Raw genomic sequence first — 70,722 nt, 5'->3', positions numbered from 1 at the left:
GAAGTGTTTGGTAGTGTTGGGATTTGGGTATGGCCCACATTGTTTGGATGATCCAAAGCGTTCATTTGATGGGCCCTGACATAGATAGGGTGTGCCCAAAAAATCAGCTCCATCGGATCATCCTAACCCTTCAATCTGTGGACGAACAGTCAACTGAGGTGGCCTACCTTACACAAATTGAAACCACAGGAGGGTCTACTTGTAACTTTTTAAACATTTGGGTTTAAGTTGAATGTTTCAGAAACCACAGGGGGTCTAAGTGTATTTTTCCCTTTCGATAAAGTTCGATTTTTCCTAAAAATCAATGTACATGCCACAAATCAAATGGTGAGACTCATCCCGTGATCTTCATGCAATGGAGGGGCCCACCAAATGAATATTGTAGATCATGTTTACGTCACATATGTGGGTCTAATTTTTTATGCTTCTCATAATTGCTTACCAAAGAATTTATATAAATTAGAAGGAAGATGATAAAAAAAAAAAGAAAAAAAAGGGGGAATTGTTACCACTTCTACCTAATGTATGTGAACAGATTCGTTGATCTGCTCTTGATCAGATGATCTTAGGCCCTTGATCCATCAATCCTTGTTTAAGGATCCAAAACGAAAAGCTAAACCGTGCTTTGACATAATAGTTCGGAGGGGAGGATCTTGCTTAGTCTTAGTCCAATTTTTGCGCCGGTTCATATGGGGCAGGGAAGCCATTATGTCTTTAGGCGGACCTAGTTCTTGGACTGCAACTTGGATTGAATCTAATTCAAAAGCATAAGCAGGTAGGGAATCCGCAGCAAGAGATATGGGGCCCGCCTAATCCAAACCATCGGTAAGGAGTTAAAGGGATTTCTTTCTTTTTGGATAGATGAGGTCTCAAGTGAAGCCCCCTATAGCCATAAAGACTTGACGTAATGGACAAACCCAAGGGAAAAAAAAGGCTTCGAATAACCATGATCATATTTGAATGATTGTTTTTTTAATACCAAAAAAGTGCCCCTACACATGGGATGCGTGATCAAGACCATTGTTTAAAATTTCGGTTTGGGTACCGGTTTCGAAGCCTTAAAATTTCAATTTCGAAATTTTAGTCGAAATTTGGTAATAATTGAAAAAGCTTATTTAATTTATTTCGGTCCGAAGTTTGGCCCAAATTTTTGTAAAATTTTTTTTTTTTAAATTACATTTTCTTGAAATTTCAGATATTTGGTAAGGGCCGAAATTCAAAATTTCGGCAAGTCTCAGTTTCGGTCCGGCCAAAATTTAAAACCATGATCAAGACCATGTCGGTTTCACCAGTCAACGGTACTATGGCTCGAATTGAGAAGTACCTTGTATCAAAATTGATCTAACAAGTACCTTGTGTCATAATTGAGAAGTTCTATGGCTCGATTTTTTTATTATTATTATTATAAGGGCTTGATAAGAAATGGCGGGTTTCACTTGGGTCGGGTTGGGGGCTTGGGCATCCCGACCCAAGTGAAACCTGCCATTTTTTTTTTCAATTTATTGTTCTGTAAGCTTAAAAGGTCGGGTTGGGTTGAACCTTGTCGGTTTGGAAATCAGCTTGCGTTGGCTTCTGCCAACCCGACCCAACCCTACTCAGGTTGCACCCCTATTAATAATAGTACACTAACCTCTACTTTGGGGTCACTTTCCCCTCAAAATTTCCATCAATTTACCAGGCTCAGCTTATTTCAAGCTTCTTCTTTTTTTTTGAAATGGGTTTTCATTATTGAAGTGAAATTTGAACACAACTTATTTCAAGCTCCTTTCCACATGAAGAGGGTGTAAAACAAATTCTTGTAAAATCTGTTTTACAACCATTTTACATCAAAAGAAACATGCTTAGCGAAGCAATTGTTCTAATGGATTCCGTCCGATTGTCACATGCTGCTTTTCTCTGTTTTTCAGAGATTCGAATTTCGTTCAACTTTGGCTTACATCCGAGTTCAACTTTGGCTTACATCCGAACCCACCCCCTATTAAGTTGCAATCTAGAGCATTTGAGTGTAGAGCCAATTTCAGTTTGGGGCTTTCAGTCTGAAAGCGGCAGTTTTGTGTCCAATAATTAGTTTTGGCCTCCCAATCGGTTCTCAAAATCGAAAACAAACAGGGCCTAAATCTTATCTAATTTTTCTTATAATCAATTCCAATCATATTTAATTTACAGAAGCCAGGTACTGTAACCATGGTTTCAAATTTCAGTTTCAGAATGCATTTCGATCCTCACCGTATTTCGAAATTTAGGCCGAAATCAATTAAAATAGTATTTTATTTCATAAAAGATTTCAGCCAAAATTAGCAAAACTTTGGTAAAACATTATTTAATTAATAAAATGGAGATTTTTGGGCAGAATTTCCTTGAATTTTGGACGAAAAAATGAAAATTCAGCTGAAAAAAAAAAAAAAAAAAAAAAAAAAAAAACCGTTTCAGGTATACCCAATTTCGGTTTCAGTCTCAACCGAAATAAAATATTTCGGATTTCGGCCAAAGGCCAAAATTTAAAACCATGACCGTAACATAGTGCCCATTAGGAACAAGCCTAACAGCGGCCATCATTTTAGCATTTCAATATAAAAAAACATAAGAAAAGAATAGAGAAAACACAACACCAAACCTAACACAGTAAACAATCAAAGGCTAGTTTAATCAAGGGTAAAAGTTGACACCACTTTCTGGAATTGGATAAGGCATACTAACAGAACATAGCCCCATGAGGGTAAAAAGGACATAATAAAATCAAACAAAACTCTTTCACAATAAGAAAAGATTCAAATCCTTGAACCAGAAAAAGATACTTCTTCCCTAAGGCAGCACCAAGAACAAAACTAACCTCAAATTCTCCTCATTAACCTTAAGCTTCTAACTTCTCGACGTCCTCCAGGATGATGGCCTTTGTAGGCTTCGCTAACAGATCTGTATATTCCTGGAAAGGGGATTTTGTAAAGCGAGTTTCCCTCCAGAAATCTGGTGTAAGGAAACCGTATGTCTTCAACAGGCAGTCAAATGTTGCCTGCACACGAATGAATTTTCAAATAGTGAACAAGAAATTAAAAAAAAAAGTACTGATAAAGCAATAACAGAAACAAATAATAAAGGGATCCCATAATAAAATATCAAACTTCTATTGCAGATATATGCAAATGGGACACTGGGCACAGCTTGTTTAATAACCAAGCCAGTGGACTAACTTACTAGACCAATTAGATTAACTTACTAGAGCAATTATAGTAACTTACTAGAGCAATTACAGTAACTTACTAGAGCAATTAGGACTATTAATCAACATCCAGGCATACAATCTTATTGTGCTTTCTTAATATACGTTTCTCCGTTATTTGCACAGAATGACGTACATCCATACAAGTATTTGTCTACTGTGTCTTCATGGGTCATGAGTTGGGAATTAAAGCAATATCTTCAATTCATATTCTCTAACAGGCATGGAACCAGGCTAATCAAGGAATTAATAGCGTCAACAGACCTCAATATTTGAGCTGTATCACAACAAAAAGACTCAACATGGAAGGTAATCAAGCACTGTGTGTAAGTGTTCGATACAATATGAACACCGGCAACGGATCTTAGCGATTCAACATTGAGAAAATCACATGTAACAATATGGAATAAATTGAAATGAGAAAAAGACATACTGGAAGCCATGAATCTTATTTTTCTTTCTCTTAAGGTTTCTCTTTGCTACACAATAGTCGGTGATGGGGACCGGTTTCCTTTCTCTTCAAGCGTGGATTCTCAAAGTTTGGAAACAAATTCGTTGTGTGCATATAGGACCCAAGAGTACTTTTTATAAGCGTTTGTGGGAAGAGATGCGACTCCTCATCGCGCCGATCCCTCTCCCCAAACGTCTCTTTAAGTTTATACCTTTTCACATAAAGTCTTTTCATTAATGACTTTTCACAAAAGTGATTAACTAACCAAATGATCTTGACCGTCGATCTTGCAAAAGCCACATCCACCGTTAGGATTATTTCTTAATACTGTGCAATCATATATAAAATGCAGAACATATCATAGCATGGTGTTTAGTGTGTGTGTGTGTGTGTCATATGGGGATGATATTTCCACCCCTACAATTAGCCATTCCATTAACCATAAAAGACCATTCAGCAGCAAGTAGGAGGGCAGCTGTTTGCAATTTTGTTGGCCAAGCTTGATGATTTGCTCCCTCCAATTTGAGAACACATCTAAGATCCTGTGAATGTTTAGAAAGGATTTATTCTGCATTCTTTTGAATGACTAAAATATTTTTTACAAAGGTATGGTTTTGGATTAAAATCAACTTTTATAGAGGCATGGGTATGGATTTAAATCAGTAAAGATGAAATTTTCCTTTAAATCCAAGGACAGAGGCTGTAGCTATTTGCTAGTGGCCTTCAAAAGAACCAGAACTCACTTTGCTGGTGTTGGTTGGGTACTGTGTAAGTGTAGAGAGAGACTCCAACAGACTGACACACACCTACTTTCATGTTCTTAATCTTTTGTCTCTAACAGTTCATGGGCCACTAAACGGGATGCCACTTGTAAGCAAAAACAAGAAGTCAACAAGGAGAGTGGCTAGGGGTTGAAATATACCCCCCCCCCCCCCCCCCCCCCCCCTCTCTCTCTCTCTCTTCCAATGATCAACATAGCCCACCAAATGAATAATGTAGATCATGTTTACGTCACATATGTGGGCCTAATTTTTATGCTTCTCATAATTGCTTACCGAAGAAATTATATAAATTAGAAGGAAGATGAAAAAAAGAAAGGGGAGGTTGTTACCCTTCTCCCACATTTACTGGGCCCCACTTCTGTCTTATGTAAATTAAAACCCTTTACGTCTCCTCGAATATTTTTCGGTGGTCGTAGTTCTTGGATTGAATCTAAGTCGAAAATTATTGTTGTGAGCTTTTCTCAAAAGCACAAGCACGTAGGGAGTCTGCTGGAAGTGATATGGGGCCCGCCTAATCCAAACCATTGGTAGGGAGTTAAAACGGATTTCTTTCTTTTTGGAGTGAAGCCCCCTATAGCCATTAGGGGTGAACATGGTTCGGTTCGGTTTTGGGGTATACTTAGAACCGAACCATATATAATGGGTTCCCTGAGATTGGAACAAGAACTAACCACATATGTTTGGAACCGAGCCGAATTAGAATCATATATAATCGGTTCGGTTCGGTTCGGTTCTGGGTTTACCCAACCTTCACCAAATGTAGATATTTTGCCTAATCGTGTTTATAATCGGTTCGGTCATGTTTATATATGAACTACAAACACTAACAGGCACAAATTTGGGCAATGCAAAAATTATATATGAACCACAAATTTGGGATAATCATGCACAAATTTGGGGGTTGAATTAAAATTTTAAAGCAAAAGCAACACGTTAAAGAGGGGTGAATTAAAAGGGGGTGGGGTGATTTTATCAAATGAGGGGGCATTGGGTTTTAAGGTGAGGGTCGGTTCTTGGTTCCGGGATCCCAAACCCAGAACCGAACCGAATTTCCACCGGTTCCAGGATATCAGAACCGGAACCGAACCATATGTGCCGGTTCGGTTCGGGTCCTCGGTTAATTTCCACCCCTAATCCGGAACCGAACCGAATTTCCACCCCTAATCCTTGTACTATATATAAAGCGAGAATCATGGTTTAATTTCTTCCACTCTTTTGCATTAATTCCTTCTGCGTCCTGTACACCTTTTGTTCAAACTTCTAGCCGCCTCCAACTTTCATTGTCCAATCTCGTCATTTCAGTCCTACCATGCCCCTGGTTGTCGACCAAGCCAAACACCATTCTGCTAATATTTTGCCCTCGATAAGCATCCAAAAAAAGCGGACGTCTTTACCTTTTGGTTCCCCTCTTTTGCTAAAATTGCATCGTATGTCCACTTTTTAAATTCCATCGACCTTCCCTCTATATCCCCTTTCTTTGTTGTTTTTCTCATGTCAGCTTCTCCCAAGCCCTTGTAATACTTCCACAAAAAACGCAAGTTGTGACCTACTTCAATGCTTTTTCGTCTGCATCTAGCCAGCAGTTTGACTTTTTATTTTCACCTCTCATCTCAATATTTGGTTGAGATGAGAGAAAGATCAGATAAAGATGTGGGCCTACAATACCTACATGTTTCTACGCCCACTCACAAGTACTTTACGGCTTACCCCATAGGATGATCCAAACTGTCCATTTGATAGGCCACAAGGTAAATAGGTTGTGTGCCAAACATCATTTCCACATGATGATCCCAGCCCTTCGATCTATACAGGTTTCCAAAATATGCCCTTCATCTATAGATTGTTGGGCTAGGATCATCATATGGAAATGATTTTTTGAGAACAATCAATTTATATTGTGGCCCATTAGGGCGTACTATACTTTTAAAAAATAATTCACTATACACACTTACACCATAAGCTGTGTACCAAAAGCCATTTCCATTGGATGATCCCAACCCAGTGATCACGTTCACCCCAAATCGCTTCGAACCCTTCTCTCTTCCCATCGTTTTCTATCTTCACCTGCTGGAGTTCTCTAGAACTCTCTCTCCCCGTATGCTCTTTTATCTCATCACTTCTCTCTTCCCGTCCCTTTCTTCATATGTTGAATTTAAATTGGTGGCCATCTTGCTTCTCAGATGATAGAATTTATGATTTCATGATTGATGAGGAGGTTGTTGGACTTGTAGGGCCACACAGACGTAGTGCTAAAATCCTTTATGTGATGTTGGATTGGATGTTCAAATAACAAATTAGTTTTTTATTCCTTCAAAACATTGATTATTTTGATTTTCCTTTCATTTTTTTAGAATGGCTTTGCTTTTCTACTATTATATAGTTTTTTTGCTTAAATTAACAACTTTTTTTTTACTTTTAAAGTACTTAAATTACATAATAAAATAAAAAAATATTTTATATATTATTCTAATTCTGTGATACTATTTTATTCCATTGACAGAATAAAAGAACAATAATCTTTCAGTAGTAATATTTGCACTACCATGTTTTAATAATGAAACAAAATTAGCTTGTATTTCCTTTTCAAATGGCTCTAAAGAGCAATAACAGTTGACAGTTGTTTAAATAAAAAGGACAAGATTAATTAGTGCAGTTATCAAAACATGATAGTTCCAATATCAGTACTTTAATATTTACTTTTCTTGCTTTTGTGTGTTTGTCTCTTTTATGTATATCTTTTTTCCCCATGTATTCTATTTTGTTGACAATTATAATTATGAATTTTGATTATATCCCTCTCAAGGGAGCTTTGATCTGTGCTTTATTTGTTTGGATGGAATAGTTCAACAACTCTATAGTATTCATTGTCTATGCTGGATGATTCTATAATTAGTGAATTTGTTCGGTTAGTGTTTTTATATTGACTGAACAGAGTTGACATTAGACATACATCTAAAATTATGTCCAAAGTGTGAGCCAATATCAATTTATTGTTGTGTAAGCTTAAAAGGTCGGGTTGGGCCAGGTTAGAGGGGTCAGGTTGGGTTGAACCTTGTCAGTTTGGAAATCAGGTTGTGTTGGCCTCTGCCAACCCGACCCAACCCTACTCAGGTTGCACCCCTATTAATAATAGTACACTAACCTCTACTATGCGGTTACTTTCCCCTCGAATTTTTCATCAATTTATTAGGCTCAGCTTATTTCAAGCTTTTTTTTCTTTTTTCTTTTTGGGAAAAATACACTTAGACCCCCTCTGGTTTCTGACACATTCAACTTAACCCATAATGTTTAAAAAGTTACAAGTAGACCCCCTGTGGTTCCAATTTGTGTAAGGTAGACCCCCTCAGTTGACGGTTTGTTCACAGATTGAAGCGTTAGGATGATCCTATGGAGCTGATTTTTTGGGCACACCCTATCTATGTCAGGGTCCATCAAATGAACGCTTTGGATCATCCAAACAATGTGGGCCCACTGTGTTTTTGGTAGTGGGCCCAAACCCCATACCCCCGAATCGAAACACTACCAAAAACACAGTGGGCCCACATTGTTTGGATGATCCAAAGCGTTCATTTGATGGGCCTTGGCATAGATGGGGTGTGCCAAAAAAATCAGCTCCATAGGATCATCCTAACCCTTCAATCTGTGGACAAACCGTCAACTGAGGGGTCTACCTTACACAAATTGAAACCACAGGGTTCTCCTTGTAACTTTTTAAACATTAGGGGTTAAGTTGAATGTGTCAGAAACCACTGGGGGTCTAAGTGTATTTTTCCCTTTCTTTTTTCTTTTTGAAATGGGTTTTCATTATTAAAGTGAAATTTGAGCACAAATTATTTCAACCTCCTTTCCACATGAAGAGGGTGTAAAACAAATTCTTGTAAAATCTGTTTTACAATCATTTTACATCAAAAGAAACGTGCTTAGCGAAGCAATCGTTCTAATGGAATCCGTCCGATTGTCACATGCTGCTTTTCTCTGTTTTTCAGAGATTCGAATTTGTTTAACTTTGGTGTACATCCAAACCAAACCCTCTGTTAAATCAGTTGCATTCTAGCGCATTTGAGTGTAGAGCCAATTTCATTTTGGGGCTTTTAGTCTGCAAAGTTGCAGTTTTGTGTTCAATAATTAGTTTTGGCCTCCCAATCAGTTCTCAAAATCGAAAACAAACAGGGCCTAAATCTTATCTAATTTTTCTTATAATCAATTCCAACCATATTTAATTTACAGAAGATTAACCGCAGTGGGAACCACCTCACTGTACCCTTTCAATTTTCAGATTCAAAATGCATTTCGGTCCTCACTGAATTTCAAAATTTAGGCCGAAATCAATTAACATAGTATTTTATTTCATAAAAAAATTTGGCCAAAATTAGCAAAATTTTGGGAAAACATTATTTAATTAATAAAATGGAGATTTTAGGGCAGAATTTCCTTGAATTTCGGACAAAAGTTCGGAAAAATGAAATTTCAGCCGAAAATAAAGGGAACCGTTTCAGGTATACGGTCTCGACCGAACTCCAAAATTTCGGATTTCGGCCAAAATCTAAAACCATGACTGTAACATAGTGCCAGTCAGGAACAAGCCTAACAACAACCGTCATTTTAGCACTTCAGTATAAAAAACAGAAGAAATGAGTAGAGAAAAAACAACACCAAACCTAACACACCAAACACTTAAAAGGCTAGTTTAATCAAAAGGCCAAAATTCACTTGGGGGTTTTAATGCGATGATATGATTTATGGATTGAAAGACTTCTTCGCAAAAGTACCATGCATTTGCTCATGAGTATCAATTGCTTCATGTAATTATTGCATGAGATAAAGGAAACGTAAGGGCATTCTTGGATACAACTAAAATATGGCCTTATTTAACTTAATCTATCTACAGTGCCCATGGTTTTCCTTTCCATTTCTTCTCTGTCAAGGAAAGCAGTTGAACAAAAGGTTGTTTAAACTAAGTCTTGTAGAAATAAAAAAAATTATACCTATTGTCCAATCTGGATCTAAACTGCTATATAAAAAGAAAGATAAAATACCCAACTATCCTTCAATCTAGAATTTGGGAGAGATATACATACGACTTAGAAAAAAAGAAGGAAAAAAAAAAGAATCAAAGAAAGGTGTCTCAGGACATAACATGTCGCAGGTAACCACAAGTTTAGCCCATTGCAGTTGGTCCAACTATAATTGGATGATCCTATAACCTTCATCGACAAGGTTCCATTTTTTCTCTATGTAAATGGGCGATAAAACAAATTTTACATCCATTTTAGTGAAATATGGGCATAAATTTTATTTTACGCCCGTTTTAACTCGAAAGAAATAGAGCCTAAGGCATCTTTAATAGCTTGCCAAAAAAAGCTAAGCCATATAGATGGACTCAACATATGTTCTTGGCAAGCTATTAAAGATTCAAATGGACCCAACATATGTTCTCAACGTTCTGTGTACTATGTGGGACCCAAGTTCGATGACTATGATTACAACTTAACAACAACCATGTTGTTGAGAAAATCCACCGGGCAGAACAATTCGACCGTGCACAAATTTAACGGAAAAGTAAAATACACAAACAAGCCACAAGATGAAGACCGAGATTTTACGTGGTTCGGAAAACTTGACTCCACGGGCGAGAAACACGATCTTCCACCATGACAAAACAACATACAAGGATTACAATGGATTTAAACCAAAACCCAAAACCCGCAACCCATTCCTTGCTTCTCAAACCCAGGACCATACCCAAGAGTAACCCGAGAGAAACCTCCAAAGGCACCCAAGAAAAACCCACTTTCTTCTTCTTCTCCTCCTCCTCTCTCTCTCTCTCTTCTCTCTCTCTCTCTCTCTCTCTCTCTCTCTCTCTCTCTCTCTTGCACGTTCTCACACCCAAGAGAAACACCTCTCTTGCCCCCTTTCCAAACGTCGGTTTTGGGAGCTAAAATAGCTAGGTTTTTATTTTCTTTCTAAACCCCAAAAAGAGAAACCTACTACTTTGATTTTTTGCCTTCCCACCCAAGTAATCCAACGTGGATCGGGAATATGGCAACTTTCCAACAATCTCCACCTTGGCTTCTTTCCCAGCCACCTGAAGATTTTCCGTTCATGTTGCCACCGGTCCTCTATTACCGCAAACCACCACTGGCCTTCAAAGTACCAGCTACACACCCTCGAATCACCTTGGTTCTGACTGCTTCCGATTCGATCAACACGGCCAATGCACATGTGTAGCTGCCAACCCGTTGGCTCACCTAATTAACCTTGGAGAAGGATCTCGATCCATCCTCCCCAACGCAGTTACTGTCATCCTCTCACCATCATCTGCAACCTGAAAACCTATCTCTGAACCAACTGCGAAAGAGACCCTACATGTGCGCACACAATTACCCAGTTTCCAACTAACCATCGAGATCTTGGGAACCCTAGTCACTCTCTCCCCGAACAGACGATATAAGCCACCACACTTCTCTCATTTCATCAGAACCATACAACCACGTGTGATTTTCATAGCTCCACTTGCAGCTGAAAACCGGCAACCCCTGGAGTCCAACCGGCCAAGAGATGTTAGATTCTTCCATATCTTTGGGACATACGCCACACCACCCAAAGTACGAACCACTCTGTCAAACATTTTGATATTCACCGTCCCAACTCACGTGATGTCACAAGTAGACCCGTCACCAAGGACACTACACCCGCCCCTGTCTCTTGGATCGTATCAAAATATTTCCTCCTGGAGCATACATGAACAGAGTACCCTGAATCTAAAATGCACTCATCATGAGGACAAGTGTGATTACGTGAGGAGACTGTGAGAACGTCTCCAAACACTTCATTATGTTCATTCGTTACTGCCACCACACCACTCGTAGCACCATTGTTCGCCCGGTCAGCTCCCTTTGGACAATCCCGCTTAATGTGACTATATTCCTAGGAACGGTAACATTGCGCGCTCTTTCCGCCGACTCAGGATCTTGACCTGCCTTTTCCAGATCCCCTGTCAGACGACCTTCCTCTTTGATTCCCAACATTAACAACCAACCCGTGCTCTTCACTTACACCAAGAACAGATTTCTTTCGCATCTCATCGGATAAGAGTGACGCTGTGACTTCCTCTAACTTTATCGTATCCTTACCGTACAATAAAGTCGACACCAAGTTGTCATACGAATCAGGAAGTGAAGTAAGAAGCAAAATGGCGTTGTCTTCTTCCTTCAACTTCTCGTCAACCTTGTAGAGCTAATCCGCAAGCCCCTTTGAACACCGGGATGTGTTCCAGAAGATCTCCGCCTTCATGCATCTTCAGTCCGTACAATTGCCGCTTTAGGTACAACCGGTTGGCCAAGCTTTTTGACATATAAAGCTTTTCCAACTTCTCCAATAATTTAGGCACATCTTCTTCTCCCATAACGTTAAACATAACGCTATCTGCCAGCGATAGTCGAATCATGCTGACCGCCTTCGACTCTATGTCTTCCCACTCGGCACTCGTCATCTTCTCCGGCTTCCCATCCTTTTCATTCAACGCCTTCGCCAAGCCCTATTGAACTAGGATGTCCTTCACCCTCATCTGCCAAAGGGTGAAACTGCCCTTTCCGTTAAATTTGTCGATGTTAAACTGGTTAGAACTCGATTTTGCTACCATCTCATATTACTTCGCACTTCTCGGTGTAATACTCCACCTCGAACAAGAATCTTCTTTAACAATCTTTCCACCCCAAAAAATCGCTCTAATAGCGATCAACTACAATACCCACGATCACTTCACACGGCCTCGACGATCGCTCCAACCACAGCTCTGATACCACTTGTTGAGAAAATCCACTGGGCATAACAATTCGACCGTGCACAAATTTAACGGAAAAGTAAAATACACAAACAAGCCACAAGATGACCACCGAGATTTTACGTAATTCGGACAAGCCTCCTCCACGGCGAGAAACAAGATCTTCCACCACGAGAAAACAAAATACAAGGATTACAATGGATTTAAACCAAAACCCAAAACCCGCAACCCTTCCCTTGCTTCTCAAACCCAAGACCACACCCAAGAGTAGCCTGAGAGAAACGCACAAGAGAAAACCCAACTCAAGAAAAGCCCACTTTCTTCTTCTCATTCTCTCTCGTCTCTTTTCTCTCTCTCTTCTCTTACACGTTCTCACACCCAAGAGAAACACCTCTCTTGCCCCTTTCCAAACGTTGGTTTTGGAGCTAAAATTGCTAGCTTTTTCTTTTCTTTCTAAACCCCAAAAAGAGAAAACTACTACTTTGCTTTTTGCTTTCCCACCCAAGTAATCCAACGTGGGTCGGAAATAAGGCAACTTTCCAACAGTGTTTATGTGTGGGTTGCCTTAGGAGGATCCCAACTCAATATTCTCATAAACAGTAGATAGAAAGCTCATATGTTTTTGCATGAATCATGTTCGCGAGTTGAAAAACAAGATCCAACGGCCCATATCAAAAGAGAAAGTATTCAATATTCACAGATCAAACACGAACTCCTCAACGTCAAATGGAAATTCTAGTATTGAATAGGCTCATATGAAGCCTTGGTCTTCCCTCTACCACTAGATTCGAATACGACATTTGATGAAGACGCCATCTTATCATCCTCAACCCTCATCACATGCATCGCTCGTAAATTCTTTTTTTTGGTAGGTTACACGCATCGCTCGTAAATTCGGCAGGATAAAAACAAGGGTATATAGCTCCCTAGCCCTAGGCCCTAGCTAACACTCCAAACACCCCTAGCTAGAGCTAGATGCGCGCACGAAGAGGAGGTAAGAAAAAGAAGAAGGTGAGAATGTGGTAAGAGAACGGTATTTGCGTGTGTTTTGGGGCAATAGTAATGTTTATACCATGAGTTGCCGTGGTGAGTTAGGGAAAAGGAAGGCATTGGTTTGGAGGAGGGCTTGGCGTTTGTGACTTGGCTTTGTTGCTTTTAACGTTTGGGTTCAAAGACTTATCCTTGTGACATAATTGTTACCAAGACTTTATTGCATTTCTTTTATTGGAGGGACCCTTTTCTTTTTCCCATTGTGGTATATGATTGTGGGTGATCAATGTTTTCTTAGCCTCTTTAGGATTAGTGATGACTCTAGTGAAGGAGAGTTCATCCATTGGATGACAAGTATCTCAAGGCTCTTATCGATGGCCTCCACGTGTCCTTTCCACGCCGCACTTCTTATGGGTGAACCATGTCCGATTTGACATCATCCACAGTCATGTCCATTTCCATTGACCATAAGCCATCTATCTATGAAAAAAAAATACATTTGGCCAACCCACGTGAAAAAATATGATCATTGTTAGTGCGACCATCTGTTTGTACATGTGCATGGATGCATGCCTTCATGCACATCATCTACAAGTTCATACATACACATATTCAAGAGTATATCCATTCATGTGATTTATAGTATTTGTGCTGTTATGGGACTTATAATATTTATAGTATTTGGGAATTGCTAGCGATAGAGGCAATCTTTAGTTCATTGTATATCTTTGGGTTGGAGGTCGGGCAGCATGTCCCCCTCTTGCTCTATTTTTTCGTACTAATAAAATTTAAGGTGCCTGCTTGAGTTAAAAAAGAAAAAGACAAAAAAAACTAATAAGATTTGAACACATGTCTATGCTTACATGTATGGTGTTCCTCGTATTGTTGAGGGTTCCACAGGAATGCAAAGATATCCCACATTGGAAAAGTGAAAGAGATGTGGATGGGCCTATAAGGGCTTGGGCACCCCCTCCCCTTTACGGCAAGCTTTTAAGGATGAGTTCTACCCGGGTCCCGACAAGTAGTATTAGAACCGGGGGTACTATTTAGCGCCCCAAATTCATAACACGTATGTAATGTACAAAGAACAAATTTGTGTATATCTATAAGCTTCATGTATGTATGATTGTATATGATACATATGCATGTCTACCTATGTTGATATGTACATGCATGATTATGAGTAACAAGGAAAATGGGGAAAGGAAAGGGCGGTAGCTAGCTGAGAAATCTTTTCCCTTTGGAGAACAAGAGACTTGAGAAGGTGGTGCAATTAGGTCGGTGACCGCCCAAGAAATCCTTACATCTCAATCTCCTGTATCGCAATCCATACCTTAAAATTATCATGAAGAACACACTATCCAAAGCCGCCATGGATTGAGTACAAACTGTACTCTCTTTCCCTCTTTCTCTCGGCCTACTAGAAGCTTCAAAAGCTACCACTGGTTTCTATATATATAGAAACTCGTCATGACATGATTTCACCACTATACCTCTTGAACGTCAAGTACTCCATATCAGATTGGTTGTTTTATCTGTCTCTTACAAGTGAGAGATATGGGTCTAGAAAGACATTTACTCCCCCTTTTAATGCTATGCTGTTGTTCTTATTCCTGTTATGGCAATTTTTTGGAGGGCCCACTCTCTGAAGCCTCTCCATATGACAAAAGTGCTTATCCTACATATTTCGGCACTATCAACGAAGATGCCGGCGAAGTCGGGGAGGAATTCGCGACTTCAATAGGCTATGGCGAACCCCAATTATTTAGTTTCAAGCAGTTAGATCACGTGGAGAGTCGTTATTCTTCACCGATAATGGTGAATGTGGATGATTTTGGAGCTAAAGGTGACGGATCAGATGATACACAGGTAAGCACCAATAGAATAATGATAAAAACAAAAACAGAATATCACACAGTTGTGATTGAATCCTCGTTGGGTTTTGATGATGTCTGACTTTTTGTTTGTGAATGGGTCTATTTGTTCTTGTGTGGTTTTGAAAAGTCTCACTTTCTATATGGTGTAACTGTCAGGCATTTGTGAAGGCTTGGGAGAAAGCTTGTTCATCTGCTCCATCTGTTCTTGTGATATCTAAGAGTAAAAACTACCTTCTTAAGCCAATCACCTTCTCAGGCCCTTGCAAGTCATCTGTCACAGTAATGGTAAGATAAATTTAATTAGGCAAACACATATGGGTCTTAATTTTTTTTTGTATATGAAGATTGACCCCCATGCAAATTATTAAGTGTATTTGTTTCCCTTATCGTTTCAGTTCAAATACATGTTATATTTATTTGTTTTTCCTAATGCATCAGATATATGGAACCATTGAAGCTTCCTCAGATCGATCGGATTGGAACCGGGATCGAAGATACTGGATTAACTTTAAGAATATTCAGAATCTTAGAGTTGATGGGGCTGGGACTATCAATGGGAATGGAGAGATATGGTGGAAAAACTCCTGCAAAATCAACAAAGCTTTTGTAAGTTTTTTGAATTCACAATCACCAAATTCGATATAACAAACTTGCATTTTCTTTCAACAAGGGCTAATTCTTTTTTAATTCCTCATCTGTGAATTTGCAGACTTGCACGCAGGCTCCAACGGTACATTTCTTGTTCTCTTTCCACTGAACACATGTTTAGTTTCATTATAGAGATGCTTAAATAACTACATTTCCTCTCGACTTTCAGCTTTCTTTCTATAAAAATCTTAAAAAAGGTTTAAGTAGTTAAAGAAAGGAACTGATGTTCTTCCATCTTTGGGTTTTTTTTTTCAACAGGCCTTGACCTTTTCTTCATGCATGAACTTGATAGTGAATAACCTCAGCATTAAGGACAGCCAACAAATTCATCTCTCTTTTGAGAGATGTACCAATGTCCAAGCTTCCAATCTCAAGGTAACTGCACCAGAAACAAGCCCCAACACGGATGGAATTCATATCACAAATACCCAAAACATTCAGATAACAAATTGTGTCATTGGAACAGGTAAAGAGAAAAAAGATGAACAAGGTGTCACCTCATTTTCTCCTAAGTTTTTTTTTTTTTCTGTGCTATGAAATATGGTCTTAATTTCATTTACAAAACACAAAACAAACAGAAGAAAGAAAAAACAATACATTTTCATGTTCTACTTTTCCTTCAATGGAGCTTTGGGTACTTTAACAGACATAAGAAAACTCCAAAAAACTCGATTATGATGTGTACATTCTCCATATTTTTTTAAGGTGATGACTGCATCTCAATAGTAAGTGGATCTCAAAACGTCAAAGCGACAGGCATAACCTGTGGACCAGGCCATGGAATCAGGTCTCAAACTCAATCTAATCCTTCTTGAAACTTTTAATTTATAAATTTTCTAATTAAGAAGAATTTAACTTTTTATTTTTATTTTTTGTTTGTCCAAATATTGTCTTCTTGAACCCAGTATTGGAAGCCTGGGATCTGGCAATTCAGAAGATCATGTCTCACAAGTAATAGTAGATGGAGCCAATATTGTTGGAACAACAAATGGGGTCAGGATCAAAACCTGGCAGGGAGGTTCCGGGAGTGCAAGCAACATCAAATTTCAAAACATTGCCATGCGCAATGTCGCCAATCCTATAATCATTGACCAAAACTACTGTGACTCCAACAAAGCATGCCCGGAAAAGGTGATTTCTCAACCCCCACCAGACCCTTTCTTACTTTGACTCATCTAAATAGGATCTCTCACTTAAATCCAACAAGAATTTTGATGTGTTTTGCAGAATACAGCTGTGGCAGTAAGTAATGTGGTCTACAATAACATCAAAGGGACAAGTGCCTCAAATGTGGCTGTGGAATTTGATTGCAGCAAGAGCTTTCCATGTCATGGGATAGTGTTGAATAACATTAATTTGGTTGGAAGTGGAGGGAAAACCACAACTAGCTCATGCAAAAATGTTAATGGGAATGCAATAGGAAATGTTTTCCCACGCCCTTGCTTCTAAAGAGAAGGAAATTAAATATACTTGTATTAATTTATCGATCTAGGATAGTGTTATTTTTTATTCTTCCATTAGATTGACATGAATTATATTGGGTTTTAATTTTTTGTGGGTCTCTTTCAGCATTAAGAGTCGAGGACAACTTCTCCTGTTTGTGTCTTCAAAATAGTGATGGGAAAAATACTGTATTTTATTTGTTCATGGATTGTAATAAAGTTGATACACTGTGTTTATAGTTCCAATAAAAATGGGTTTCTTTTTCTGTATTCATTTTTTTCCTCATCTTGTAGTTGACGACTGAATATGTCTGTTGCTAATGAACTCTTACCAAATAATTAGAGAAAAAGCTTGCGTAAAAGGCTTACAATTTCTAAGGTGGTGGTGTAATACTATAACCCGCCTACCTTGTAAAGAAAATAAGGAAACCGTTTCACGTCCTTTCTGACCTTCCAAATGTACAGCGACAAGGAAGAGGTAGAGAAATTAGTTGTGAATGATTGCATATGATGAATGGATCTTGAAGGATCTCAATGAAAAATAAGCGGATCAGTTTTTGGAAGTGTTTGGTAGTGTTTGGATTTGGGTATGGCCCACATTGTTTGGATGATCCAAAGCGTTCATTTGATGGGCCCCGACATAAATAGGGTGTGCCCAAAAAATCAGCTCCATTGGAATATCCTAACCCTTCAATCTATGGACGAACCGTCAACTGAGGGGGTCTGCCTTACACAAATTGAAACCACAAGAGGGTCTACTTGTAACTTTTTAAACATTTGGGTTTAAGTTGAATGTTTCAGAAACCACAGAAACCACAGGGGGTCTAAGTGTATTTTTCCCTTTCGATAAAGTTCGATTTTTCCTAAAAATCAATGTACATGCCACAAATCAAATGGTGAGACTCATCCCGTGATCTTCATGCAATGGAGGGGCCCACCAAATGAATATTGTAGATCATGTTTACGTCACATATGTGGGTCTAATTTTTTATGCTTCTCATAATTGCTTACCAAAGAATTTATATAAATTAGAAGGAAGATGATAAAAAATAAAAAATAAAAAAGGGGGAATTGTTACCCGTCTCCCAAAAGACATTTATTGTGCCCCACTTCTGCCTAATGTATGTGAACATATTCGTTGATCTGCTCTTGATCCATCAATCCTTGTTTAAGGATCCAAAACGAAAAGTTGCGGGCTTGGGCATCCCGACCCAAGTGAAACCTGCCATTTTTTTTTCAATTTATTGTTCTGTAAGCTTAAAAGGTCTGGTTGGGCCAGGTTGGAGGGGTCAGGTTGGGTTGAACCTTGTCGGTTTGGAAATCAGCTTGCGTTGGCTTCTGCCAACCCGACCCAACCCTACTCAGGTTGCACCCCTATTAATAATAGTACACTAACCTCTACTTTGGGGTCACTTTCCCCTCAAATTTTCCATCAATTTACAAGGCTCAGCTTATTTCAAGCTTCTTCTTTTTTTTTGAAATTGGTTTTCATTATTGAAGTGAAATTTGAACACAACTTATTTCCTGCTCCTTTCCACATGAAGAGGGTGTAAAACAAATTCTTGTAAAATCTGTTTTACAACCATTTTACATCAAAAGAAACATGCTTAGCGAAGCAATTGTTCTAATGGATTCCGTCCGATTGTCACATGCTGCTTTTCTCTGTTTTTCAGAGATTCGAATTTCGTTCAACTTTGGCTTACATCCGAGTTCAACTTTTGCTTACATCCGAACCCACCCCCTATTAAGTTGCAATCTAGAGCATTTGAGTGTAGAGCCAATTTCAGTTTGGGGCTTTCAGTCTGAAAGCGGCAGTCTTGTGTCCAATAATTAGTTTTGGCCTCCCAATCGGTTCTCAAAATCGAAAATAAACAGGGCCTAAATCTTATCTAATTTTTCTTATAATCAATTCCAATCATATTTAATTTACAGAAGCCAGGTACTGTAACCATGGTTTCAAATTTCAGTTTCAGAATGCATTTCGGTCCTCACCGTATTTCGAAATTTAGGCCGAAATCAATTAAAATAGTATTTTATTTCATAAAAAATTTCAGCCAAAATTACCAAAATTTTGGTAAAACATTATTTAATTAATAAAATGGAGATTTTTGGGCAGAATTTCCTTGAATTTCGGACGAAAAAATGAAAATTCAGCTGAAAAAAAAAAAAAAAAACCGTTTCAGGTATACCCAATTTCGGTTTCAGTCTCGACCGAAATAAAATATTTTGGATTTCGGCCAAAGGCCAAAATTTAAAACCATGACCGTAACATAGTGCCCATTAGGAACAAGCCTAACAGCGGCCATCATTTTAGCATTTCAGTATAAAAAAACATAAGAAAAGAATAGAGAAAAAACAACACCAAACCTAACACAGTAAACAATCAATGGCTAGTTTAATCAAGGGTAAAAGTTGACACCACTTTCTGGAATTGGATAAGGCATACTAACAGAACATAGCCCCATGAGGGTAAAAAGGACATAATAAAATCAAACAAAACTCTTTCACAATAAGAAAAGATTCAAGTCCTTGAACCAGAAAAAGATACTTCTTCCCTAAGGCAGCACCAAGAACAAAACTAACCTCAAATTCTCCTCATTAACCTTAAGCTTCTAACTTCTCGACGTCCTCCAGGATGATGGCCTTTGTAGGCTTCGCTAACAGATCTGTATATTCCTGGAAAGGGGATTTTGTAAAGCGAGTTTCCCTCCAGAAATCTGGTGTAAGGAAACCGTATGTCTTCAACAGGCAGTCAAATGTTGCCTGCACACGAATGAATTTTCAAATAGTGAACAAGAAATTTAAAAAAAAGTACTGATAAAGCAATAACAGAAACAAATAATAAAGGGATCCCATAATAAAATATCAAACTTCTATTGCAGATATATGCAAATGGGACACTGGGCACAGCTTGTTTAATCACCATGCCAGTGGACTAACTTACTAGAGCAATTAGATTAACTTACTAGAGCAATTACAGTAACTTACTAGAGCAATTACAGTAACTTACTAGAGCAATTAGGACTATTAATCAACATCCAGGCATACAATCTTATTGTGCTTTCTTAATATACGTTTCTCCGTTATTTTCACAGAATGACGTACATCCATACAAGTATTTGTCTACTGTGTCTTCATGGGTCATGAGTTGGGAATTAAAGCAATATCTTCAATTCATATTCTCTAACAGGCATGGAACCAGGTTAATCAAGGAATTAATAGCATCAACAGACCTCAATATTTGAGCTGATCACAACAAAAAGACTCAACATGGAAGGTAATCAAGCACTGTGCAATCATATATAAAATGCAGAACATATCATAGCATGGGGTTTAGTGTGTGTGTGTGTGTGTGTGTGTGTGTGTGTCATATGGGGATGATATTTCCACCCCTACAATTAGCCATTCCATTAACCATAAAAGACCATTCAGCAGCAAGTAGGAGGGCAGCTGTTTGCAATTTTGTTGGCCAAGCTTGATGATTTGCTCCCTCCAATTTGAGAACACATCTAAGATCCTGTGAATGTTTAGAAAGGATTTATTCTGCATTCTTTTGAACGACTAAAATATTTTTTACAAAGGTATGGTTTTGGATTAAAATCAACTTTTATAGAGGCATGGGTATGGATTTAAATCAGTAAAGATGAAATTTTCCTTTAAATCCAAGGACAGAGGCTGTAGCTATTTGCTAGTGGCCTTCAAAAGAACCAGAACTCACTTTGCTGGTATTGGTTGGGTACTGTGTAAGTGTAGAGAGAGACTCCAACAGACTGACACACACCTACTTTCATGTTCTTAATCTTTTGTCTCTAACAGTTCATGGGCCACTAAACGGGATGCCACTTGTAAGCAAAAACAAGAAGTCAACAAAAAGAGTGGCTAGAAAAGGGGGTTGAAATATACCCCTCTCTCTCTCTCTCTCTCTCTCTCTCTCTCTCTCTCTCTCTCTCTCTTCCAATGATCAACATAGCCCCTGTGACATTGTGGAATATATATAATTCAATAGTATGAAAGAATTTTTTTCATACATCACTTACGATCGTACATCACACATAGGTTGTACCTAAAAAGCTTATGTTTCCTTTTGATCTACACAAACCTAAGATGCTACAAAACCATATAACTAGTGACTAACAAATTCCAAATCAAATACCCAAATTTGTCCTAAACATATGAACATGTGTGGCTTCAATGTTGGGCAGAGAACCTCAGCCAGTTGAGGTAGATGCAAATGTCTTTAATAATGGTCAGCAAACCAATTCATTTGGCTCAATCACTAAAGAGAATGAAGAGATGCAAGACAAAGACAGCATAAACATGGCTTTAGCTTATGAAAATGTTGGGGACTGAAGATGGAATCTCATTAGAACTCGATCATCAATAAGCATAAAGACATTGTGTTCTGGGACATAGGGATTAATGTCGGTCCATGGAGATTAGCCAATCTATTGGATGAGATTAGAGATTTTTGTATGCATGGTGATTTCTATTTTTCTCTCCAACGATTTGGCTGATTGCCTAGCCAAATTGGGAGCTACTAGAGCTGCCTTGTATATGGGGCAGTCTCTACCCCCTGAAGTGCACTGGTAATCATCTTTTATTTAATAAATGTTATCTTTCTTCAAAAAAAAAATATAGTGCATGACGAGTACAGCCCACAACAATGTATGATACAAAGATCCCCAATTAAATCGGTCTAAAACATGAACCAGTGAGCTGCGACTTTGAGGTTGTACATAAAGCCCTAACCATTTGAGTTATAGGATCAATGCCCTTTCCTAATGTCCGCAACCAAGTCATTTGGCCCTTCCCCCAAGGAAAAGGAAGAGACGCAGGACAAGGCAGCGTAAGCATCGCTTTAGCTTATGATAATGTTGAGGACTGAAGATGGAATATCATCAGAACTCGACCGTCAATAAGCATTGAGACATATCATATATAGTGGCATGACATATATAAAGACTAACCATTAATTTCAAAGATACACTAACAGAAGTTGTCAGGCAGAAAAGGACATAATAAAATCAAATTGAACTATTGATTTATCAATTCAAAAATGTAGTACACAATGCAATAGGAAATTCTATAAACAGGACGAGGTCCCCATGAACGAAAAAGTTGAGAACATGGGAATAAAAGTAAAGGGTGTGGTGGTAGTTGCTAGCCCCAAGACGAACTCTATAAATAAGAGGCGATCATTTTGAAAGGGGGATCGAATCATTTAAAGAAAAAAAGAGCTATGCTAAGGATAAGAAGAGAATTAGAGAGAAAAGTGAGAAAGATTTTTAACTAATTATATTCCTTTGCTCTTGGAGACTTCCTCTGAGAAGAAGTGGATCATTTTGAGTCTCTTCCAGGAGACACATTAAGAAGGTTTCCCTCAGCGAGAAAAAGATATTCCTTGAGAGCTCTCTTTGTAAGACTCAAGGAAAGGGAAAGAAGTTTTTATCTCCGCAACGAAAATTTCTCTCATCCGGGAAGAAAACCAACGGTCCGTGAAAGAATCTTCCTCAGAATATACCTTACAAAATCAACATCTCTGACTCAAGGGAATTCCTCTTCCGAGAGGACTCCTTATAAAAATGGAGTCAAAATCTTTTCCGACTAAAGGAGTTACTCTTCTAGAAGGGCTTACAAAAGAAAAGAATAAGTCGTCAAAATCTATCCTCCAAGAAGAAGATTTCACTCCTCCAAGCAGCCCAAGATGAAAATCTCTCATTTGTGAAGAAAAGCCCTCCCGTTTTGGGATGCACGTTAAAGAGTCTTCCTAGGAAGATCAGGGTTAGTCGCGGGGATTTTAAAATGCCAAAAGATTTCCCCGATTGTTGGTCACTCTAATGAAGTCTTGTGGATTGCGGCATTGTGGGTCACTCTAAGAATGCCTAGGACTCTTCGAGTAGGGACCTCACTAGGGATGTTAAGTAATCTGGGTTTTAAAGTTTTACATTCTAATTTTTTACTATAACTATAGGAAGTTTGTGGGGACCCAATTGAGGGTGCAAATAAATAAATGTTGTGAGACCCACTAAAAAGGATTAGTTGTAAAGAAATCAGATATTGGAGTTTTAAAATAAGAGTATTTTTCATTCCAATTTTTACTATTGTCCCAAAAAGTTTGTGGGCTAAGTTGCGGGTCCAAATAAACAATGGCGTAGGTCCAAATAAAAAATATCGTGGGTCAATCTATGGCAGGGACCAATAAAAGGGTGACCAAGTGCACGAGGCTCCCGCCATTGCAGGGTCTAGGGAGGGCTAGATGTACGCAGCCTTACACCCGCTTTGCAGAGGGCGAGCCTTGGCGCAACGGTAAGGTTGTTCCATTGTGACCTAGTGGTCACGGTCATGCAAATAGGTGTGCTATTTTCCATGAGACAAAGTATTTTAGTTATTTTCTATAAGATGAGGGGATTTTGGTCATTTTTATGACATAAGGGCCCTTTGGTCATTTTTCATAAAATAAGGGGTTTTTTTGCTTTTTTGTAAGTGCATCATCACACACATTCGCTTTTTGTGTGGAAGATACATAGCAAAGACAATCACAATCAACCACTTGAGACATTATTTGGCACTTAATAGAGGCAAAGTAAAGAATAGAAAGCAAAAGACAAGTTACAAAATAGGAGACAATCTTAGCCTAAAGAACCATACAACATGGCAAGCATAAGAGAACCAGTAAGTTGTCAAAGACAAAATGTAATGCCTTGACACCTTATTTCTGAACCGCTTTTACACGAACTAAATCCTCTTCCAAAATTTTCATGTCAAGTCCTTGATATTAAAATATGTACGTTGCCTAGAAGGGGAAACTTCCAACGAGAAGAAAGCTTGTGGAATTCAACAAGCCAACTAAACAAGTCACAAAGTAGAGAAACCTAAAAAACAACTTAACTATATTCCATGTTTTTAAAAAAGTAAAAACAACAGTCCAATGTATCATTAACTACCGCAGACACTCACATGAAACTCAAAGACTTCAATTGGCTTAAAAACTACTGATGGTTAATAAGTTATAATATTACTCAACAGAGATGGTAGAGTAGCAAAAAAAAAGTTAATAACCAAGCTAAGACTTAACAACATAATGATGAGAGAGGACCCACAAAACCATCCTTCACGGCTTCACTACACAGAAGAATTGGGATCTCCATTTCACCCGAAAAGTAAATCAAATCATAAAATAGCATAGCAGCACAAAGCTCCACTCTAAAATAAACTCTAACTCAACAATAACAATACCAAGAACAATCAACAACTAATATCAACCAAACCATGAATATATTAAGAACAAAAACAGAATAAAACAGAGCAGCAAAAAACAAATGGAAGAAACAAGCAAAATCTTTTAAAAAAAGAAAGAAAGAAAACAATAACTAATCCCAAAAATCAGAACTACGAAAATATAATAATTCCAGAACCCAGCACCTAACAATCCCCAATATCATCCAATAAAACCACAAACCCATCAACAATTTCCACCCAATCAGAACACCACCAATCAATCCAAATTTAATCCCAACAATAACAACTTAAAATCAAAACACCACACATTCAAAAAACAACAAGTACTATCACAACAACCCAATTACCACCCCATCTAAAAAACAAAAAAGTATAAAACCAACAAAATCCAAACCTTCACGAAATTCCCCAGAGTCTTAGTCGATCCACGAGAAGACGTAAACACATCATCAATCCCAGCAAACTGCAAAACCTTCTTAGGAACCCTAGCAGCAACAATCCCAGCCCCACGCGGAGCAGGCACCATCCTCACAGTAACAGACCCACATTTCCCAGTAACCTTACAAGGAACAGTATGAGGTTTCCCAATCTTATTCCCCCAATAACCTCTCCTAACCGGAATTACCGAAAGCTTAGCCAAAATAATCCCACCCCTAATCGCGGTCGCAACCTCTTTACTACACTTAACTCCCAAACCCACATGACCATTCCCATCTCCAACAACAACAAAGGCCTTGAACCGGGTTCGTTGACCGGCTCGAGTTTGTTTCTGAACCGGCATGATTTTCATGACCTCGTCTTTGAGTTGGGGTCCGAGTAGGGTTTCAATGATTTGGTGTTCTTTAACGGGGAGAGAGTGAAGGTAGATTTGTTCTAAGCTTCGGATCTTACCTTCTTTTATGAGGCGACCTAGTTTTGTTACGGGCACCCATTTTTCTTCTTCCTCTCGACGGCCTCCGCCACGACGGCCGCCTCGGCGATCGCCGCGGCCTCTGTCGCCTCGGCCTCGGCCGAAGCCTCGCCCGAAACCTCCGCGTTCTCCTCCTCTTTCGGCCATGGTGGGTGGTGTTTTGCGGGGGTGAGAAATGAGAGTGAAGGGGTTTTGAGGGAGGATAGAGAGAATGAGGAGGAAGTGAGGAAAACCTAATTTGAGAGAGGTTTTATATGAGGCTTTAGAAAAGACTGAACTGATCACCACCGTTAATTAGAATAGGATGAATGGCCAAGCGAGTACAAACAATCCGTGGTAAATTAAGGGCGATGAGTTTTTCGCCCAGCTTTAGGATAATGCGCCCCTCTTTCAATGTGATTTGACGTCAAAAAGCGTTAAAGTCTGCCCACAATTCACCTTCAATTGGGGCGCATTATCTTACAGCGTGGGCGGAACAATCACCTCCATAAATTAAGGGAAATGTTATCAGCACTGCTGTATTTTGATGAGGGCCACTCCTCACTTTATTAAAAGTACCGTATGGCGATCCAAACCGTCCATTAGATGGGCCACAACCTAATTATGTTGTGCCGTAAAAATCATTTTCATAGGTTGATCCTAACCCTCCGATCTATAGAGGGTTAGGATCAACACTCTAACATTCAGATCGGAGGGTTAGGATCAACCTATGAAAATGATTTTTGGGGCACAACCTATTTAGGCTGTGGCCCATCTAATGGACGGTTTGGATCATCTTATGGTGTGGGCCATACGGTACTTTTAATAAAGTGAGGAGTGCCCTCATCAAAATACAGTAGTGCTGATAACACTTCCCTAAATTAAGCTTTATCATTTTCGAAGTTTTGAAAGGCAAAGCTCCCAATAGCATCTAGTAAGAGTTGTTGGGCCCGTCAAAAGAACAAGGTCCATTGCTCCAACCATTGTATATGGGGAAATGATTTATATATTTGACCCCTTTTCTTCCCCGAGCCAACCACTTGAATGTAAAAAGAGTGGTCATAAATACACTAGAGCGGGTGGCCGAGGGAAGAAAAGAAGGCGAATATATTGCTTTCCTTATAAATCACCAATGTGATTGTGGGTCATAAATCATAATCAAGATAAAACATGTTTGTAAATAAAATTATAAGGCTCTGTTCACTTGTTTTCTAGCTGCAGGAAAAGAAAAGAAAGGAAAAAAATCTGACGTGGAACACTGGAAAAGAAAGGAAAAGAAACTGTGAGAAAACTCCTTTTGTGAGAAAATTCATTTGTTCACTTGGCCGAGAAAGGAAAAGAAAGTATGCAGGCAAAGTGGTTTTCTCAGGAAAGTGATTTTCCCATCCTTTTGGTGAGAAAATTTAGAGGGAAAGTCCTAGAAAGTTGGTTTTCCACGTCATTATTTATATTTTTCACCTGTGTAATTCCTCTTTCCCAAGAAAACAAGTGAACGGCGGAAAATGTCAAATCATGCTCAATCACAGGAAAATTTGGCTTACTTGCTTCTCCTTTCCTTTCTCAAGAAGGCAAGTGAACAGAGCGTAAGGGATTTCCTAGGGACCATTGCAGAAGGAATTTCACGAACAGGTTGTTGCATGAGAGAGCAACCACATAGGCTCACTATTCGAAGACCTAAATGCATGCATATTTGTATTATTTGCATATAAGATTATGCATCAAAATGGTTTTTAGGAGTATTCAAAGAGGCCATAAATGTAAAATATACTATTCTATATAGGGAAGTGATATATCCGCCCCTTTTGATTACTTGTTGGAGAAAGGCGTTATTTATCTTTTATACTTTAACACTCCCCTGCAAGTGTAGCCCACTCGGCAAACACGTGGCACATGTGGTCCCACTTTGGGCCGACCATCACCTGTGGATTTTTGCTATCTGGGAGGTTTGAACTCGAGACCTATGGCTCTGGTACCATGTTAACTAACCAACTTCTCCAAAAGCTTAAGATGTTAGAGAAAGGCGTTATTTGTATTTTATACTTTAACACAAAAGGGGTGGATTTATCACTTTCCTAGTTATATATAATGGGAAATGATATCAGCACAACCTTGTTTTGATATTTTCCCAGTGCTCTCAAAGGCAATTAAAAAAGAAAAGACAAGCTGGGTGTGTGCACTTATTAAAACATGGTTGTGCTGATATCATTTGCCTATATAATATGTGTTAAATTTTGGTATATGCAATAAAAACATGTTTTATTATTCATCCAGTCAAGCCCTTGTAAATTTATGGAACTGATCCCCTTTTGACAGTGACAAATCCCTTGGAGCTCAGCCGTCATCATCCATAATACTCTACCTGTTTCTCTAAGGTGAACCATGTTGAGACTCATCACCAACTCTACACACTGTGTCGGAGGGGCCGGGTCAATACGGGCCCACATACGAACCATTCCTAATTAAACTAGAATCTTAATTTAGAAGTTTCTAATTTTGTTTAGGAGTGTTAGTTTAGTAGTTTGGATTCTTAGTTTAATTAGTCTCTAAATTGTTTTGTTGACTTGTTATGTAAGTCTAATTAGAACATAACTTGTTATACAAGTCATCTTAGTTTCCTAATGTCGGGACCTGGGCAGAATTCACCCTTAAAAAGCAAGTCGTTAATGGGCAGTTGGGAAGTCGGTCGTAAACTTCCTCCTTCCCTCTCCTCTTCTTGTATCTCCTCTCATGACCCTTTTGGGGTCAGATATGTGATAACATTACCTTTAGTCATTAGGGCAAGTATCTACTTCAAATTCAAAAAGTGTCTTAAGGTCTTCTCTAGTATCCATCTATCTTCTAGACTTGAGCTGTCCTTATAAGTCCATCCACATCCATTAACCTTTCCGATGTGGGATCTTTGATTTCACATGGAACCCCAAACAATCTCCCCCTACACGTGCAAGCAAGGTGGACAATCTCGCCCCTCCACGCGAAAGAAACGTGGGAACTACGAGATCTTCCCGGAGCAATCTTTCCGTCCTCAGAGGCATACTGGGGTTACTAAGATCTTCACCGAGGGATTTTTTTCGTCCTCAAAGCCACACTGAGGTTACCACGCCCCAACTCTAATAGCACCTGTCGGGACCTCGATAGAACTGACCCTTAAAAGCAAGCCGTTAAGAGGAGGGTGCCCAAGTCCTTACAGTCCCATCCACATCCATTAACCTTTATGATGTGGGATCTTTGCTTTCATGTTGAACCCCCAACACGTAATTGGTTTCTTTGATTTTGTTTATATGAGTTTTTATACGGTGCCTGACTGTCAAGTACCGTGAAAGCGGTACCACCCTTGATATTTGATTCAACATTAGCGCACTTTTTAAGAGTGTGTTTGGATCAAATATCTAGGTGGTACGTATGACGTACCACCTTCACGGGACTTGATAGTCAGCCACCATATAATTTCTCTGTTTATAAAAGGGAGGAAACTCAAAACTTAATTGTGAGAGAGAAAAGCATAAAGTGCAAGAGAGAAATTGAGAGGGGTGGTGTACAGTTATGGTGCCTTGAATAATATTCAAAGAAGAAATTTTCTCTTTCCATCCCATTGTAATTTGTGTAATTTTTTAATAAAATATTTAAAGAGGAAAGTTTGCTCTTCCCTTTAGTGTTTGTGAGTTTCATGTTGCTTCTTCCTTTAATCTTGGTTTCAACAAGTGGTAAAAGAGCTTTGTGCTTTAATCTCTTTTAACTCAACAAATCATATAAAATCCATCTTAGCATGTCGTGCACCAGCTTAAAAACCTTGTTTTTCTCTCTCAAATCATTGCATCAATTATTATTAGGAAAAATGACCTAAAAAATGGGCTTTCTACTGAATATGACGTGTCAAGGGGGGTGTTTTCTAAATCACCAATCAAGGGTGCATATGACTAAAATGCCCTTCATTCTCTCTCTCTCTCTCTCTCTCTCTCTCTCTCTCTCTCTCCCTCTCTCTCTCTCTATCAAATCACCTTTCTTGCAATGATTACCTTTACAATACAAATCCCAAAACCCACCTTTTTCCCTCTTCTTCTTCTTCCTCCCACCTACCCATAAAAAAGTACGTCTGAAAAACCCAAAAACCTCCATTTTTGAAACCCAAAACCTCCATTGTTAGATGCCAAAAGCTCCATCTATTGCACAAAACCTCATTTTTAGATGCCAAACCCTTCCTTGCATTGCACAACGCCTCCATTTGTAACAACTGTTGCAAAAAAATGTTATTGGATTCCGAAATCGCAAAAAGCTTCACTACAAACCACTATTCCATTGCACAAAGCCTCCATTCGATGGAAAGGTGTGTATTTCTAGCCCTCTCCCTTCTCTTTCCATTATAAGGCATATTTACAAACTTGAATGAAAGTTCTCCAAGTTAAACTATTGTCTTCCATTGCACAAAGCCTTCAATCACTATTTAATTACATTTAAATTACTTTAAACACTTTATAATCATTGTTATTTTATTGTAACCTACTAATTTCTTAAGTTAAACCACTATTTCACTACGATAAACCACTATTGAAGGCCACTAAGTGGGTGTTTATAAGTGGTTTATATAGCTTCTTTGGTTTATAATTCTAAGTAGTGGTCTATTTAGGCTTACCAATGGTTTTGAGTGTTTATAATTGGTTTATATGGCTTAATAATGGTTTAGAGTGTTTATAAGTGATTTATATAGGGTAAGCAGTAGTTTATAGTGTTTATAAGTAGTTTATATAGGGTAAGTAGTGGTTTAGAGTGTTTACAACTGGTTTATATAGGGTAAACAATGGTTTAGCTAAGCCTATCAGTGGTTTAAAGTGTTTATAAATGATTTATACAGGGTAAGAAGTAGTTTATAGTGTTTATAAGTGGTTTATACAGGGTAAACAGTGGTTTAGAGTGTTTACAAGTTGTTTATATAGGGTAAACAGTGGTTTATACAAACCTAGTAGTGGTTTAGAGTGTTTATAAGTGGTTTATATAGGCTTATTAGTTATTTAAAGTGTTTATAAGTGGTTTATACATGATAAACAGTAGTTTATATGTTTATAAGTGGTTCATATAGGGTAAGCAGTGATTTAGAGTGTTTACAAGTGGTTTATATAGGGTAAACAATGGTTTAGGGTGTTCATAAGTGTTTTATATAAGCCTAGCAGTGGTTTAGAGGGTTTATACGTGTATAATATATGGTAAACAATGGTTTAGACAATGGTTAGAATATTTATAAGTTGTTTATATAAGCCTAACAGTAGTTTAGATTGTTTATAACTGCTTTATATAGGATTAACAGTGGTTTAGAGTGTTTATAAGTTATTTATACAGTGTTTGTAAGTGGTTTATATAGGGGTAAGCAGTGGTTTAGAGTATTTACAAGTGGTTTATATAGGGTAAACAGTGGTTTAGAGTGTTTATAAGTTGTTTATACAGTGTAAGCAGTGTTTTATAGTATTTGTAAGTGGTTTATATAGGGGTAAGCAGTGATTTAGAGTTTTTACAAGTGGTTTATATAAGCCTAGAGTGGTTTAGAGTATTTATAATTGGTTTATATAGGCTTGCCAGTGGTTTAGAGTCTTTATAAGTGGTTTATACATGGTAACCAGTAGTTTACAGTGTTTATAAGTGGTTTATATAGGATAAGCAGTGGTTTAGAGTGTTTACAAGTGGTTTATATAGGGTAAACAATGGTTTAGAGTGTTTATAAGTGGTTCATATAAGCGTAGCAGTGGTTTAGACGGTTTATAAGTGTATAATATATGGTAAACAATGGTTTAGACTGTTTATAAGTGGTTTATATAAGACTAGCAGTCGTTTAGAGTGTTTATAAGTGGTTTAGAGTATTTATAAGTTATTGCACAGTGTAAGCAGTGGTTTATAGTGTTTGTAAGTGGTTTATATAGGTGTAAGCAGTGGTTTAGAGCATTTATAAGTGGTTTATATAAGCTAAATAGTGGTTTAGAGTGTTTGTAAGTGGTTTATATAGGCTTAGCAGTGGTTTATAGTGTTTATAAGTTGTTTATATAGTGTAAAGTGGTTTATAGTGTTTGTAAGTGGTTTATATAGAGGTAAGCAGTAGTTTAGAGTATATACAAGTGGTTTATATAGCGTAAACAGTGGTTTAGAGTGTCTGTAAGTGGTTTATATAGGAATAGCAGTAGTTTTAGAGTGTTTATAAGTTGTTTATTTAGGATTACCAATGGTTTTGAGTTTTTGGGTAAAAAAGAGGGTTTTGGAAGAAGAAGATGATGGATTAGGGTTAGATTTTGAGGAATTTTGAGAAAAAATGGTTAATGGAGTTAGGGTTTATAAAGGGTTTGAGAGAGAAGGGAAAAAGAATGAAAAATAGAAGGGGCAATTGAAAAAAAATCGCACGTTCCACGGCTTTAAACGTTCCTGGAATAGTTCTCGGAATTCCGAGAACTTTTTTTTCTAACTGTGATGTTTGCTGCGGAATTCCAAGAGAAAAGCTCGGACTTCCGAGCAAATTCTTTTTTTACTGTGTTGTTTACTGCGGAGTTCCGAGAATTTTTTTTTCTCAGAGATTTGTCGGTGAGATTTGCAGAGGGAGAGAGAGAGAGAGAGAGAGAGAGAGAGACGGAGAGAGTTGCCGGAAAATTATTTGCACAGAGAGAGAGAGAGAGAGAGAGAGTAAAACTAACGTTTTTTTACAATGGAGGCATTTTTGTCCCAAACCAAACCAAACTAGTCAACATCACTTCAAATTTGTAATTTAGAAAACACCCCCTTTGCCACGTCATAAGCAGTAGAAAGCCCTCTTTTTTAGTCATTTCCCCTTATTGTTAATGTGTGTTGCTCGATTACCGCATGTTATTAACTTTTGATTCACAGGATGAGATGAAGAAGCATACTAGAGAATACTAGGAGCATGGGCATGATCTGCCTATGGAACGGGAATGATGTTTTCTAGTGTTCTTGTTCGAGCATCGAGTCCCGTGTGTGCGAAACGTCAAAAGTACCGCCCTTGATATTTGATCCAAAAGCAGCCCATTTTTTAAGAGGCTCTTGTTGGATCAAATATCAAAGGCGGTACCGACCACACGGGACCTGACGCTTGGGCACCATATAAAAACTCCTTCAAAACATAGTACTGCCCGTTGTTGTTCCTCATTCAAGGTATGTTATTTATATATATATATTTTGTTCTTCTTCATTGTAGGGATTATATTTCCTTTTTTTTTTCTATCACAATTTATGCTCTTCTATAGCTTTTTTTATTTCCTTTTTTTGTTGCCACAATTACTGCTCTTTTGTAGCCTTTTTCTTGATTTCTTTGACTTCTTTTTAGTTGTGAATTGAAGATAATTAAGATGCAAACCGTTTCAACGAATATATACATCTTATATGAACAATATTACATGCCGCCCCACCCCCCCCCCCCCCCTTTTCTCTCTCCATATATGCTTTTTTTATTAGTACGTGAACTTTGCAAGATAGGGTTGTTGCAAGTTTTTACATGAGGTATATGGTTCTTTTTCACTTATTTTCTTTTCCAACTTCCATTTACAGTTTTTTGGCCGATATGGTCTATTTGCCGCCCTGTGCATCACACGGGTTCCTTACTAGTCTAGATAAAAATTGAATAGGTTTGGTTCCTCGTCTTCTTTCGCTTGTGAGAAGTACCAATTTTTACTAACATTTTACCTTTCCAAACTTTTCCAGAGAATTCCTGCAATCTAAACATGGCCTTTGCTAAAAAAAAATTTCCCAAGAAGTAGAAATTTACTAACGTACATTTTACCTTTCCAAACTTTTCCAGAGAATTCCTGCAATCTAAACATGGCCTTCGCTAAAAAAACAATTCGCAAGGAAATTATTAGGAAAACGTGGAAGATATTAACACTAGCCATTTACCAGCGATTCAGAAGTTGTTGAGAAGCTTGGGGAATTGTTCTCGATGAGAGTAGCAAGCCCGGGTTTATTTTATCATTGGATAGACTTGCTATTCGTTGGTTGCTTCTGTGGACCTTTGTTCTTGGATAAAATATTCAGACTAGAATTAGTGAACATGCAACATTCCCAAAGGATGGAAAAGTTAAATGTATCCATGTAGAGTAGGCAATCCTAAGAATACCTTAACCAAGGTTTTCCACCATCATGGAGCTTTAACAGGGATCAAAGGGATATCGTAGCTTCTTTTTTTAATCTTAATATTGATCTAGTTGACCTAATGATCATTGTTAAGTCTTTAATCAGTACGTGTTAGATCTTGATTTGGTGATAATCATGAGATCTTGATCTAAGTAATCTATAGTAATAAAACATTATCAAGTAATAGCTGTTCACAGCACAGCACATTATTATAATTTTTGAAAATAATCTTTAATCTGAAAGTTTCCATCCTCATATCATCATCACTCGATGCATCGTTGTTATGACATTAGAAAAACATGAAAGGCCATTTCTATTACTATGTTAACTGATTTTCTTAGTCGTGTGCGAGGAGGAATAATGGATAATTGATTGGGATTTACGTGACACAAAGTGATGAATATAATGCTTATTGTATATTTTTATCTGCAAGGAAGAGGACGACTTGGAGGGGAATACAAATTCGTTATGTCTTTTTGCCTCAATGGAGCATTTTTGGAGATGCCTTAGCCGTGGTGCAACATAGGTGCCATTGCTGCTCTTAATGGTCGCCCTTTGCTCTTCGATAGCTTTTCTTCGACTGCAAAACACAACAACACGCAAAGGATTACAAGATTTTATTAAACAAAGAACACATCATAGGAAAATTATAAGCCTTTTGATTTGTGGAGGCTTTAAATGAATGTAGATCATTGCTTCTATATTTTCTAAATATCCCTCTTAAGTGTGTGGTCCATCCGTTTGGCCTGACGAGTAAATGGTTTGGATGATATAACAAGTAGTTTGCACTTGTACATTTGCCACCCCATATAATCCTTATATAAAAAAAGATGCATGCTTATATAAAATGTCTCTTATATCGTTTTTTTAGGAGTGCAACTCTGGTCTGGTTGGGTCGAGTTGAAGCCAACCTGAAACTCTAAACCGTCAACCCGAACCTGAACCAACCTGACTCTCAGCCCGATAAAGGCTAACCCAACCCAAACCCAAAATTAATATCTCAACCCGAGCCCTACCCGATTTCCCAATTCGGGTCAAGTTGACCCAGTTATGGCGATATCTTCCCCCTTTAGGTTTTTCTGTTCTAGAAAAACAAAACAGAAAAAAAATAATTTTTTTTAAAATGTAGGGTTTTGATGAGGGTCGGGTCAACCCGACACCTAATCCGAACCCGAACCATTTTCGCAGAAAGCCATTTCGCGCCCGGCTTTTGCATGTGATGAGAGCCATGTCAGATGAACCAAATGAGTAAGACAAAATCTGCCAAAAAGTCAAACATGCGTGGCTATCATTACATGCGGAAGTCGGGCGAGAAATGGCATTCCGAGAATGTGGGTAGCAACTCCCAATTTAGTGAGTAAAGGAAGGGGTTTATATCAGTTACCTTTACTAGGAGGGTAAACGAGGCAGCCAAGTGTCTTTCCTCTTTGTCTTGGAAGCCCGTTTAAGGTCACTTTCTGTATTAATGTTAGAGAATATTGGATTTATTCAGATCTGACTGTTGAATTCGGTATGTGGTAGATTAGATAGATTAGCAACTAAGATAGATTTAGTAGTTGAGATTTCTATCTTTACTACTTTCCAAATTATGCTGATCTCTTGCTATATTTATCCTTTTGAGTGTTAGGACTTTTGATTAACTTGGTAAGGTAAAATACAAACTCATACAAAAATTCGGCCAAGGTAAAATGGAGTCAACTTGGGCAAAGTATAGAAACTCAGAAAGTTTTGAAATAGTATTTCTCACTGCTAATTGTCTCTCGCTGTATGCAAGCCCACCCTTCACGGATGCTTCCCATCATGGCTCACCACTCCAGCAACTGATTTCGTTGAAATAATAGTCGTGAATAATATGGACAATCTCAAACATAGGGGAAGGATGCTTATTGTCTTAGAAAGTAAAGGACAATTATTAAATGGGGAATGCTAAACTTTTTTTTGGTAGGTAAGCTGGGGTTTGATTTCATGAAAATTTCTAAGGATTCATTAGCCGATCCCAACTAGTTTGGGACAAAGGCTTAGTTGAGTTGAGTTGACTTGACTTTAAGCTGGGGTTTGATGGGCCCATGCCGGTTTATTAGATAAAGAGAAAGATGTTACATTTATGGGCACATGACACAATACCTAACTCGATACAGAACACTAAACCTAAGAGTTCAAACTGCTCAATACTCTTGAATTACTTAATCGGCCAGCTTGATGGGAGAGCATGTTAAGATCTCTAGGAGCGTCTTAGGCGATTCTTCTTTGGGACCTTCTGCCATAGTTCACATTCAGAGTCCTTGTGGTTTGTCAATAATTTGTCTTCTGAGTATATATGTGCGAGACCTGATTGGGATATGTGCGATACATTGGATTCATCCAGATTTGGGACCTCTCCCTCACTGTCTTCTAATATCGAATAGCAAGGGTTGGGTTCATCACTTGATGAGGATCGATCGGAACTTGTATAGTCAGAATCTTTGGTTCCAATGTCTTCAACTTGATCCTTGCCTAGGTCAGAGAATGTATTTTTTATGGGGACTTGGCTATGTTGGGCTTGGGACCATGCTGGTTCCGGAGTTGCCTGAAGTAGTTTTGCTACCTCTTTTCCTCTCACATGTGGGAGGGCAAGGTTTAGCTCTGAAAAACAGGTTGCCATTCATGGAGTGGTTTGGTCTCTTTGGTTTTCTCCTTTTTTTTGGGCAAGATTCAGTCGAATGACTGAAAATTTTACAAATATCGTAGGAAGGGGTCTCCATTCATATTCTACTTCTTGGATATGAGCCCCATTGGGTGTTTGAATGACGATTGGTCCTTGGAAGTTGTTGTTTGCTTCCATCTCTACACAGTCTAGCAAAATTCAATCGTGAAGCTTCTAATGTAGGTGAATCCATATATAGGGGCTTGCCCAAGTAACTTGAGATTTTGTTGAGTCCTCTTGACTCGAGAAATAGAGGAGAATGTCTGGTGTAAAAGTAAACTTAGGGGTGCCCTTGCAACAGGTGGAAGGGTCAAATAGCGTAGAAGTCAAAGAATATTCTTTGGCTTTTATGCTATTTAAATTAGCAATGCACTTTGGGGCCAATGGGGTGCCCTTTCCTCTGATTTTTGCAAGGACGCCCTTGAGTTTAACATTCCACTCTTTACATAAATGTCCATATGCAAAATATTGATCTTGTTGGTCGAGATCATCTCCGATTATCGATCATGTCATGTCCTCAACAGGGATTACTACTGCATGAAGGGTTTGGATCAAGCTAATGTCATGTGGGTGGGCATGGATTAGTCATCTCGCCCACATATCATAATATAGAACCGTAGAGCATGTTCGGCAACACTTCTCATTCTCGCCTAAAGAATCGGGCGGAAACGGAGTGATGAGAAATTTTAGAAACGGTTATTTATCGCTTCGAGAAATCCTATTTTTCAGTAGAAAAAGTAGCATAAATTTTTGGGTCACGCAGCCGAACATGATTTTTGAGATTTTTTTGGCTTTTGTCATTCTCCACCCCTAAAAAAGAGGAAAATCCCGTAAAAGAATAGTTGCCGAACACACCCTTAGTCCCTTTGTTTTGGATTTTAAGAATTGAACTTGAGCCCAAAACTGATTCTTGGCATAATTAGGCGTTCGTTCGGTTCACAAGAATCGATTTTGAACTCGAAATATTTTTGTTGGGATGTCCAAAATAGATTCCACATAGTGAACCATTTTGTTGGGATGTTCAAAATGAATTCTACATAGTGAACCAAAGGCCCAATTTTGCGAAGGAATAGATCAGGGGTAAGATGGTCATTTAATAAGAAGGGACAAGCTAGTCAATTTTTACAAAGACCGGGTATGTTTCTGGTCATCTGGTCGAACTACCTTCGGAAACTTCCGGGGTAATCTTTGGTCGGTGGGGCGCGTTCTTTCTTACGACTTTCAGATTCCGGAGAGAAAACGGGAAAAAGGAGAATTTGAATCCTGAATCCCGTGATTTCTCCTCCGTTTTCGGATTTCAAATCCACGAAATTCGATTTGTTTTTGGATTTGTGATGGGAACCCCCGAATTCCCCAACCTCGGCAAACATTGCAATGTCGAGGATTGCCATCTGATTGATTTTTTGCCATTCACATGCGATCGATGCAATCAGGTTCGATTTCCTACTCTCTTTCAAATCTCTCGTTTTCTTGTTCTTTGATTTTAATTTTTTTTTCGATTCGATAAATTCTAGACATGTAGATATAGTTCGATCGATAACGAATGTTGGATGTTGCAAAGTAGAAAAGGGGTTAGGGTTTGTTTTGGGGTGATGTGAATATGTGCAAAAGGTGTCTTTCTCGATTGATTTCTTGGAGAGAATGTGGGGTTCAATGTCTGATGATTGAGAGCATGAACTCGAAATTGGTTAAGGTGGTTTGCACACGTATTTCCAATTCATTTAGAGTTTGTTCAATATTCACATGATTGGACAATACTAGATGGTTTGCTAATAGGGTACAATTAGTGTACAATATACTTTCTACACTATTCCCTCTCCTGATCTGCCCACATGTCACTTAGTCATCATATATCTACACCCAATTACCTTTTCATATGTTGCTGATTATGACTGTTTAGCTCAGTCTTTGTCTTGGTTATTCAGTGAATTCCGTATACTTTATAATCTTTTGGATTCAACTAGTTCGGTCTTCGAAAATGAGATTGATCGTAAGTCTAGATCAAAACTATGCTGATGTTAAGATTATTGAACAATATAATACTCTTCTCTGTGCCAAGAGAGTCAACTGGATGGTTGATTATGAAAATATATTGGCTGGTCCTTATTGGTTGATTCAAAGATCATAAGCTGAAACAAATCTGAAGCAGGGGAGAGGTTTGACCCATGAGATCGTCAAAGCTATAACTTTAATAAATAGGAAAGGTGCACTACTTGTAGTCCCTTAAAAGACCCTAGTGTTTCTTTCCTTCCATAATACCCATATAGTGGCGAGAAAGCATACATTCCATAGAACTTTTCCTTTTCTCTTCCACGGAGCTCCCGACCAACTCAAGAGAAGCTCCATTAAGTTATCAGGTAAAACCGAGTTGATGCCAAATCTCATTAATATCCTATTCCAAATGTCCCTAGCCACTTTACAATGAATGAGAAGATGGTCCACATTTTCCCTGGCTTCGAGACAAAGCGTGCAATGATCAATGATAACTATCTTTCTTTTACGAAGGAAATCCACTGTCTGAATCCTCTTCCTTAATGCCGCCCATCCAAAAGTACACTCTAGGAGGAGCCTGAGTTGTCCACACTCTAGCTACCTTGGAAGACACTGGACTAGTGACTAGGCTATGATAAAAAGATATTACCGTGAAATCCCCGGATGTGTTCCAGAGCCAAACTTGTTTGTCAACCCCATCCTATTTTATGTATTCCCCTTTGAGCAACTCCAACAGATTCCTAATTGAGGCAAGTCCCCTATCAAATAAATTTCTTCTGAACTGAGGCTTCCATATGATATTTTCATTCCTTCTCTCAATATTGTCAATAAGACAATAACAAAACTCTCCTTGAACATAGCAATTACAAACAACTCCGGAGATAGCTCTTTCAAAGAATGATCCCCACACCACTTGTCGAGCCAGAACACAATTATGTCACCCTTCAAACAAATGACTGAACCTCATGATATCTTTCCAAATCGATACTCCTCGGCATTTAAAGTTATCATTGGATGCCCAATGACCTAGTAAGACAACGTATTTGCCTTTAATAACTCTACCCCACAATTGAGATCCTTCCTTGCCAAATCTCCACAGCCATTTTCCCAGCAATGCAACGTTTGTCTCCTTAATTCTAGTTTGGGGAACCTAGGGCTAACAGAAATTGGTGGTGTTCTAAGAGAGGAGTTGGGGACAGTAAAATGGGCTTTCTTGGGACCCACAGGGAATACAGACTCCAGTGAGGAGGAGGTGCGAGCAGTGCATTAGGGCATTAGACTTCTATAGAGAGATATCATGGGCAAAACGGTGGTGGAAGGTGACTCACTGAATGCCATCTGTTGGCTGATGGGTTTTCATGTGTATCTGTGGAGATTTGCACCCCTCTTTGATGAGATTCAAGATAGACTGGGAGATTCGACGATTTCATTCAGTGTTTAAAAACGCGGATGCGACACGGAATGCGGATGAAGAAAATCCTCGTCCACTCGGCGCGGACGCGGGCAAGAACGCGGTTGACGCGGCCAAGTTAGATGAGTCTTAATTTTTATAAAGCCACCCCCTTGTAGTGTAAAAGAGTAATCATAAATGCACTAGAGGTGGCTGACCCAAGGAAGAAAAGGAGGCCAGTAAATCACTTTCCTACCTCTATCAATGAACATAGACGGTGAAAAAGATATGTTGGAAATGATGTACATGGAACCACAAAATATTATGTGTGAGCTTGTGCTATAAATATCATTGGCCAAAAATAATAAACAATTAATAAAAAATTTAGGGAAATGATATATTCTCCCCTTTTCCTTCTCCGGGCCACTCCTTGTAGTGTAAAAGGATAGTCATAAATACTCTAAAAGTGGCTGGCTCAGGAAAGAAAAGGGGACAAATACACACATCCCATTATTTAATATTTAATGGATGTTAAAAATAGCAGGTAAGGGATATCATGAGACAAAACATGCCAAGTGTGCTCACTCTACTGAGGCTTACAGAGGACGACAAGGATCACATTTATTGAGGAATAAATAGCGTATAGAGGAAGGAAACAGGGAAGTGATATCTTCACTCCTTGTTTTTACTTGGGACAACCCCTTGTTTATCTTTGACTACTCTTTTACACTACTGGGTGCTGTCCCAAGTAAAAGAAGGGCAAATATATTATCTTCCATCACCAACACTTAGTTACTTTTGGGTAAATAAGAAGAGGTTTTTCCTGGCCGACGGATTTTCTGCTATGCATCCAGCTGCAGAAGGGCTTTGTGCGAGCAACCAAAGGCGTTCGAGCTTTTCATGGCGATGAAGGAGAACCACAACTCAACCCAAATTTATAGGTATTTGGTAGTTGAACAGATCTTGCTTTTTATCCATTTTAATCCTTAAATATGGGAAAAAAAGCTTGTTACGCCCGCCAGACTCGGCTCGCTCGGTCCGGACTCGCGGAGTCTGTGACTCCAAAATGCGGCTGCCGCTATTCCGAGTCGACTCAGCCGAGTTCCGAGCCGAGTCAACGAGTTTTGAAACACTGGTTTCATTACACCATGTTAGGCGTGCCGCAATGGAGAGGCTGACAGACTAGCTAAGGCGGGGGTATCCAAGGTAGGGATGCAACTCGGGCGAGCTCAACCCGAACCTGACGGGTTCAACCCGGAAAAAAGTCGGGTTGGGTTGAGTTCAGGTTGGGTTCGGGTTCGGGTTGGGTTTTCTCAACCCGGGTTGAGTTCAGGTCGGGTTCGGGTTGAGGGCTTGGGCAACCCGACCCGACCCGAGTGAACCCGACATTTTTAATAATTTTTATTTTATTTTTTAAGCTTAAAATCTCGTGTCGGGTCGGGTTGGGTTCGGGTTGGAAAAAAGGATTCCTCGGGTCGGGTCGGGTTGAACCTTGTCGGGTTGGAACTTGGGTCGGGTTCGGGTTGGCCTCAACCCGCCCCAAGTTGCACCCTTACTCCAAGGAGGGCTTGGAGATATAGTTGTCAAACTCTTACAAGTCCTACGAGTCATCTCCCGAGTCGAGTCCAGTCACTGGGCTTTCAAAGCGAGTCGCATGAGTGACTCACAGATTTTCAAACTCTTACTAGTCGTACGAGTTAACTCCCGAGTCGAGTCGCTGGGCTTTCGAGGCGAGTCGAATGGGTGACTTGCCTCTGTTGAAGACTCATCCGACTCGTCTTGTGACTCGAACGAGTCGCTGAGAGTCGATTCCAAAAAATAAGACTCTTACGAGTCGAGTTGCTGGGCTTGGGCTTTTTTGTTTTGATGGTTGAAAACTTGGAAGTTGGAACTTAGAACTTAATTATTTTTGTGCATGCAAGTTACAAGCATATAATTTTATTTTATTTTTGAAAATGAAGTTACAAGCATATAATTATTTAAATTTTTGGCTTAGTGCTTTATCTATGTGCTATTGGGTTATATTTTTTACATGCTTTCTTTTTTGATATATAATTATATTATTTTCAACTAAATTTCTATTCTTGTCAAAAACTCTTATGAGTCACGAGTCGAGTCGAGTCAATGAGTTATAAAATTAAGAAATCGAGTCACGGGTTGACAACTATGCTTGGAGATGTTTGACTTCCTCCCTCCTTGAGCCTTTTGTTGTCCATCTTTTTGGGAAGGTTTTTTCTTCTCTTCTGTGTATTCTTGTATCTTCTCTTTCTTTGTATTGACCATCTCGGTCCTCTTTCCTTTTCAATGAAGGTTGTTGCCATTCAAAAAAACAAAAGGTATCACGTATATGCTTCAGCTATGAAGCTCACATTCATGTTTCGGTTTTAATAAGAATTATAAGGTTGCGCCCAAGTTCATGTGCAGCTTTTTAGGTAGCTAAGGCGGGGGTCTCCAAGTAGGGGTGCAACTCGGGCGTGCTCAACCCAAACCTGACGGGTTCAACCCGGAAAAAAGTCGGGTTGGGTTCGGGTTCGGGTTGGGTTTTCTCAACCCGGGTTGAGTTCGGGTCGGGTTCGGGTTGAGGGCTTGTGCAGCCCGACCGGAGTGAACCCGACATTTTTAATAATTTTTTATTTTTATTTTTTAAGCTTAAAATCTCGGGTTGGGTCGGGTTGAACTCGGGTCGGGTTGGAAAAAAGGATTCCTCGAGACAGGTCGGGTTGGGTCAGGTCGGGTCGGGTCGGGTTCGGGTTGGCCTCAACCCGACCCAACCCGCCCCGAGTTGCCCCCTTACTCCAAGGAGGACTTGGAGATATAGTTGTCAAACTCTTACAAGTCTTACGAGTCATCTCCCGAGTCGAGTCCAGTCACTAGGCTTTCAAGGCGAGTCGCATGGGTGACTTGCAGATTTTCAAACTCTTACTAGTCGTACGAGTCAACTCCCGAGTCGAGTCACTGGGTTTTCGAGGCGAGTCGAATGGGTGACTTGCCTCTGTTGAAGACTCATCCGACTCGTCTTGTGACTCGAACGAGTCGCTGAGAGTCGATTCCAAAAAATAAGACTCTTACGAGTCAAGTTGCTGGGCTTGGGCTTTTTTGTTTTGATGCTTGAAAACTTGGAACTTAGAACTTAATTATTTTTGTGCATGCAAGTTACAAGCATATAATTTTTTTTTTTTTTTTTGAAAATGAAGTTACAAGCATATAATTATTTATATTTTTGGCTTAGTGCTTTATCTATGTTCGATTAGGTTATATTTTTTACATGCTTCCTCTTTTGATATATAATTATATTATTTTCAACTAAATTTCTATTCTTGTTAAAAACTCTTACGAGTCACGAGTCGAGTCGAGTCAATGAGTCATAAAATTATGAAATCGAATGACGGGTTGACAACTAAGGTTGGAGATGTTTGACTTCCTCTTCAGGCCCATCCTTTTGTTCTCCATCTTTTTGGGAAGGTTTTTTCTTTTCTTCTGTGTATTCTTGTATCTTCTCTTTCTTTGTATTGACCATCTCGGTCCTCTTTCCTTTTCAATGAAGGTTGTTGCCATTCAAAAAAACAAAGGTATCACGTATATGCTTCAGCTATGAAGCTCACATTCATGTTTCAGTTTTAATAAGAATTATAAGGTTGCGCCCAAGTTCATGTGCAGCTTTTTAGGTACATGCTCTAGTTCATGTGCTTTTATGTATTCCATGCAACTCTCTTGCCTGGTGGCTAGTGGGAGGCCACATGTTTTCTGTGAAGCTGTATCTAGATCCTATTCATCTGAGTGCCAGTGGGCCACCTATAGAAATGGTTGTGGATTCACTATCTGAAATATGTATCTAGCCATGTTGATTGACGACTTTATGTCTCCTTACATTGGGATGTATATAATCGTGTTTAGGGATTTTGTTCTGCTATCTTGATTGATCTTTCTGGGTTCTCCCGAAAGCTGATATGCTTGGCAATTAATGCCTTTTGATCAATTTTTCCATTGTAACATGTGATCACATTTATAATTTAAATTATTATCGACTATTCTCTTTACTTTTCATTAAGTTCTATGTATCAATAAACAACCCACCTCCCATTTTCTATAAGGCCACCAGTGGCCTGTAAAGCTGTTAAACATCTCTCATTGGCTGCGAGGGACAATGATCTCCATTCCCAACACTTTAAATAGCCTCCAACTGGTCTGGATACTGTACACTAAAAATTCTGGTTTGGGAGAATGCAGACCCCCCAAACTAGTCCCAGGAATGAGTTAATGTAAATCATCTTCTTGCTGTTTCACGCTAAATATGAACTAATGGATTTCAAGTGTAGACTTTGTCCTTTACTCTTGCTTTGTGAAATTTAGCAAAATTTACCATTCTAGATTAATTCCTACTTATTCTTTTGTACATTTTTTTTATTTCGCTGCAAATTATTGTCGTTCTTAGCAACACCATGTCATTTTTATGATCTTTTGCTTATGGAATCATGGGAAATGTCACACAGGTTTTCTGTTTAGAGCATAGAAGTTACACTACACATCGATGTCCAAACGCCAACCAACAAGATGTCACTGTGCTAGTCTGCCCACTCTGTGCTAAAGGAGTCCGCCTAATTCCCAGTGAAGACCCAAACATAACTTGGGAAACACATGTAAACACCGACTGCGACCCATCAAACTACCAGAGGGCAACAAAGAAAAAGCGCTGTCCTGCTCCTGGCTGTAAAGAAACTCTAACATTCTCAAACACTATTAAATGCAGAGACTGCACCCTGGAGCACTGCTTGAAGCATCGGTTTGGGCCCGACCACAAGTGTCTAGGACCCAGGAAAGCGGATCCCGGATTTCCATTTATGGGCCTTTTCAGGAGGACTGAGAAAGGTGAACCAAGAACAACCAACAGTCAAGCTACATCACCACGCTGGGCCACGAGCTTTCTCAATGCGGCTTCTAGTTTTCGGGCTTCGGCTGAAGCAGGCATGACAAAGTTGAGTGTTGCAACTAACCAAGCATTGCAGAAGGCAAGAGATGGGATGGGACAGAGCAGTAGTGGCGGCGAAGTGGAAGTGTGTGTTCAGTGTCAAGAAAGGTTCTCCTCTGTTGGTGCACTGATAGAGCATGTGGAGAGAGTTCATGAAGGAGGTGGTCGAGTTGGTAATAAGGTTACAATAGATGTGTGTCCCAAGTGCAGTAGAGGATTTCTAGATCCTGTTTCTTTGGTGGAGCATGTGGAGAGGGACCATGGAGGGACTTCAGTTGCTTAGAGGTATGACAGCTGTCTTCATATTTTCTTAGCCATCCTTACAAAAATCCTTCTTGTTTTTTTGCACCCTGTGAGAGACGAGCCTTTGCAAATAGGCTTGAGTACTAGTTTCTTTCACTATATGGAGGTAACACCCTTCCTTTTGTTGGCAGTGGTGAAAATTTCGTGATCCTTTGCGAATAGGCTTGAATACTTGGTTCTTTCACTATATGGAGGTGACACCCTTGTGTTGGCAGTGGTGAAATTTTCTGGCCATGATACAAGTTGTTTTCTCAAAAATATCAAAGATTTTCACAACTTGTATTATAATTTATGAGGATTTGGAAGGTATCCGTTTTGTTTGTCGATTACTTCCGACAATGATGTCTTAAGAGGCACATTGTAGTATGTTATGGTTATGGTGAAAGCCTTCAAATGCTTGGGCGAATTCGTTTGGATGATGGTATATCTGTAAGAGGCACTCTGTAGTTTATATGGTAATGGCAGAAAAACCTCAACTTGCAAAAATTTCTGCTTATTTTCAGAGACACTCATATTTTCTTAAACCAAACCGACTCATCATCGGCATTTGCATTTTCCAAAATCCAAATTACATGATACTTATTGTTTCTCTACTGGATGTATTATGGTGCGCATTGGAAGTTCTTGTTGTTTTACCTATGAAAATTTGATTAACTGCCAAGGCCCTGTTTGTTTTGGATTTTGAGAACTGATTGCGAGTCCAAAATTGATTATTGGACTCTAAAATTAAACGAAAATTTGAGTCGAATAATCAGTTTTGGACTCAATAAATGTAAATTTATGTAGCTAATAAAAAAAAATGTAAATTTGAGTCCAATAATCAGTTTTCAAATCAATAAATGTAGAGTTGAGTCCAATAATCAGTTTTGAACTCAATAAACGTTGTTAGATACTTGACCTATACGCCGAAAGCCCCATGACCGATGGAACGTTTTCGGCTAGGCTCTTTAAACCTGTCCTATACCAAGCTGGGTCCCGCCTAGTCTTGTACCTAGACAGGCTCCCTCTTAAGACTGTGACACTCGGTGACAAATTTCACTATGGCCTTATTTTTAGGTAGCCATTTCCACAAGTTGCCCCTTCCGCAACTGCCGCAACGGCCCACTCTGAGGTGACTTTAGTTTTTCCTTTCCAAGTAGTCCTCTCCATAGGTTGCCCCTTCTATGACTCAAACACGTGACGAGGTGACTACTCTAATAACAAATGTTAGGTCTCTAACCAGTGCACCAAAAGCCCCACTACTGATGGAACATGTTAGGCTGGGCAATTAAAACCTGTCCCATACCAGGCTAGGTCTCACCTAGTCCCGTACCAAGAGAGGCCCCACTTGTGACTGTAACACATGTTTCACAAGATTTAATGGCAATGTGTTGATGTCTGGTGACTTTTAGGGTGTGTTCTGTAATAATTCTTCTTCTCCTGGAAGAAAGGGATGGAAATGGGAGAATCGGAATCATCTGAAGCGACTCATACAAGCTTTGAAAATTTGATTCTCCCATACTATTTTGATGGGATATGGAGAAGTCAGGCTTTGCCGGTCGTGTTTGACCCGGATGCCATTTTTCTTTTATTTTTCTCATTCTCCACACAGAATAAATGAAAGAATTACAGCGAGTGGTGGCCGAACACAAACTTAATACTTGGCACTCATGCTTTCGTGGTTTCCGATTCTGATTCCGATTCCCTCGAATCACTCACAGACCTCGGAAGGGGTCGGGACGGTAGAGGCTTAAGCACAAGACTTAGCCTGGTTAAGCTGACATGAAATCTTACGAGGGTAGATAATGAAAACTCACTCAAGCAGTGAACAGTCAACTTATGGTATTTAAATCCTGCATATTGATAAATTCGCACCCCCTGGAGGATAATTCGCACCCCTTATAGCGCGAATTATGGCAGGATTTAACGCCTTTTGAGTTTTGACGTCAAATCACGTTAAGAGGGGTGCAAATTTATCACCACCCTTAAATCCCCTCTGTTTGTTGCAGAAACTCCTGAAATGTGGAACAAGTTTCACAGGGGCAAGAAAAAAAAAGTTAAAAAAATGAGTTTGATTTGGTGGCCCAAATGAGGCAATTGGCCTGTATGCAGCCATCATAGGCCAACAAATGGGCGATTTTAAGGAAGAAGTTTGAGCAGAAAATGATCACCAATCATCATTCAATGGGTTGAAATCAAACCAATAGGGCAGATGTGATCTTTTTGGGTCTTCTTATCACGTAGACTCCCTTAATTTGTGTGTCTTTATTTCTCACTAATGTAACTAGATCGGTTAATTGAGGAGAAGAGGCAACTAATTGAGGACCAATCGAGGAGAAGATTAGAGAGCACCGCTTAAGATGGTTTGGACATATCCAACGTAAGCCTATGGATGCTCCAGTAAGAAGAAGCGACTCGTGCCAAATTGATGGAGTAAAAAGAGGTTGGAGCAGACCGAGAACAACTTGCGTAGAAACAATGAGGAAAGACTTGATAGCTAGGAACATAACAGAGAACATGACTTTAGATAGATTAGAATGGAAGAAAATGATCCGTAGAAGAACCCAACTAGAGCTAGGATTAGAGCCGGGTAGATTCCTGTCACCTTTTTCATCAAAATTTTCAAAAGGATTCATTTAGCTGGCCCCAACTAGTTTGGGACAAAGGCTTTGTTGAGTTGAGTTGAGTAACTAGATTGGTTAATTCCTGAAGAGTTATTAACAGCAAATGAAAACTCAAAAAAGTACTTTTTATGTGGCAAAGAGTCCCGTTATCAAAACCAGGGCACCAATTTGTCTAAGCGACCTCATTTGTATCTCACCACTGCCATCTCTGATCCGGACCGTTCATTTGATAAGCCTTGCTTTGAATCTCGTATGGCTCAAAAAAATAGCGCTGAATAATATGTATTTTTCTGTCGTTAACTATGAACTGTTGGTTATATGCAGTTTTGAATCTTTTGACAACAAAAAAATAGACGTAATTGGATGTTAGGATTGGACTATTGGTCTGATTTTTGGGCCACAAGAGGTCCAAATCAAGGGGACAGGTGGGATTAATAGACCACATTCTTGCCCAACAGATTTCACTCAATCATCCATAAGAAGGCAAGGATCCCCATATCTGTATGATTTCCGTCAAATCTCCTATATATCCACAGTGGGACCCAAATTCGTGCCTCACTACTAAGATACAAGCGTACGGCGGAGATATCTGCTCCAAATGCAGCTTCTGTTTGTCTCTACGGATATTTCCACTTCCCTCTTTTGTCTTGAGAAAATAGAGCCATCGGCAATTCCTCGCCATTTGATCGATATTTTCTCGGGGAAACGGAGAGAGAGTGATACGTATATGTTATGGTGTATCGGAGGAGTTGCAACGTAGTTATTGTAGGGATTTGCATTTTAGGTTTGTGGGTATGTGGTTTAGAGTCTTGGGTGTTGGTGTTTATTATATGTCATGTTAGTGGTAAGTGGGTTGATGGTGTGACATTCTCATTGTACTTATATTTAAGTTTATGTATTTCAATAAAAAGAGAAGAGAAGAGAAATTTTACAGCACAAAGGAAACTTTGTTCTTGGAGAGTCATGGTTCCTCTCGATTTGAACCACTAGGAGGTCCGGTTGTCTCGAATCAACCTCGCTCCCCCTCTTTTTCTATTTTTCGTTTGTTTATTTTCATTACGGCCGATTAGGCATGTACCAGAGAGAGAGATGAATTCCTCACCATTTGATCGATATTTTCTCGGGGAAATGGACCTAGAGAGAGAGAGATGAATTCCTCGTCATTTCCTCAGCGAAATAGACTCTAAATACAAAAGGCAGAGAGAGAGAGAGAGAGAGCCATGTTTTTCTTTCTGTAGCGCGAAAGGACAAGAAAAGAAGACAAAAGCATACTTTGATCGATTAAATTTCTATATAGTACGTTTAATTTATCTTTCCGAAGTATGTCAACTATAAGAAAATATTTGTTTCTTTTCTCTTCTTTTTGAATCAGAGACACCATTCTCTTATGAAAAAAAAAACCATTATCGATTTTTAAATGAAGGTTCTTCTCTCCCTTCGCAGAACTATATTATTATTATTATTATTTAGGATATAATCACTAGGAATGATCCTAGTGGTAACCATGGCTTGGTATGAGTAGTTCTTATGTTTTGGACATGACTATCTAAATATCAGTTTAAATCGAGGGTTTGTTCCCATTTTATGCCTATTTTTTGTCTTCCAATTCCTTGTAACGGGTTCTTATATGATGGAAACTGGAAAGAGTTACCAAATACATGTTGATATGTTTAAAAGCAAGGCTTGTTGATGGTATGAAGTCAGTTTTTCGGTGCAATCGTTGTGGTGTCTCCGATACAGGCATATCGGCTTTGTAAGCCAGTTTTAGTGGCAGTTTAAATTCAAATTAAGATAGATGTAAAATAGATAAAATAATGAAGGAATATATCAACAGTCAACATTAATTAGGTATATTTACGTTGACCCTTTTGTTCTTTTCTCTCCTCTGTCGTTTATTAAACTATTGCCTGCTACAGAATCTCTGTAACTGAAACCCTCCCCTCGAAAACCGACCACGTGCGACCCCCAAATGCCACGTAAGAAACTATACAGAATTCTAATTTGAACGACCCTGGAGCCAAAAGTGTCTCTTCGAACACACAGGAAGCTGACAGATGGACGGTCGAGATGAGTTGTTTGTTGGACTATCAGTATCCATCGGAACGATCTGAACCATTGAAGCTGTGATGTTATGGGAAATGGGCCCATCTATAGCACCGAATAGTAGTTTAAGAATGAGAAAAGTACGGAATTGGGGGAGGTAGTAATTACCGAAAATTTCGGATTTCGGTTATTTTTTAAATTAATCATCAAACATGGGTGATTCTTCAAAACAGCTGGAAAAAGACCCAATACCCTTCTGACATGATCATAGGCCTTGTATGTTGCCCTTCCTGACAAATTCACAACCCAACGTCAATCATTATCTTTAAAGTAATATTTTATTATTTCTCACTTCTCTTTTATTGAATATTTTATTCTTGTTTCAAACGTATCGAATATGCTGCCGGATTCTAGAGTATGCTGGTGGAATTCAGGAGTGCACCGGCGGGAATAATGGGTACGCCGGCGGAATCTCATACAGAGAGAAGTCGGTATTACTAGAAGACGCCACCGTTCCATATTGATGTCCACGTGTTGTGGATCCGATCGTCTATGCATATTGGCGACACCCAAGATTTAAACGAACCAAAGAGATTTTGGGTTCAAAGGAAAATTTCAAATCCAAACCAAACCAGTTGTGTATGGAGGCACCATCCTTCCAGAAAAAATTTTAACACGCGTAAAGCATCCATCCGTTTCTGGTTATTTCCGACGACAAGATAGAAACAAACACAAGGTTCTGTCGGCTCAAATGCACATTTAGACGAACCAAAATAAGCCTTGTGAAGCGCGCCAATTTAATGGGCACTAAATACATGGGGGTTTTGTATAATGAAAAAGGAAGTTGCAAAGAGATCTATGTTGATGTCAAAAGGGTATTGGGGTCTTTTTTTTCACCCGTTTTTTAAGAATCACCCATGTTTGATGATTAATTTAAAACGTACCCTAAATCCGTAATTTTTGATAATTGTAAGCCGCGTTCCTTACTTTTCCCTTTCATCCTCCTTAAGGCTCTGTTCACTTCTTTTCCCTGGTGATGTTTTCCCTGGACAACAGCCCTTTTTTTTCCTGACAAGACCTTGATAAGACAGAATTTCTGTGTTCACTTCTTTTCCAGGGAAAACTATTATCAGATGTGGAATTTCTTATTTAAAGGCTAAAAATGACGTGAAAATTGACTTTTTCTCTGTTACTTGAGATTTGCTTTCCGATTAAATATATCGGAAAGAGGCTTTCCAGGGAAAACAAAGCCTTTTCCTCTGGATTCCTTTTCATTAGGCTCTGTTCACTTCTTTTCCCCGGAAAGGAAAGGAAAGGATTTCGTTTTCCTTTCCTTTCCAGGTGACATGGCAGAAGGGAAAGGAATCCAGAGGAAAAGGCTTTGTTTTCTCTGGAAAGCCTCTTTCCGATATATTTAATCGGAAAGCAAATCTCAAGTAACAAGGAAAAAGTCAATTTCCACGTCATTTTTAGCAGTTAAATAAGAAATTCCACATCTGATAATAGTTTATCTCGAAAAAGAAGTGAACACAGAAATTCTATCTTGTTCAGGTCTTGTCAGGGAAGAAATAGAGCCATCGGCAATTCCTCGCCATTTGATCGATATTTTCTCGGGGAAACGGAGAGAGAGTGATACGTATATGTTATGGTGTATGGGAGGAGTTGCAAGGTAGTTATTGTAGGGATTTGCATTTTAGGTTTGTGGGTATGTGGTTTAGAGTCATGGGTGTTGGTTTTTATTATATGTCATGTTAGTGGTAAGTGGGTTGATGATGTTGCATTCTCATCGTACTTGTATTTAAGTTTATGTATTTCAATGAAAGGAGAAGAGAAGAGAAATTTTACAGCACAAAGGAAACTTTTTTCTTGGAGAGTCATGGTTCCTCTCGATTTGAACCACTAGGAGGTCGACTCGAATCAACCTCACAACCCCTCTTTTTCTATTTTTCGTTTGTTTATTTTCGTTACGGCCGATTACGCACGTACCAGAGAGAGAGATGAATTTCTGGCCATTTGATCGATTTTTTCTCGGGGAAATGGAGAGAGAGAGAGAGAGAGAGAGAGAGAGAGAGAGAGAGAGAGATGAATTCCTCGCCATTTGATTATTATTTTCTCGGGGAAATGGAGAGAGAGAGAGAGAGTGAGAGTTGGGGACACTACGTGAAAGAGAGCAATGTTTTTCTTTCTGTAGCGAGAGGACAAGAAAAGAAGACAAAAGCATACTTTGATTGATAAAATGTTTGTATAGTACTTTTAATTTATCTTTCGGAAGTATGTCAACAATAAGAAAATATTTGTTTCTTTTCTCTTCTTTTTGAATCAGCGACACCATTCTTCTATGAAAAAAACATTATCGATTTTTAAATGAAGGTTCTTCTCTCCCTTCTCATAACTTAATTATTTTTTTGATAAAGGATACAATCACTAGGAATGATCCGTTACTAGTAACCATGGCTTGGTATTGAGTAGTTCTTATGTTTTGGACATGACTATCTAAATATCAGTTTAAATCGAGGGTTGGTTCCCATTTTATGCCTATTTTTTTGTCGTCCAATTCCATGTAACGGGTTCTTATGTGATGGGAACATGGTTTAAAATTTCAGTTTCGGTACCGGTTTCGGTTTCGGACCCTGAAATTTCAAAATTTCGATCGAAATCTGGTACAAAATTCGAAACTAATATTTTATTCAATATTAAATTTCAGTGAAATATTAAATTAATTTTAAAAAAAAAAAAATTTTGGGTCAAATTTCGGAAAAACCGAAATTTCGGCCGAAATAAAACACTGTTTCGGGTTTTATTGATGGGAAGAGTTACCAAATACATGTTGATATGTTTAAAAGCAAGGCTTGTTGATGGTATGAAGTTAGTTTTTCGGTGCAATCGTTGTGGTGTCTCCGATACAGGCATATCGGCTTTGTAAGCCAGTTTTAGTGGCAGTTTAAATTCAAGGGATAATTACATTTACACCCCCTCTAGTTTCTGACACATCCACTTCCACCCCTATAGTTTAAAACGTGACAAATACACCCCTGTAGTTTCAATTTGTTTAAGATTTGCCCCCTCAGCTGAAGGTTCGTCCATAGATTAAAGGGTTAGGATGATCCGATGGAACTGATTTTTTGGGCACACCCTATCTATGTCAGGACCCATCAAATGAACACTTTGAATCATCCAAATAATGTGGGCCCATACCCGGATCCAAACACTACAAAAAAATCATCCAAATAATGTGGGCCCACATTGTTTGGACGATCCAAAGCGTTCATTTGATGGGTCCTGACATAGATAGGGTGTGCTCAAAAAATTAGCTCCAATGGATCATCCTAACCCTTCAATCTTTGGACGAACCTTCTGAGGGGGCAAACCTTAAACAAATTAAAACTACAGGGGTGTATTTGTCACGTTTTAAACTATAAGGGTGGAAGTGGATGTGTCAGAAACTAGAGGAGGTGTAAATGTAATTATCCCTAAATTCAAATTAAGATAGATGTAAAATAGATAAAATAATGAAGGAATATATCTACCAGTCAACATTTAGGTATATTTACGTTGACCTTTTTGTTCTTTTCTCTCCTCTGTCGTTTATTAAACTATTGCCTGCTACAAAATCTCTGTAACTGAAACCCTCGAAAACCGACCACGTGCGACCCCCAAATGCCACGTAAGAAACTATACAGAATTCTAATTTGAACGACCCCATGGAGCCAAAAGTGTCTCTTCGAACACACAGGAAGCTGACAGATGGACGGTCGAGATGAGTTGTTTGTTGGACTATCAGTATCCATCAGAACGATCTGAACCATTGAAGCTGTGATGTTATGGGAAATGGGCCCATCTATAGCACCAAATAGTAGTTTAAGAATGAGACAAGTACGGAATTGGGGAAGGTAGTAATTACCGAAAATTTCGGATTTCGGTTACCTTTTAAATTAATCATCAAACATGGGTGATTCTTCAAAAACAGCTGGAAAAAAACCCAATACCCTTCTGACATGATCATAGTCCTCGTATGTTGCCCTTCCTGACAAATTCACAACCCAACGTCAATCATTATCTTTAAAGTAATATTTTATTATTTCTCACTTATCTTTTATTGAATATTTTATTCTTATTTCAAACGTATCGAATATGCTGCCGGATTCTAGAGTATGCTGGTGGAATTCAGGAGTGCACCGGCGAGAATAATGGGTACGCCGGCGGAATCTCATACAGAGAGAAGTCGGTATTACTAGAAGACGCCACCGTTCCATATTGATGTCCACGTGTCGTGGATCCGATCGTCTATGCATATTGGCGACACCCAAGATTTAAACGAACCAAAGAGATTTTGGGTTCAAAGGAAAATTTCAAATCCAAACAAAACCAGTTGTGTATGGAAGCACCGTCCTTCCAGAAAATTTTTTAACACGCGTAAAGCATCCATCCATTTCTGGTTATTTCCGACGACAAGATAAAAACGAACCTAAGGTTCTGTCGGCTCAAATGCACATTTAGACGAACCAATATAAGCCTTGTAAAGTGCGCCGATTTAATGGGCACTAAATACAGGGAGATTTTCTATAATAAAAAAAAGAAGCTGCAAGGAGATTTATGTTGATGTCAAAAGGGTATAGGGGTTTTTTTTCGACCCGTTTTGGAAGAATCACCCGTGTTTGATGATTAATTTAAAACGTATCCTAAATCCGTAATTTTTGGCAATTGTAACCCGCATTCCTTACTTTTCCCTTTCATCCTCCTTAAGTACTTTTGAAATTGGTGGGCTCCACTTGCAACTACAACAATCCCATCAACCTGGTGGAGAGTCTAATCAAATGGACCCTTTTTTTTCTTTTAAAGATGGAGAATCTGACCACCATTCACGATCAATAGGTCAGAGCTGTAGAGGATCCTGATCGTTGGATCATATCTACCGTAGAGCCTGACCGGAACGGACATCTGTCAGTAATTCCTACCTGTTCGTCGGTTATCGAAAGGCATCTCTTTCGCGAGGGGTACGTGAAGAGGCGCGCAAAGCGACGGGCTTTTACTGTCATTTATTGGCAAACGAGATAAATAAATGAGACCGGAACAAATATCATAATTGGAGAAACCAATGAGAATGCCAAAAAAGTAATGATATGGGTGGAATTAACAAAAAGGAAGTCAGTACCATTTCGAACAAACAACCTCAACGGCACGGAGGTCATTAAAGAAGCCCTTCAAAAAAACAAAATGGGCTATGATAAATTCGCACCCCATGTAGGATAATTCGCACCCCTTTTGACGTTAAAGTCTGCCACAATTCATGTTGATTTCAACTAGATTAACACGACTCACGAGGTTCCGAACGGCCATTCTACACCACATTTATTAAGACAGGTGGCACAATGTCAGATATTAATGGGTCCCGTTTTCCAGATTTTCTTGTAAGCGATTGGGGTCATTATTGTCCCTTTTGGATTAGTTAAGGAATGATTTGAAGTCACCTCGCCACCTCTTTTTAATGGCAGGCCCACTACGGCATAGTGGGTCCCATCTCACATTGATCTGAACCGTCCGTGCCAATAGTGTCTATTTTTCGTTCGAATTGGGAGTTTTTATATGGTGTAATCCCTTATGCTGTGTTTGGTTGCCGGGTTTTTTTTCTTTTTGTTCCTGGGAGTTATGTGGGAGAAAAAAAATACCCTGGGAGATAGGTGGGGAAAAAAAGAGTCCTAGAAGTATCCTGGTAAAATAAAAATCCCATGTTTGGTTGACCGGATTATGGTGGGAAAAAAAAATCATTACCATAGGATGATCCCAACCGTCCGATCTTTAATGAACTACATATTATGGAAACCTCAATAGATCGGAGGGCTAAGATCATCCTATGGAGATGATTTTTGGGGAACAACCTGTTTATGTCGTATTCTATCACATGGACGGTTTGGATCATCCTATGATGTGGTCCGTACAGTACTTTTTCGGGTCTATAATAAGGGCTTCTTAGACCATATATTCAACGACAATGAGGACACATTATTAGATTTCAGGGTTACAAGATTGGCATGATATTTGGGAGATCAGTGATATAAACCAATGCATAAAAAACGGATGGTTCAGATCAATCTGTGTGGGACCCGATTTTACTAGTGATGTTTTTAGTCATTTGAAGAAAGTATTAGGGCTGTTTTTGTCATTCTAGTTTCCAAAGCTTGTAGCCACGTGCCATTTACTAAGATATGTGACGCCACGTCACATGGTGTGATTATGAACTTTTTCGTTCCCTGAAATGACATACCCTCCAGTTTCTTAAAATGACCTACTTATCCTTCGATTACTTTCTTGTGTCTATGTGAACATCAGAACATGAAAGCATTGAAATTTTCTTCCTTGTATTAGCCAATTTAATAAATGTTAGGGCTATTTTAGTCCTTTTAATTTCCAATAAACCATGTTTTAAAAAGCAGAAACAATGAGAGGAAAACACGCCCTTTAAATAACCTTTTACAGAAAACGAGGAAGCACGCCCGACTACACAAATGCCTCTCCTTTTCCCCTTCTCACATCCGTTGAGATAAAAACGGGCGTTCTTCTCAAAACCCCTTCAAAAAACCACTCTGAAAACCACCACCTCACACTGAATTTAAAAAAAAACCAGAGCTTTCAAAGAAGAAAGAGGTAAAAAATGTCGATAAGGAAACAGAAATGGCATCCACCTCCACCTCAAACACCTAGAATCCTCCACCTTCCCATAAGAACCAGACGCTCTAAAACAACCAAAATTTTAGCCGGAAAACCACTTTCCGTCAAGGAAACGGAAAACGAACGTAATCACAGAGGGAAGCTCGAGGCGCTTTTTGATCAGGAAAGAGCATTTTCTCGCACGGTTCCGGTCGTTTTCTTCAACTCTGGCACTTGCGAGAGGAGACAACGCGTAGACGGTGGAGAGAATCATGAGATCGGTGTAGAACTCGAAGAGAAGTGGAAGATCCAGGCGGAGATTCTTCGAGCAGAGTGTAATTTTTTAAGGATGGAAAGAGATGTTGCGTTGAAGAAATTGGAACAGAATCGGAAACATATGGAAAAAGCCTTAAAATCCGCTGTAGAAACCCTAATTTCGGTTGGTATTGGCTTTTTTCGGCTTTTTTTTTACGTTTCCGGCTGCTGATAAAATCAGAGATGTGATGATCAGATCTTAGAAGATCTGTTACATTCTAACAAATATTATCGATTTTCTCAATGATTTTTCAATGTTTTGCTGATTTTAGGGGAGGAGGAAGATCTGCGAAGAAAAAAACGCAGGGATTCTGCTGGAGGAAGAGATCGAGCATCTGGAAGAGAAAATCGAGGAGTTGCAGAGAAGATCGGGACTTAGAGATATCGAGCACCGAAAATGTAGTAATTTTGATAAGCAGGCGGAGATTTTCCGTCGTCAGCTTGAGAAACTCGGATCGATTTGGGAGGAGAGGAAATGCGTACAGGAGATTCGAGAAATGGCTGAGGCAAGTTTGAGAATCGATAGGAGTAGCAGTTTTGAGAAACATCTCGTTTCGGATCGGATGATCCGATTCTCTGATGTAAGAATATGATCCGAATCATTCATACATTTTCTCATTTTCCAGTTCTCAATCGAGATTTCATTTTTTTTTTCCCTCTATTTTCTTTTCGCAAAATCTTTCCATTTCTTGTGTTCTATTCTTTTCTCTGTAATTAGATTTCGACTCTTTGATTTTATTTTATTTTTTTTAATTTTTTTGTGAAGGTTGAGATTATTAGGAGGAAGATGGAGGGTTTGACGAAGGGGATGATGGAGAGGATGGAGGAGTACGGATGCATGCTATCTGTTACAAGCAGCAGCTCTACTGCCAGCTCTGCTTCCACTTCCAGGAGAATCGAATTGCCTGAAACAGAAATCCGGCCCACATGCAAGGTGAACAAAGTATAGATAAAAGTACAGAACAATAAATAAGGAATTTTTATTTATACTCCTTCCTTTAAGTAGGTACACCAATTTATATTTATACTCCTTTCTTTTGGTAGGTACACACTTGCCCTGTCTTTATTTCTTCATTGGCTGATACAATTGGAGCTCTAATAATTAATATTGTGGGATTTGCTAGGGACTTTATCAAAAAGGCATTTTGCGGCTGGTTGTTGCATGATGATAGAACAGTGACATAGGCTAACTTTGCAACAGATTTTGTCTCATTCATTTAATTCATCTGCCGTGGCTGCTCTCTCATGAAACAGTCAGCTGCGAAATGCCTTTCTGTGAAAGTCCCTCGCAAATCCCCAATATGGTTGGTGGTCGCATTTTATTTTAAGTATTAGAAAGTATTAATTATTAGACAAGTGTTTGTGGTTGCATTTTATATAAAAAATTAGAAAGTATTAATTATCACCCTCACGCGTGCCCCTTACCCTTAGTTACAGGTCCCATCCCTTACCCTTAGTCACGGAGCACATTCTTTGTCGAACTCTTGGTCCTTGCACGGCCTACGCTTCTGGTGCACAAGGTTTTATACCTGTTTGGTTGGCAAGAAGAAAATACGACAACCTCATACTATCTTTGGCAAGCATGAGTCTCACAGAGACTGAAGAACGTTTTCTATTTACACTTGGTGTGTGTGTGTGTGGTGGTGGTGGGTTTTGGGTTTTTTTTTTTTTTTTTTTTTTGGGGGGGGGGGGGGGGGGGGAGGGGGTGTTTGTTGCGGGGGCACTAATTTACACTTTTCTTGCATTGGGGGGGGGGGGGGGGGGGGGCGCTTACTATTACTGGTGTTCTTGAACGCCAGTAAATGTAGTTGTGCCTTTTAGCGGCGTTTGTGAACGCCGGTAAAACCTTCTTTTGTTCCCGTGATAAAAGGGTTTTTGCAAGTCATTGGGGGGCCGTGGCCACCCCCACTCTCTATGAGGCTCTCCGCCCTGTCGTATATACCTACATAGAGTATGTACTTTGAACAACACTATTGTTTACCTATGTATACTTTGAACGGAATTTTCTAAGAAAGTTCTCTCTTATATCTGATATCACTGAATTTTTGTATTAATTATTTGAAGGGACTTGTTAGACAATTTCACGGAAAGCCATTTCGCAGCTCGTCCCCCCTAAAAGTTAGTCGATAAGTTTTAAAGGCAAAGGAAAACTTTAAAGGGGGTGAACAATTCTCATAGAAACCGTTGGGGAGGGAGGGAGAATATCATTTCCTTTATAAATTTATGGAGCATTAATTATTAGAGCCCCAACTGTACATCTTACTTGGAAGGACAGTGTACATCTTACTTGGCAGGAACATAAAGGATACGAGGTACATACTACCGTGTACCTCGTATTGGCACTAATATATTGGCACTACGATGTTTTGATACTTGCACATAAAAACACCCCGAATTGACCCCCCTTTTTTCACTATAGCCGAGTTTTACCCAACCAAGACAATAAAAACTCGGTCCACTTGCCTGGGTTAATGGAGATAGACCTTTTTTTTATTCTTGACCCACTCTAATATACTTTGCGCTGCCTGAGTTCTCGTTTAGAGTCTTAAAAAACAATGGTCATAAGACATAACAGATGATGTAGAACGCATGGCGTTGAACAAGTCTTTTATTTTTTATTTTCTATTTTCGTCATTTTATTTGTAGTATTTTTTTAGGGCATCAAATCTTGTTCCTTTGGCACGATTTTGGTGTTTTTAGAAAGGTTTTTCGATTACCGCTCAAGATTACGCGATTTGGACTTGATTTGGCTAAGTTATAGGCATTTTACGGATATGGTATAGGTAGAGTACGGGATTACTATTTTAGGAATGTTTGTCATGTTTCTACATTTTAATTTATGTTGCTTTAGGTAGAAGATTGAGAATAATGGTTAGGAAAGTATTTAGGGTTGCTATTCTTGAGTTTTGACTCTATATTATGTAATGGCATGAGGAAAGAAAGGGGAGATTGAATAAAGTTTATTTTTGGGCATCACTTGTGAAGAGAGCATTGGCTCTTTCACTTGCGTGAAGGAGCTTCGCTCTTTTCACATTTTATATTGGAGTTTTTCTCCAACCCGTGGCATGGGTTTTCAAACCCCCATGAGATTATTTTAGTTGATGCCTGTGTTTATCTCCATCTTGTGTTGCCGCTCCACGCTCCCTGTGTCAACAGAGAAGGGTATCAAATCTATTTTAATTATTTGTTTGCAGAATTGCAGGTGATCTGATGGATAAGATCATGTAAATAATGCATTTTTTTTTTTTTTTTTGCTTTTAGCATGGTCCATGGTTTTTTATCCATTGAATGGTGTCCAAGATCATCGGTTTCGACGTCTAATTAGTGTAATTTTTGCGATATGGCTCAGTCCGGCGTGTTAGGCCTGTTAGATGGATGGTCAAGATTTATCGGATCTGATCATTAATCCTCCGTAATCCTTTAAGAAGCATGGAATGAATATGGTGATGGTGTTCGTTTGATCTTCTGGGACTAGTCTTGCCCATTGCGTCTTTCTTTTTGGTAACCGTAATTTATATAAGTGCAGGTTTTTGCTTTGTTTTGTGTTTACAAAACTGTGGAGGTAATGGGTGTAATTCTTTTCATTTAATTTGCAGGGGGGAGAGAATGAGGCGTGTTCAGGGAGGTGTAAGTCGATTGTGAGGAAGATTGTGGATCAGGTACGAGCTGAGACGGAGCAATGGTCTCAGATGCAGGAAATGCTCCTTCAGGTTAGAGAGGAGATGGAGGAATTGCAGGCTTCCAGAGATTTCTGGGAAGGTCGAGCCCTTGACTCTGATGACAGGCTCCAAACCATCCAAATCAATGTAAGCTATCTCCCTCCCTCTCTCATACACAGACACACACTTTGGTTTGAGTACTGCAGCTCCTGCCATTCTATTTCCGTATCAGGAAACACAGTTACAAAATTCGGATAGGCAAATTTCTGAAATTGTTTGGAGAGTGGAAAGAATTCAGAAGGGCTCATTTGCTTTCCAATGTTTAAATAATCTTGAGTTTCTCACATGATTTACATATAATATTTGAGAAATTGACATTATTCATGAAATTCGTGTTTAATTCTGAAATATCACATTTAACTCATATAAAAGAATTTTGAATGATTTGGGAATTTTTAAAATTTAACAATGGACATTAAAAAAATTCAGGATTTTTTCAAGATTTTTTTTTAAATGTTCAAAGATTTTTGTAATTGTCTGTGTTCCAGTTTGATCGACACTAATCATCCCAATTGATGAACTTCTGCCTGTTGTAAACCCACATTCCAACTTTGTTAAAAAGTTTATTTCTGGTCTTCAAATGTCTTCCGCTGGAACTGCTGTCCGACTCTTCCTATTAGTATTTTCCCTCTCCAAAAAGTCTAAGGGGCCGTTTGGATACGCGGATTTTAGAATCCAGATTTTTAGTTTGAAAACAGTGTAAAAGATGGTCCATGATCAGGCTGCTGCATGCTGTCCTGGCAGCATTTCTTGGATTTTAAGTGAGAAAATCAGCTTTTAGAAACCTCTCCCCCATCATGAGATTTCTAAAACCTGGTTTTCTTACTTAAAATCCAAGAAATGCTGCTAGGACAGCATGCAACAGCCCCGATCATGAACCCTCTTTTACACTCCCATTTCCTGCTCTTCTGATCTGAAATTCTGTATTTTCGCCTGAGCTGATCCCACCTGCATCCCTTATTCTGAATGATTTTGAATCAGTATTAACATCTTCTAATTTGCTGCAGCTCCATCCCCCCTCCTGTCCCCATTTGTCAGATGATAATGTCAACATCCTCTTTTTCTATCCCTTCTTTAGCCAACTTGTCCGCAGCCGCATTTGCTGACCCTCTAATGATGGAATTGAGATTTAATGATTTATACAATATCCTTTATTTTTTGTTATGATGTTGGTGATCTTCCAAGGACCTATAGACTTGTTGGCTGCCTGGGATATGGTGTTTGTAGAGTCTCCTATAATCAATTGTCCAAGCCGGGGCTGTGCGTATCATCTTAAGCCCCACTAAAGGGCTTTTGTTTCTGCCTCGTTTGCATAATACTCCCGCCAAACCAAAATACGACAATAGCCGTTTTGAATCTCGAATAACTCCTATACCAGCCCTACTGATCCTTTAGAGCTGCCATCGAAGTTCAGTTTTAGCCAACCTACCGGAGAGGGACTCCCAATTGGGAGGAATTTTGCACTGCTTTCTTTTCTGTCACAACCACGTACCATTCTTTGAGAATGTCTCCTACACTGTAATTGGATCCCTTCTTTCCTTTTTTTAGCCCATAGAATTAGATCGACGTTGATGTCATTGATGATTTTACTCCAGCTATTCTTTTCCCCCCCTTTAAAAATGCGATTTTCTCTCTTTCCATATGTACCATACTATTGCATAGCTTCGTTCTCTGAACGGCGGGCCGCCACTCCAGCTTTGCAACACTCTTGTGATAGATATCTGAAAACCCCACAATAAACCAAAGCTCTTCTTGATAATCCCCTGCCAGAGGTGCTAGGAGAAGGGGATATTTTATCTCCAGAATTTCCAATTTGTATTCCACTGAGTAATGTAAATTGCATATGCCTCTTTGACTCTATCATCGCTCAACTATCAATATGGTGTGTTTCAGATGCAAGAGTGGAGACAGAGAGCTGAGTCCTCTGAGAAGAAGGTTACTGAATTGCAGAAACAGATGTCCAAGCTACAGAGTGAGCTTGAAAAATTAAGGACAGAACCATCCAACCAAGCCTCTCCCAAAGCACTGCGAGATATTCAGAACCTGGAACTTGTGAGAATCAAAAGGTTACAGAGATCATTTGAAAAGGAGAAAGAGAAACGCGTTTTGATCTGTCGCTTGAAGGAGAACCCTCAAAACCGCAAGCGGAGTGAAGACAAGGATGAGAAGAGGCGAGTATGCTCAGACATTCCAAAGCGAACTCCTTTCCAAGATATAGGGAATTCTTCCTCCCCATTAATTAGGCAGAGCAGAGCAGTACCCCCTTTGTATTCTCCTGACCTTTCCACATTGGAGATCCTTTGAAGTGTCAATGTGAAGTGAAGATGTGGGAGAGAAACATGGAAACCATTGTATCCTTTGGAAGACAAGGATATGAGGTGAAAAAAGTGAGAGGGTAAAACTGACTCGTAAGACATGATTTAAACACTGCAATCCAAAGAAGGATGTAATGCAGAGGGTACACAGGCATGTGAGCTTCAAATTCTCAATGATACATGATCTTTGAATGTATGTAAGTTTTCTCTCTTTGGTTTCAGTGCTATTGAGTTCTTCACATGCTTGCAATTGTTCCGCTGATCTTATTATTGTTATATGTATGTAAGCTTCTCTATTCGATCTATAAGATGTTTGTTTTTTCTTACACCTACAAATATCATTATCTCATCCAGTAGATTGATGACTCTCCACAGGCCGACATTATTTTCTTTGACCCATGACACAGTATTGGAAGAAGAAAATAAATGTGATGACACAGTATAGGAAGAAGAAAGTAAATGTGGTGCTGCAGCATGTGTGCATCCTTAGAGGAGAAAATTTTCAGACTGAGATTAAGTTACAAATCCTTCTCTCCATCTACTCAAAACTCAAAAACTATATTTTTTTACATAACCCAAAAATGTTGCTCCCCAAAGAATATAAATGGCCAATAACATTGTAAAGAAGTATATAGAAACTACTACCTTGGTCATAAATCAGTCACCAACAAAAATACAAAGCATCTATAGCAAGAATGGGGCTGTAGATGGGCATTGGGAGCAGAGAGTGTGAACTTTACAGCACCTCTTTACCACATAAGAACAACAATTTGGCCAACATGACAAGCTTACTGTAGATGACAGTAAAATGCCGTTAGATAAACCATAAAGCCGCTGGTAGGCCTAGTCACTTGACTTGATTCAGTTTGACTGTGCCCCGAGAGTGTTTCTTCCCATCATCTTAAACATCTCCCAAAGAACTCTTAGCTTGGTCAATTTACAGAGCGATGGCTGTAGACTGAGAATTCTTCAAGGTTGTCGCCATACTTCTCCCGGTGTTTTTCATTATTGTGTTGTTGGATGATCAAGGCAGAGGCTTTAACTGAAAAATCTGAACCCGCAAGTATGTCACCAAGGGGACCCAGTTCCGGAAACTCTTGCCATTCATCCATTCCCGTCGTCAATACTGAACTCCCTCGCCCCGCAAGACCTACTATAAAGAGTGAGTAATGCTCCTCCAATTTGTTTAGAGTGGCCACCGTCTCTGGCCCATTGGCCACATACCTGTTGAAATATAAATGATTAAATAACACCAACTCTTTACAGCTTAAGCTTTTGGAGTAATTGGTTCTTTCAAATTGTATCGGCAGGTCCTGGGTTCAAAACTCACAAGCTGTTATGTGCATAAATGGGTCCCACCTAGTAGAATAAATTAGTTTATATTTCGTGCACTTTCTCTCTCGTTGTTTGGTATGGATAGGAATATTAGAGATAGAGGCTATCTAAGATTGGTCTGTTAAAAGTTTTAGATGAAATGGTAAGTGTGTTTTTCCCTCTATAAATAATATGTAGCTAGTCTTTTTAATTTAATGAAGAAACTTGTTTGAGAAATCATGTCTTTGTATAAAAAGGAGGATTGATCCTTCCCTCGAAGTGGATCAAGGGGCTGATCTTCCCTCTAAGAAGATCAAATCCATTACGAACCGATTTAGGTTCTTAACACCAGCCCAAAAACAGAGGGGCCGCGCGTGAGTGGGAGTGTTGAAGTATAAATGATTAAATAACACCAACTCTTACAACTTAAGCTTTTGGAGTAATTGGTTGTTTCACAATACCTTTCGAAATAGGCAACTGGCCCATTTTTTACGTGTCTATCATTGAACTCGGCCAAGAACTGATCATCGAGGTCCGTCTCCTTTTCCATGATTCTGGCACTGCCCCCGTCTGTACTAAATTCAGTGTCGGGATCTTGCATTAATCTGATGGCTGTGAGTTTGACTCCAGGGTGGTAGGCCATGCGGCTTGCGTAGGCCATGGCTTCGCAGTCATCGCACCCACCAATGAATATGACGGCCACTTGGTGCGATGCGTAGGCGGCCGACATCAGGTTGGTCCCACCAAGGCCGCGGTCCACTAGAATTCCCACCGAGCAGGGGGCACTTTGAAGCACCTATGTTCAGCATCCATCAAAGAAAATGAGCACAATAGTAAGAGTGAAAACAGTCAGAATTCAGTACAATTTCATGGAAATTCAGCAAATGTTTAGGAATTGTTCCACAAATTTTCCATTTGGACCACATATATCTAGTATACATAATACTTTTTCTCCTAAAAAATGCAGATGGTTAAGTACATGTGTTTGAGTTCAGTTTTTCCTTTTTACTATGAGATGTGATGTCAACACTCCCTTTTTCTAGTTGGCTGGTGGGAATACTTTGAGAAAATTAAAAGCTTTTAAAACCTTAATAATAAAGTACAAAGAGTGGAGTGCTAGTATTTAGAGTGGATATCAATTCTCTTATTAGGTTGTGAGTTCAGTTTTTCCTTTTTTTTACTAGGGATGTTGCATTGGAATCGAGAAAGTTCTGTGGAGTTTATAATTGCAAAGAAGGAAGGAATCAAAGTAGTGGCTTCGGCGTCTCGAGGTACTTCTTTGACGGCCACAGGTAGTTTACTTCCAAGCCTCGCCTTATATATGAGTTTTGGCAATGATGTTGGCCCGAAGGAGCCTTAAGCACTTGTACAATGCTAGTCAAGGCCCCGAATTAGTCAGAGTAACGAGTGGGAGGGAACTCAATTCATAAGGGAACTAGCACACCTGAACTTTATCGAACCCTGGTGTTAGCGCGGTTCAGACAGGGCTCTTCTTCTAGCAATTAGATATGACTCATAATAGGAGGGAGATTGATCTATTCCTCTTAGCTTAACCATACAGTAGGCTTAGGCTTAATTACTTGACCCTCCAAGATGTGGTACACTATATATCAGATTCAAGAGCTAAGGTCCTCGAGAAAGAACCTTCAGAGAGAAGGTGGAAGAAATTCATACCCTTTTGTTCACATCCCTCAACGCCGAGTGGTCCTCCATTGTGCCATCAACCATCAGTCTCCGGTGGAAGGGCAAGATGATGAACACAGCCATCACATCCCGTGCCCCATTGAACACATCTGCGTGCATGTTCTCGTAGGATGAGAGTGCTAGCAGCCGTCGGATCGTCACCCCCTCCCCACTCTCCTGCACATACTCCTCTAACACAGACGTCATTTGATCCCTCATCCCTGTTATCGCCTCATCGTTCACTGTAACACCTTCAATGCCCTCCCTATATGTTAGTGTGGAGCTTCCAGTGAGCTCGATCATGTCCATAGCATAGACGGTGAGTGGGGCCGAGTGGGTCCCGCCTCGGGTGGCCTCAATGAGGTTGATGGCCGTGGGCAAATTGTGGGGGCCATAGAGACACACCACAATTCGGAGATCTTTCGAGGGGTTGTGCCATTGGAGTGCCATCTCTCCGTCTAAAGCTCTGTTCTTTGCTCGCCGCACGATCATCGCTACCACCAGAGGGGTGTTTACCACAGAGAGAAGGATATGTAGTAAAATCACCAGGAAGGTGTGCTCAGTTATCGTCTCATTCTGCAATGAAGCCAAAGGAAAGTCTACATAGCTTAGTAAAAGATGAAAGAAAACTTTTTCATAAATCACTTTTCGACCAGTTCGGCCATTGTGTGTTTGGATTGCCGGAATCAGAAATTAGAAAAGACAAGCTAACTTTGTGCAATTACTAAAACATGCTAGTGCAAATATCAGTAGCCAAAATTTAATTTAAAAATATCCTATTTCAACTGGGGCGGAATCAGAATCCATCTCTTTGGGTGGGAGACAAATTCTGGCATTCCTCTCAATTTCCAGCCCGATATCAATTTTGCCCTCTTGATTCAGTTCTTTTTTTTGAACCAAATGCCGGAATTGGACAAATTTATAATCAGATTCCGATTCCGATTCTAGTGCCTGATTCCGACAATCCAAGTGTTCAAAGCATAGTCTTTAACTAGGCTACATACATGGTTCCATCACTTGGTTCGAGTTTTCCAATGTTTGTTTCATACACTTAAAAAGTGTAAATGATCAAATGACACCAACTCTAACAGCTTAAGCTTCTGGAGTAATTGGTTTGTTTCACAATCATGTATGCTTACTTGCAACCCATCTAAGGCACATAAAATGTGGTAATGCCCCTTCAAGTTCATGAGCAAACCCATCCCCAATCCCTCTGGCAACTTAAACCCCATCCGACAAGTGACAATGGCGATTCCTATGACTTTTCCGACGGTCCCCATCACGATGAAGCTCAGTAGCTTCTGCCACGACGATACTCCCCCAGACCCCTCTTCATTTTTCTCAATCTTCTGCCACATTTTCATCTGCACTCGACGGCCAACGAAGACGAAAAAAATTGGGAGTAAAAGTATTCTCAAAACAAAGTTAATCTTGCTAACCAACTGCCTTGACAGCCTCCCTTCCCTTGGCAAGGCCAATCCTACAATAAACGCGTTCAATGTCCCACGGTACCCTGGAATGATCCCAATCGCCCAAATGAAAAACACAGTAGTGAATGTAAGAACGAGGTGTGTTCCTTTCATGTGCTTCCCTTCTGGGTTCTCATTGTTGACCCAGAAGAAGAACCGAGGCATCACTTTACGAATGAGGACAGTTTGGAGAAAAAGTGCAATGACAATTGATATAACTCGGGCCATGTTCAATACTGGTTTCTTTTTTTTGTCGACTGTTACGAAGTCAGTAGAACTGGTGAAGATGATCCAGGTACACATGAGGAGGGTTGAAGTCATGTCGTTGTGGATGCTCGCCCCAATTACGAGTCTACCTGTTGAAATATAAATGATTAAATAACACGAAATTTATCAACTTAAGCTTTTGGATTAATTGGTTGATTCACATGGTATAGAGTAGTTGCCTACGGCCATGTTCAAAACCGAACAACTCCTTGATATTAAGTCCACGGCCAACCCCCCCAAAAAAAAGGGTCACACATGTGGGAGAGTGTTATAAATGATTAAATAACACCAGCTCCAAGGTCGTGTTCATTTGAGATTATTCCAACCGATTGTGAGTCCAAAACCGATTATTGGACTCAAAATTAAATGTAAAGTTGAGTCCAACTGGTTGCGAGTCCAAAACCAATTATTGGACTCAAAATTAAACTTAAAGTCGGGTCCAAATGATTGGTTCTGGACTCACAATCTATTGGCTTAATCTTAAACGAAGATGGCCTACCAATTATTGCACTCAAAGTTAAACGTAAAGTTGAGCTCAATAATTGGTTTTGGACTCACAATCAGTTGGCATAATCTTAAACGATTTGGGTCTAAGCTTTTGGAGTAATTGGTTGTTTCACATGGTATCAGAGCTACTGCCTCACGGCATGCCCTGTGTTCAAAACCCCCCTAATTAAAAATCAATGCTTGTGGGGGGAGTGTTGAAAAATAAATGAATAAATAACAATAGCCCTAACAGTTTAAGCTTTTGGAGTAAATGGTTGTTTCACACTACCGATTTCACTCTTGCCCATTTTCAACTCAGTGATGAGGCGAGTCAAGAGGGGCGAAGCGGTGTTGGCGAAGACGAGGACTAGGGAGATGGCGGTTATGGGGCTACGCATCTCAGGTATGAAATTGGCTGTGGGTAATACGGTACAGACCATTGAGATGACAATGGTGGATATGGTTGATGTGTATCCTATGATGGCTTCGCGTCCTGGCCTGCGTAGAATGGATTCGGGGTCCATTTCGAGGCCTAACACAAACATGTAGCACCCCATTGTGTACTCTGATATGGCTTCTAAGAGTTGGTTAGCGTGATTTCCCACAAGTGCTTCTAACAATGGTGTGTTACCAATAAGCAATCCTATCTGCAAATATTGGAAGAGGAAGAGAGGAGTGTCATTAACTCATCATATATCAAAATATATCTTATTATAGAGTTGCACCCATAGAGATTTTATGACAGAATTAAAAATAACTTACAAGGGCTTCTGAGATCATGCGAGGCTGGCCTAAAAGTGCTAGGAAAGTATGGAGGAGTCGACCGGAAAAATACAAGCCGAGAATGGCAAGGCCCATCATGTATGGTTGCCTGTGTTTGTGTTTATTCAATTCTTCCCCGCATTTGTCGAATTTCTCACTTATTTTATCGCCATCACGTTCAATAATCACTCTTCCTCTCCTTGTATTCTTTTTCTTCTTCTTTTTAGTAATCCCAAGATCAGAGATTGTGTTTTATTTTCTCTTTCTTTTGAATCACAACAACAGAGAGAGAGAGAGAGAGAGAGAGAGAGAGAGAGAGAGAGAGAGATCTTTTGTTTCTTATTTTTCTGGTGGACCGGGTTTGTAGTTTTTGTGAGGATTGAGCATGGTTTGACTGCTACTTTGTGGTTTGCTTACAAAATGTCAGCAATTTCGAAGTATTACCAAAGATGCCATCATAGAAACACAACCAAAGAAAATGCCCGATTACCCTAATCGTTTTACCCATCAAGCCTCGTTTATGGTTAACAATGAAAACCTATGCAGTTGATTTTTATTGCCTTTAAGTCTTTAACAACCATTGGGAACAACTCACCCATTGTTTTCACCCCTTTTGTTTGTCTTTTCATGATAGTAAACAACTACAGCTAACAAAATAGGTTATGTTAGTCATTTATCAAAGAAATAGGAATTTTTTACCTTAAAACTTATAATTAATAGATCGGAAAAGTGTTTCTTATCTGGTCCATCGACCAAAAATTGAGTGGGCCCACGCTGCTTGGGTGTTGCAAACCATTCATCTGATGGGCCCTAACATAGATAGGGTGTGCCAAAAAAATCATGTCCATAGGATCATCCTAACCCTATGGAGATGGTTTTTGGGCACACCCTATCTATGTCAACACCCATGAGATGAATGGTTTGCATCACCCAAACAGCGTGGGCCCGCACTATTTCTAGTCAACGGACTAGATAACTTATCTAGTTCGACGGACAAGGAAATGTGAGCCCTTAATATATATAGGGATTTGCTAGGGCTGTTGTCTTCATCCACAAGGTGGCTGGTCTGACATGTGACAGACCGGCCGCGAAGTGCCTTTTGCGATGGACGCTAGAAATTCCCATATATAATCTGGTAAGTGTGAAATAGGTCCTATTTGGGAATCTCCCGTGTGTGTTCTTAGAAGCCCTTCTTATATATAATTTGGTCGATTGGATTGGGATCTCACTTCCTAGTCTTCTTAGGCATGTGTCACAACATGGGATTTCGTCTTTATTTTCCAAACGAAATGCCAGTCTTGTTGGCAGCTCTCATATGAAAATATGCTTATGTACGTTACGTTTTGTCATTTGATCAAAGAAATGGGCCATTTTTGTCATAAAAAGTTGGCCATTTATATACCATTGGATGTAAGAAGGTTGCTAGCAAGCTCCTCCACAGGGCATGCCTCCCTCTAGTTCGATGAAACAGAGATAAATGAAGCTGGCAGTTAAATGGGAAAACATCCTTGTAGGCTATTTTATAGGGAAAAGGCCCTACTTCTTCGCCCTCCGAGATAATCTCTCAAAGAAATGGAAGCTAAGAGCAAGGTTTTAAATTTCGGTTTTGGCTATAATTTCGGTGAAACCGAAATTTCAGCCGAAATCCCAAAATTTTGGTCGGAAATTCGGTAGAAGCTAATGAAATGTCAGATTTTTCTCCCGAAATTCTGTAAGGAAATAAAAAAATAATATATTATTGAAATTTCGCTCGAAATTTATGAAATTTGTTACGTTTCGGGGATTCCGGTTTCGGAACATTTCGGTTTGGGTGATTGACCGAAATCCAAAATTTCGGACGAAATGTCGGATTTCTGTCAAAATTTAAATACCTTGTTTAAGAGAGTTTTTCAGCTTTATGCCCTTCAGAAAGGTTTCTTTCTCTTCAAAAGAAGACTGCACACAGGTTCAGCAAGCCAATAATCAAACCTATGCATGTCGACCTCTGGTTCTCCCCAAATGGACACCGGAATCAACTCTGGAGAAAATGAATCTTTCCACAATTTAAGGATAGGTTTTGTCTTTGTCCTCTTAGTTTGTATCCCTGTTGTTGTGATAGGGTTAGTGTTCTGTACGCTTGATTGTAATAGCTTGCACATTTTAATAAACCAGTAGCGGTTCCCCGCCAGAACCCCAGCTCACCTATCACAAAAAAGGCGTGTCTTCCTGTCAGCTCTATAATAGAAAAAAACATACCTCCTTATATTGCCATCTCCACCAAAAAAGTGGATTTTTTGTCATTTTATCAAAGATATGGGCATAATTTTAGGGAAATGATAAATGCGCCCCTTTTCATCA

General features: G+C 39.3%; 5 protein-coding genes across 5 annotated transcripts; 3 read left to right on the top strand and 2 right to left on the bottom strand.

Annotated features, from left to right (window-relative positions):
- The first annotated feature begins 14,696 nt into the window (after nucleotides 1–14,696).
- Nucleotides 14,697–17,464, top strand: LOC143860414 (polygalacturonase-like). Its single transcript, XM_077371036.1, has 8 exons — nucleotides 14,697–15,092; nucleotides 15,257–15,385; nucleotides 15,539–15,706; nucleotides 15,810–15,830; nucleotides 16,007–16,214; nucleotides 16,454–16,535; nucleotides 16,654–16,879; nucleotides 16,976–17,464. Exons 1-8 carry the CDS (start codon nucleotides 14,781–14,783, stop codon nucleotides 17,195–17,197), a joined length of 1,368 nt encoding a protein of 455 aa, XP_077227151.1. The 5' UTR covers nucleotides 14,697–14,780; the 3' UTR covers nucleotides 17,198–17,464.
- A 2,094-nt stretch (nucleotides 17,465–19,558) lies between these two features.
- Nucleotides 19,559–25,574, bottom strand: LOC143848801 (uncharacterized). The gene is made up of 2 exons (XM_077357869.1): nucleotides 24,824–25,574; nucleotides 19,559–19,953 (listed from the first exon to the last, which is right to left on the bottom strand). The coding sequence occupies exons 1-2, from the start codon at nucleotides 25,484–25,486 to the stop codon at nucleotides 19,795–19,797; spliced, it is 822 nt and encodes a 273-aa protein (XP_077213984.1). The 5' UTR covers nucleotides 25,487–25,574; the 3' UTR covers nucleotides 19,559–19,794.
- An 11,700-nt stretch (nucleotides 25,575–37,274) lies between these two features.
- LOC143860410 (zinc finger (C2H2 type, AN1-like) family protein) lies at nucleotides 37,275–45,250 on the top strand. The gene is made up of 3 exons (XM_077371023.1): nucleotides 37,275–37,546; nucleotides 43,986–44,746; nucleotides 44,896–45,250. Exons 1-2 carry the CDS (start codon nucleotides 37,448–37,450, stop codon nucleotides 44,742–44,744), a joined length of 858 nt encoding a protein of 285 aa, XP_077227138.1. The 5' UTR covers nucleotides 37,275–37,447; the 3' UTR covers nucleotides 44,745–44,746; nucleotides 44,896–45,250.
- A 10,637-nt stretch (nucleotides 45,251–55,887) lies between these two features.
- LOC143860402 (myosin-like protein) lies at nucleotides 55,888–62,730 on the top strand. The gene is made up of 5 exons (XM_077371011.1): nucleotides 55,888–56,494; nucleotides 56,643–56,951; nucleotides 57,137–57,304; nucleotides 59,967–60,176; nucleotides 61,983–62,730. The coding sequence occupies exons 1-5, from the start codon at nucleotides 56,060–56,062 to the stop codon at nucleotides 62,391–62,393; spliced, it is 1,533 nt and encodes a 510-aa protein (XP_077227126.1). The 5' UTR covers nucleotides 55,888–56,059; the 3' UTR covers nucleotides 62,394–62,730.
- Nucleotides 62,731–62,943: 213 nt separating this feature from the next.
- Nucleotides 62,944–69,220, bottom strand: CHX28 (cation/hydrogen exchanger 28). Its single transcript, XM_077357859.1, has 6 exons — nucleotides 68,386–69,220; nucleotides 67,913–68,270; nucleotides 66,541–67,226; nucleotides 65,393–65,977; nucleotides 64,180–64,514; nucleotides 62,944–63,628 (listed from the first exon to the last, which is right to left on the bottom strand). Exons 1-6 carry the CDS (start codon nucleotides 68,482–68,484, stop codon nucleotides 63,337–63,339), a joined length of 2,355 nt encoding a protein of 784 aa, XP_077213974.1. The 5' UTR covers nucleotides 68,485–69,220; the 3' UTR covers nucleotides 62,944–63,336.
- Nucleotides 69,221–70,722: the final 1,502 nt, after the last annotated feature.

The sequence above is a fragment of the Tasmannia lanceolata genome, unplaced genomic scaffold (assembly GCF_043159265.1).
Source record: "Tasmannia lanceolata isolate RefF3 unplaced genomic scaffold, GAP_Taslan_0.1 ptg000003l, whole genome shotgun sequence".
Lineage (NCBI taxonomy): Eukaryota > Viridiplantae > Streptophyta > Magnoliopsida > Canellales > Winteraceae > Tasmannia > Tasmannia lanceolata.
The sequence above is the reverse complement of the archived record's forward strand: the minus strand, read 5'-3'. Positions and strand labels throughout refer to the sequence as shown.

Excerpts from the sequence above, each read along its gene's own strand:
- LOC143860414 (XM_077371036.1), top strand. The coding sequence starts at position 14,781 with ATGGGTCTAGAAAGACATTTACTCCCCCTTTTAATGCTATGCTGTTGT. Across the intron at positions 15,707-15,809 it reads GCAAAATCAACAAAGCTTTT|ACTTGCACGCAGGCTCCAAC; the intron begins GTAAGTTTTTTG and ends GTGAATTTGCAG. Across the intron at positions 16,536-16,653 it reads GGACCAGGCCATGGAATCAG|TATTGGAAGCCTGGGATCTG; the intron begins GTCTCAAACTCA and ends TCTTGAACCCAG.
- LOC143848801 (XM_077357869.1), bottom strand. The coding sequence starts at position 25,486 with ATGGCCGAAAGAGGAGGAGAACGCGGAGGTTTCGGGCGAGGCTTCGGC. Across the intron at positions 19,954-24,823 it reads CTCTGGGGAATTTCGTGAAG|GCAACATTTGACTGCCTGTT; the intron begins GTTTGGATTTTG and ends ATTCGTGTGCAG.
- LOC143860410 (XM_077371023.1), top strand. The coding sequence starts at position 37,448 with ATGGGAACCCCCGAATTCCCCAACCTCGGCAAACATTGCAATGTCGAG. Across the intron at positions 37,547-43,985 it reads CATGCGATCGATGCAATCAG|GTTTTCTGTTTAGAGCATAG; the intron begins GTTCGATTTCCT and ends AATGTCACACAG.
- LOC143860402 (XM_077371011.1), top strand. The coding sequence starts at position 56,060 with ATGTCGATAAGGAAACAGAAATGGCATCCACCTCCACCTCAAACACCT. Across the intron at positions 56,952-57,136 it reads GGATGATCCGATTCTCTGAT|GTTGAGATTATTAGGAGGAA; the intron begins GTAAGAATATGA and ends TTTTTTGTGAAG. Across the intron at positions 60,177-61,982 it reads TCCAAACCATCCAAATCAAT|ATGCAAGAGTGGAGACAGAG; the intron begins GTAAGCTATCTC and ends GGTGTGTTTCAG.
- CHX28 (XM_077357859.1), bottom strand. The coding sequence starts at position 68,484 with ATGATGGGCCTTGCCATTCTCGGCTTGTATTTTTCCGGTCGACTCCTC. Across the intron at positions 65,978-66,540 it reads GTGCCTTAGATGGGTTGCAA|AATGAGACGATAACTGAGCA; the intron begins GTAAGCATACAT and ends GCTTCATTGCAG. Across the intron at positions 63,629-64,179 it reads CCAGTTGCCTATTTCGAAAG|GTATGTGGCCAATGGGCCAG; the intron begins GTATTGTGAAAC and ends ATATTTCAACAG.